Source organism: Nelumbo nucifera, chromosome 3 (assembly GCF_055504915.1).
Source record: "Nelumbo nucifera cultivar China Antique chromosome 3, China Antique-T2T, whole genome shotgun sequence".
In the NCBI taxonomy this organism is placed as follows: domain Eukaryota; kingdom Viridiplantae; phylum Streptophyta; class Magnoliopsida; order Proteales; family Nelumbonaceae; genus Nelumbo; species Nelumbo nucifera.
Genome location: NC_142651.1, coordinates 11,116,811 through 11,187,594, shown reverse-complemented (window position 1 = coordinate 11,187,594; position 70,784 = coordinate 11,116,811). Strand labels below are relative to the sequence as shown.

Here is a 70,784-nt window from a genome sequence, read left to right as displayed (position 1 = left end):
TATATGCCTTATATTTATAATTTATAATATAATATATTGCATATATGCCTAATATTTATGTAATATAATTATATATTTATTTATAACATATATTATTAAGGATTTAAAAAATAAAAAAAAACCCGAAGAATTGAATCGATAAAAAACTGAACCAATCAATCAGTTAACCGATTGATTTCAGTTCAATTTCGATTTTTGGTTTTGCAAAACCAGTTATACCAAATTCGGTTAAAAAAAAGTGCTATAATTCGATTAATCAAACCGTCAACACCCCTAAGATTATCTGTTCCGAGAAGTAATCGCACGGACTGTTTGGTGGTCTGATCTGTTCTATTCAAGTTGGACCTACAGTCCGGCAGGTTTATCTGATTGATCAGCTCAACCAGGTTAGCCGGTTGAACTCCGAGTAAATCCGGTTTAATGGGCCCTTAGGTTGTGAATTGTGACATGGCGGACACTGGAAGAGACTAGAGCTTGATTATGAGTCCAAACTCCAAAGTGGTCCACCTGTCGAGTTCGGTCCGGCTTTTAAGCATCGAATTTCTGAAAGAGAGCTACAGACAGAAGGAGGTGACTGTATATTCTTTAACTTGTTAATGGGGCCCCGCCCCCCTCTAGGTCTAGTCTCTACTGAACTGAAAAACGATTGTCAAAAAGAGAGTAAAACCAATTTGGAGATGGGGTGCGACATCCTTGTCTCTTGGATGTGAAGCCAACGTCAGATTCTTAGTGATTAGGGAGTCCGTCGTTCTCCACTCCCTGACGTCTCAGACAAGCCTCTTAATGGTTGTTTGGTGCCAAGCTCCCGGTTCTCACTGCAGAAATTCGATGCCTCTCTGAAATGCAGTTTTCAACCAACTTACTGAATCCACTCAGCCCACTAAAATCTAGAAACTGCCTTCTCCGGTCAACTTACTTGGGACTCAGCCTGCAAGGTCCCTCCCTCTCCCAACCCAACACAATGGAAATGTGAAACTGAGAAAGAAAGGACACAAAAACAATTATCTATGTTACTGAAATGTTTAGAAAGATTATGAAACTTGTTATAAGTTATTGTTTTCAATTATATTAATGTTTTGGTATAATAAAGATGCAGAGAAGAAAACAAAGGAGATTTGTTGATAAAGGGTGTCCAAAATAATGTTAGGTAGTAAGAAGGATTTAAAAGACAGAGAGAGAGAGACATCTAACAACGGGTAAATCATAAATGGCTGATTACTTTCTGAATCATGGATTTTTTTTTTTTTTAGAACAGAAAGTGCTACGCTTAGAGGTGTAAATTGGGCTGTACCCGGCCCGGCCTGTGCAAAGTGTGAGTCGAGCCATGGATAGGGCCAAGTTCTGTCTTTCTTTAGTTGAAAAAATAATAAAAATTTTAAAGTAAATTAATAAAATAGACAAATAAATTAAAAAATCTTAAAATTTTATTTTATATGAATTTTGATGTATACAATTATTTATATGTGCAACAAGAAAATGAAATAGTATAATAAAATTAAAAATAAAATTATATATATATATGGGTTGTGCCGGCACATGGGCTTTGGGCGTCACGACCCACTCAATTGTGCCATACTGTGTCAGCCCATTGGCTTGGAAACCCAAGCCTAGCACGACCCAACCCATTGTGTTGTGCTGGATCGTGGGCAGTACGAACCAATTTACACCTCTAGGTAAAGCTATAAAAATGGGTCGTGCAGTCCGCACAAAGTGTGAGTTTTGCTGGGCCAACACGGCATGGCCTGTGTGCGGCCCGGGCAAAGTGAAGGACATGCCTCCCTCCCCTAGGATAATTTGGGGAGTCGGCCTGGCACGGTCCACGGCTTGAGCTCGTGCCATGCCATGGGCCTAGGCTATGCCAAGTTGGCCATAGGTCAAGCCTTGGGCCTGGGCCGAACCGGGCCAAACTTTTTCTTTTGTTTTTTTTTTTAATTTTTTGCTAAGTAAAACTAAAATACTTAACTTTCCTCTGGGAACTAATTGAAAAAAATAAGAAATCTAACGAAGAAACTAAAAAATACCCAACCAAATACAATGTCAAAGACTCAGTGGACAACAAATTGGAAAAAATAGGAATTTTATTTCATTTAAATTTGAATGATACAATGGCCAAATGAATGAAATATGGAAAATGGAATAAATTAATAAAATATAAAAAATACAATATAGTTACAAATTGAAAATAAAAATATACATTGTTGAAAAAAATATCAAGTAATTTAAATAAAATCAAAACAAAATTTACAATAAATTGAAAGAATTCTATACAACTATTAAGTATACAAAAAATATTGACTCCACCATTTTCTTTAAATTCCACTTGCACCTCCATCTCCATGACTTTGATCATCTGATTCAGGTGAAACATCAAGTGTAGTGTCATGCCCTTATTTGTCTTGTAATTTGTCTTAAGCATCCAACCAATCTTTAAATTAGATGCACATCTCCAGATTTTCATCACCCATGCAGCTTCTCTTGTCGTCCAACACCTTAGTACCTATACTAAAATAAGACTTTGATGGAATTGTAGACACCAAAGGGATTAATATATCACGTGCCATGGCGACAATGACTAGATAATTTTTTTCATGTCCACTCTACCAGGTTAAAAATATTAAAATTATCCATTTCCTCCGAGGTGAAGGAATCATCTAAGCTAGAAAAATTTGTTTGTAAATAAAAATTAAGTTTAGTAAATGAACTTGCTGATGAAGAGGTGGTAGATTTTTGCCTCCTAGTTATTAGAAACCAAAATTTTTCTTTTCCACTACTGAAACTAGTTTCAAAAGTGGAAGATGCACTTGTACAAATTGTAGATTTTTTATGCCCTATTATCTCAGATTTATATAAACTATACGTTTCAAATAATAAATTATTAATTTCTTATTTTTTATTTTCAATTCCAATATTCATATTTTCACAATATGTTTCAAATAAAATATCTACACCATCTTTCATAATCCTAGGATTTAATATTGTAGCTAAGAAATAAAGAGGAGAAATGTTCTCCCAATATTTTTTAAATTTATTTTCCACTATTTCAATAGTACTTTTTAATTGTAAATTGTTTCTATTTTTTGCAAAATAATCACTAATCATCATTCATTGATAAGCTAAATTACACAACTAGTTGAGTAATAAACAACCAATAGTTCATTAGTTGCATCATAAAAATGTTTTAAAAAAAATCTTTTATACAAATTGTCATTTCCTAGTCTTCCTCAAATATAATATCATGTGGAATTTTTGCATTATAAAAATCATTAAGAATTTGTTTGTAAGAAGTACAACTTTCTAACATAGCATAAGTAGAATTCCATTCATTTTTAGCATCGAATACAAAATGTTTATATTTTAAGCCATAATTTTGACTAAATATTTAAATTCTTGTTTTCTTGCTCCAAAACTTTTAATATATATAATACAATTTCTAATTTTAGAAATAATATTTAAAGCAACCTGAATACATAAGTTTAAGATGTGACATGCACATTTGATATGAAATAATTTACCATTTAAACATGATTTCAATTGTGATTTTAAAATATATATTGTTGAATTAATCATTATTATTAGCATTATCAAAACTAATAGAAAATTGTTTATTGTCAATTCCATAAGCATGTAAAGTATTTAAAATACTTTCAACATTAGTTGGGCTAGTATGTGGCCATTCAAGCTTAGTAAAACTTAAAATTCTTTTTTGTAAAATCCAGTTTTCATCAATAAAATGACTGATAATACAAATATAGCTTATATTAAATTTAGAGGTCCAAATATAAGAAGTAATTTTAACTTTAGAATTAAGATTTGATAAAATATAAATTAAATTTTGTTTATATGAATACAAAATTTCTAAAGCATCTTATCTAATAGCATCCCTAGAAACCGTTTTAAATTATAGGCTTATACAATTACGTAAAAATCTTTCAAGTTTAGTATCTTAAACTAACAAAAATGATTGTTCAACATGTACAATATATTTTGCTAATTCTTGCCTCATTTTTTCTTGAGAATATTTAAAAGTACTAAAAACCCACGCCCAATTTGTGTTTGTATTGTTTCTTTCCCTTTTTTTTCTTCTTTTTTCTCATGGGAGAGCAAATGTCTTCATAAGTGGCCAGTACCACCCTTGCTACAAGCGCTCAACCTCATCTACTTTAAATATTTTCCAAACTTAGCTAATCAACTTAGTGGCCTTTTTTTTTCTTTCCCCTAGTATTAGTAGTAGGGGTGAAAATTCCGTCAATATCAATAGCATTCATATTGGGAGGAGCCGATCATTTTTTTTAATTAAAAAAATACAAATTAATTTAATTTCACTTACCTGGAATGCCGGTTCGGAATCTCAACTTGGTTTTAATGGTTGAAGCCTCCAAGCCTCCCAAATAATTGAGAATTGGAGAGTAGAGAGAGTATATGAGAATGTATGAGAGATTGAGAGAGTATGAGAAGAGAATTGTTGAATTGGTGAGATGAGAATGGTGGAAGATAGGGCTATTAATAAGAATTGAAAATAATTCAATTACCCAAAATAACCTAAAAATTAACCATTTTTAATTGTTGAGAGGGGTATTTTGTTTATTATAAAATTATTTATCACTTTACCTAAATGCCCCCAAACTAGTTGTTATATAGTTGTTGGGAGCATTGTTGTCATTTTCCCCCCAAAACCAAAATACTTAAATACCCCTCCTATATGGTTGTTTGTAGCTATCGAGGGGGTATTTTTGTAAAAAACCCAAAAAAGCTAAAACTAGCCATTGGGAGGGGTATCCCAATGGCTAGTTTCTCGGGCAGGCCATGCTTGGCTTGCTTTGGGCTTGTGGGTTGTGCCAGCACACAAGTACGTGTTGTGCCGTGCCGGTGGCCCATGGACATGAAACCCCTAGCTTGACATGACCTTCATTTTGTCAAGCTTCAGGTGGCATGACCCATTTTACAACCCTACCTCTAGCCTACTCAAGCATGTGGTAGCATGCCCCTAAAAGTCCAAAAAAATAAAGCTAAAAGAAACAGGAAAAAGCTAGAGGTAGTTAGGGGTAAACAAGAAAAACCAAAAGATTGAACCGACTGAAATTGTATCATAAAATCAATTAATTGAACCGGTTGGTTCAATATTTAAAAAACCGATTATACCGGTTCGATTTTGTTTAACCAAAATAGAAAACTGATGGTTAACCAAACCGACTGGTATACATATATATTTTATGTATTTTTATGTATATTATATATTATATATTTTTTATACATTATAAATTAATAAATATGCATTATATATAAAAATTGATATATATATATATATATATTTTATATAATATATAATATATTATTTAAAATATAATATTATATATATTTCTAGTGTTTTATTATACATTTATATATTTTTTTATAATATGTATTGCAAATTATAAAAAATTGACGAACTGACAAACCAAACCAATGATTAACCAAACCGGTCAACCAACTAACCGATTGACTTCAGTTTAATTTCGGTTATTGGTTTTCCAAAAACTGATAACCTTAATTCGGTTTCAAAAATAATCCCAGGGTTCGATGAGCACCCCTAGAGGTAGTGGAAGAAAAGAAGAATTAGAAAAAAGCATCATTGAAAGCCATGTTAGTCAATCAGTCTGTTGATTGATTAGCTTTCTCATAGATATGACGATAGGTGAGGCCATGATGCAGGAATACACATTCAGCTTTGGACATTCATCAATGGAATTGGGATATGCCTCGTAGAGTGCACCTCACACTGACTTCATAGGCACATCCCACCGTGTACTCTGGGAACATCTCCCATGAATAATAACACAAAAGTGCAGAAAATGTTTTGAATTCATGGTGGGATGTGCCTGTAAGGTGAGGAGTGCTATGTGAGGAGCAGATCTAGAGTTTCATCAATGACCGTTGAGAGGCTGTAGCAGAGTTCACCTGGTTTTTTAAACTGTCGATAACAAGTTTTGAATCTCCCTCGATGCAAGATCACAAAATCTCAAAAATTAAGCACAACCTTATGGGCTTCCCATGCCACCCAAGAAATCTCCATGTGAGAGCATGCCGTGTTGCAAACCTTAATATTAAAATGGAATGGGATCTGCTCCTCACACTTGGACGCCTCACATACACATCCACCGTGCATTGGAAATATCTCCCATAAAAAATAACTTACAAATACGGAAGATGTTTTCAATACATGATAGGATGTGCGTGTGAAACGCCCTAAGTGAGGAGCAGATCCGGTCTCTATTAAAACCCACTAGGGTCCATGCCAGCCTTAAGCAGTATTGCTGTGCTAGGCTTGGGTGCCATGTATATGAAAGGGAATGCCCATTTTTACTGAATCTTTGAGTGGTTCCATTCTTTTGTTGCTAGAATTCTTAAATCTAATATTAATTAAACGGTAGGGTTAGGTGTCCAATATCATAGCCAAGAAAATGACAACATTAATTTCTTTATACTCTTGGTGATATGATATCACATGTCAGGCACAATCTGTATCTTGACTGTTATAGCCTCAAAGATGGCCAGATGGGGCATCAAGCATGGTGTTAGATGAGATACAAACCCCACATAAGAAACATGGGACCCAAGTAGTAAATGCCCTTTAATATCACCCCAGGGCCCAGGGCCCAGGCCCAGCTGTTCATTCCTCTCCTCCTATCAAACTTAAATATATGGTCCATTTTTCAGTATATTAAAACCTTTTCAAGTTTGGTTTTTCCGGTTTATGCCATACAACAGGGCTTCAATCAGTGACAATGATGACTAGGTCTTGCACTTGATGTGATTGGATTGCAAACTATAACCTATTTGGCTGTTTATAGGGAGATTAGAATTGGTTAATAGAAAATCAGGTCTGCGGTAAAAGGCACTCCATATGATATCTGTGGTCAATGTGTTGTATAGATGGTGGGGTTCCCCCTTGAGTTGAGTGTCTTAAAATGCAATTTTCTTATCACATTTATCATTTTGGTATCGGGCATCTACACTCGACTTGAATTAATTTGACAGATTATGTTTTTTTTAACCCAATTCCTAACTGGGTCGGTCCGACTATGATACCGGAAAGTCATGACATCTGAAAATGTGTTAGTTACCCAATTAATAGGTATCTTCAGGAATCAGGATTCACCGGGGAGGGTGATTCGTCAAACAAACTTCAAAGCTCTTCCCTTCCGATATCATACTTTTCCGGTATCATAGATTTACGCTGAGCGATGATGATGATTGGTTCTCGCCTTGGACGAAGACAAAAGGTTGGGTTTGGACTTTGGAGTTGGAAAGCGGGGAGGGTCCAATCCGGTCGATTTCCGTGTTTCCCACCATGGTAAGTGCCAAGTGGCACAAGGTTCCAAGTTTGAACTTGAGGAGTGGTGCTTGAATTTTTTTTTTTTCGGACGTTGCTACCCATGCGCCTTGGTGCGTAATGCGCATGTCCCAAACTCCCAATGGCGTTTGCGTGCACATCAAAAATGAATCCCTGCGTATTGCGCACCGTGCGTGTTATATAACAATGCCTTTCAAGATACTAAAGTGCCACCGAATTTCACGTCCACTTTCTCGCTCCCTTGTCTCCTTCGGAGTTCGGTCTCTCTCTCCGTATGCTGATACATTGCTCCAGCAATCCAGCTTGCAGGCCCGAGTACTCTCTTTCTTTCTTTCTCTCTCTCTCTCTCTCTACGCTGTCTCACCCCGTTAGGGTTCGTTAATGCTCTTTGTATGCTCTGAACATCTGAATTTCGGCATATCTGAGGGCAAATAAGCGATTGAGAACTGGATTTGAGTTGCAGAAAATGAACCTCAGTGAGATTTCCTCTGGGTGTTGGAGATAGGTTAGAAATTTTTTAGGGTTTCTGGAAAAAAGCTCGTCTTTTTATCTGATTCTGAGTGAAGATGCCAGCTCACGGTTTTTCTTCGAAATCGGAGAAGAACGAAGCCACGAAACAACCGCGCAGAGATCCTTATGAGGTCCTAGGCGTCTCTCGCAACTCCACGGATCAGGAAATTAAGAGTGCCTACCGAAAAATGGCTCTTAAGTAAGCTAATTTCTAGTTTTTTTTTTTTCTTTTTCTTTTTCAGTTAGAGATAAACCTTTACTTGGGTGATTTGCTTTCCTTTTTCTAGGTCATGTAGTTTTTTCCTTCTACTTAACTTTGTGTCTTTTATTGATTCTGTAATTGTTTGGGAAGATTCTGGATATGAAACTTTCTGTTCTCTTTGCTGCCTTGTTGAATTATTTCAATTTTAATCTTCTTGTTGCTGGGATGGCGGAAACTGTCTTCTACATGACATCACGGCATCGTGCCAAAAGTAGTTGTCTTATATACTATGAAGGGAATGCCATAGTTCACTGATTCTATGGTAATCGTTTAAACAATTAAACCCAAAGAATATTTTGGCTCTACTTGTATTTGTGTTGTCATGGAATCTAACAGGGTGAGGGGAAGGCAAAAAGAACATCGGTTGATGTAGTGAGAAATGGTCCAAGGAATGGTGGAGGAAGAATTATCATATACATTAGCCAATGCCAAATAATTGCAATATGGGTTAGTTGGGTTGAATAGTTGAGTTGGAAATAGCAATAAATTATCTACTGATGCTCTCAGCGCATAATTGATATTCTCTACAGTTTTGGTAGATTCTGGTGTATGAATTATTTACCGGTGCTGTTATGAACTTATGATACATTTTTTCAGGTACCATCCTGACAAAAATGCAAATGATCCCAAGGCAGCTGATATGTTTAAGGAGGTCACATTTTCCTACAATATTCTATCTGATCCAGATAAACGGCGTCAGTATGACACATCTGGTTTTGAGGTAAGGTCTGTGCAGGTCCTGCAGGAACATAATTAGGTTGACTGTTAATCAGGGTATCTGGGTTTGTGTCGCTTATTTTATGATGTATATACTCTGGCATTTGGAGATCTCCGGTTATCTTTTTCTGTTGACTGTTGTCTGCATTATGCTTTTCCATAGTTTATTCATTGTGAATCTAGACATGCTCTGCCAAAATTTCTTTTGTTTATTGTGTTAACAACTGAAGATTAACGTAACCAGGATAGTGCATCTTCTGAAGATTGCTTGTCTTGGGTGGTAGATGCCATACATAAGTGAAAAATACCCTAGAAAAAGAAATCCTATGCACAAAAAGTAAGCTATGTAGTTTTTTTTTGGCTTCATGGGGCTACACAACCGGGGGTAGCCCATCCCCCTCCCTTAACCCCTCTGGTGGCAGTGGGATTTGATCCCAGGTCTCTATTCGGATGAGTCAGAGATCCTACCAACCGAGCCACCATCAGTTGGTAAGCAAGCTATGTAGTTTCTTACATTTGTTGTGGTTCTGAATTTTCTAAATCTTCATGACTTGGTGCCAGACCACTTATCTGTGTTGGGTATATATTTACTAACATGAATTTTCTTTTCTCTGGACTGATATATGGTAGCATTAAAGTCATTGTTGAAAACTTATGTTAATGATTCTTGCCCAGGCTATTGAATCAGAAAGCCAAGAGCTGGAGCTAGATCTTTCAAGCCTGGGAGCTGTGAATACCATGTTTGCTGCACTCTTTAGGTAAGTTCATTCTAAATGAAGCCCTGCAATATTATTTCTGCAGAAAGGTCTTCTGATACTCATAATCCTTGGCCAAAAGTTGATGTGCTTACTGATATTCATATTTTTATGATACAACAGTAAGCTTGGTGTGCCAATTAAGACTACTGTGTCGGCAACTATTTTAGAGGAAGCATTGAATGGACTGGTTACTATTCGTCCTCTTCAGCTGGGACAACCTTTGTTTAAAAAGGTAAATCATTGTTAGCCTTTTTCCTTTTCTGTTGTTAAGCTATTATGTGAATCTAGTGACATGCTTGAAGTTTTCTCATGTTCTTTTCACAGGTAGAGAAACAATGTGCTCACTTCTATTCTGTAACAATAACAGAACAGGAAGCACAAGCTGGATTTGTGTGTAGAGTGCAATCACCAGACAAAAGTAAATTCAAGGTTTGTTCAAAGTATAATTGCATAAGAGATGTTTTATACAATAACATCAAGAGATAGAGATATACAGATTGGACAACTTTGTACTTCATTAAGATTTTGATAGAATGGGAGCTGAATCTGCTAATGTGATGTTCAATACCTTGTTATTTTTGTGTTCTACCTATTTTCAGAACACACCACGACGTCTGGGCATTCTTTTAATCTGTTTTTGATTCTGGAATGAGCAATCTGTGGTTCTACAACTCAAACTAGTGCAGGCTTTTGAACATGATTAGTTTTTATGCTCCCAACCACACCATACTGTTCTAGTTTTATCTAGTATTTGATTCAGCACATCTCACCCAAAAACCAACACATATTAAATCCTGACATGTTGAAGCACTCCACACTACACCATGCATAACACTACTAGTCTACTAGAGGTATGCTCTGTTTCAAAACATGTGGTTTTTACTACACCTTAGGGGGCTTAGTGGTTTGAAACACACCACACCTATTTAAGACCACTCTATGGGGCACCCCCTTAATTGTCGGCTATAAATTGAGTCAAAACAGTCCAAAGCATACATTTATTTTGGTCCATGTTACTTAACTCCAAAATTGTGGATTTGGGTATATACCGTCAAAATTGAGTGAAATTTATAATTTCTTGTCACCAAAAACATTTTATTTTGGACCATTACAAAAGAGGTCATTTGTCTCCCAAATATTAAAGCCATATATTGGCTTCAAAACCCTGAACTATGAACTGCTGAAACACTTGTACTGCCCTACATTTAGATCTAAGTTCATTCAATTGATCAGTTAAATACCATGCTATTTGATTTGGTCATCTACAAATATATGATGCCCACTCAAAGGCAGCTATTAGATTGGGTAGCAATCTTACATGTTCAATGGGCATTGATGGGACCCAAATAATGGGAGCATCAGATTCAATTTATGCAGTCCAGGTTGTAAACCCTACTTTATCATGTTATTCGCAAAACTTCTTTATCTCCAAGATGTCATCTTTTTCATGTTCTGAGTTTACCATTAATGAACTATTATTAGTATCTAGTGACCCAAAACTTACTTCGTTTTGGGAATGACCAATTTTGTGGTACCCACAAGAATTCTCTTACTTGTTTTAAAACGATGTCTATAAGTAAATAAAGAAGGCTTTTCATGCTTTTTTTTCTTATGGGGTTTTTCCTATAGCAGTGGACTGACTGTATAATATTTAGTTTGCAAACTTTACATGGTTAGCCTGTCACTAATAGAATTGATTTATTTGCAGCTTTTGTACTTTGAGCAGGAAGAGAATGGTGGATTAAGTCTTGCATTACAGGTAAAGAATTTTCTTCATGGATTTTTTTTTATAATCAGAAGAACCTGCTTCATTCTTGTGAATGAACTATAGTTCTTTAGCAACTTCTCTAAGATTGAAGATATGAAATTATCATATAATGCTTTAATTGTTGATGGACCAATTATTTATACTTCATGCAATCTTTTGCTAGTTTATCAATTTTAAACATTTGGAAATTTGTTTATGATGGATTGAATAGAGTCAAGATTAAAACCCTAGTTTAGTTCCATTATGGCTTGTCACATGTAATGGGCAAGGATTAAAGTATCGGTAACGGGTATCGTATTGGACCACTTGGATACGGATACGGATACGGATACGGATACAGATATGCTTTGGAAACACATGGATACGGATGAAAAAAACATGGAGACGCTTGGATACATCAGGAAATGCATATAAATTCCATAAATATATTAATAACATTACATTTAAGGCTAAAATAGTCAAAATTAATGTATAAATGCATAGGAAATGTATATTCTAATGATATTTGTGAATAAATATATTACAATTAATATAGCGGGATGCATAGAAATCATACAATTTTTATTGATAATGTATCAATCTAGAGTCCTAAAATATATTATATAAATTTTCACAAATTAATACATGTACAAAGCTATTATTTATTTTCAATTGAAGTTCATGTCACAAAACACATGCAACTATTATATGTAATTATTATGTCAATTGTTTTTATTTTTATATTTTAACATTTTAACATTAACTAAATAATCAACTAAAAATTAATTCTCAAATGTTTGGTAAACAATAAGAATGTTATTATAAAATGTAATTAAAATATCAGTTAATAATTAAAGTAAACAATAAAAATGTTATTATAAAATGTAACTAAAAATTAAAGTATCGGCGCATATTGACCGATACAATACGATGCAGTCCAATACTGATGCGTATCACTCCGATACGGACGATTCAGAGGATACATACCTGTTTGTAGCGTTTCCCGTATCTCTTATGACCGATACCGATACGATACGCCCCTTATCGGGCGTATCGTGTCGATATTTAAATCCTTGGTAATGGGTATTCCACTGAACTGGGATTTAATACCATCTTCATCCTCAAGTTGGGTTGTTAGGTGGTGAGACCCTTCAGGTCTGATGCTGCTGTTACAGGTAGGGGTGCAACTTGGGCTGGATTGGGTTGGGGTTAAATTTTCAATGGCCCCAAACCCCTAACCTGCTTTTGATGTAGCTGAAATTCTTCAAGTTATGGGATCATCAGCAAGCTAAACCCCCCAGGGCTCAAGTTTGCAGAAGCCAAAGTAAATAAATGAGTGAATCACATGAACACATAGAATTAAGAGCATCTGTCCACGTCATTCTTCAGGACATCTCCTTTTCTATCCAGGTTCTATTGTAGTTTGGATGGGTCTATCTAACCCATCTAGGGTGGAATTTATATAATTAAACTTATTTTTCATGGCCAACTTGTATGACAAACCTAGCTTCTTGGTGCAGGAGGATAGTGCAAAAACAGGAAAAGTTACATCCGCTGGGATGTATTTTCTTGGTTTTCCTGTTTACCGGTTGGATCAAACAGTCAACTCGGTAATCAAACAGCATTTTAAATAATTTACGAGTTAGCTTTGCTTTTCAAACACTGCTCACTTCTCCCATATTGTTTTGAAAATTTTGGTGAGGGTCCAGATGGCAGCTGCAAAGGATCCTGATGCAGCCTTCTTCAAAAAGTTGGATGGGTTTCAGCCATGTGAAATAACTGAGCTAAAAGCCGGCACTCATATATTTGCTGTTTATGGTTAGTCAGTCTTTGACTTCCTATGTGCACTTAAGGCTACCATTTTTCTTGTTTCTGGATTTTGATGTACCTAAACCAACTTTCCATATTCTATTACATAATTTCAGGTGACAATTTCTTCAAAAGTGCAAGTTACTCAATAGAGGTTCTTTGTGCTGCACCATTTTCAGAAGAAAAAGAGAAACTAAGGGCTGTGGAAGCCCAAATTCTGAGTAAGAGGGCAGAACTCTCCAAGTTTGAAACAGAGTACAGAGAGGTTTGGAGTAGGACTTATTTATCCCCTGAATAAATAATTATTTCTCTTTGGGCTTATTTTGATACTGGTACAACAGGTTCTGGCACGATTTACGGAGATGACCAATAGATATACCCAAGAAATGCAGGCGGTGAGTTCATGCTTTCTGATTAATTCCATGGCTTTAAACTGGGTGGTTTCAGTTGAAGTGGGAGTCCCATATGTCCTGATTTGCCCCTCCTTGTCACATTCATCACTCTTCAGATAGATGAGCTTCTGAAGCATTGGAATGCAATTCGGGCTTCTTACTCCACTTCTCCACCTCTAAAGCGTAGTTCAAGTAGTAGCAAGATTAGAGGTTCCTTCAAGGAGTCAAACGGGGAAGAAGATCATCAACCAAAAGATAAGAAGCCTATGACAAAGGATAGGCCAAAGAAGAAGAAATGGTACAATATACACTTGAAGGTGGACAAAAGGAAGCCTTGCTGAATAGGTAGGAAATTTAACATGCCTTTGTGTATTGTTTATTGTGTTTCCTCACATTGAAGATTGAACATTGACAAGAAGGTTAAGTTTTATCGTATAGGTTTTGTAATCTGATCGAACAACATAGGGGAGATTTCACAAGCAGCTTCTGGGTGACGATTCCACTGTACCTGTGCACATTTGCTTTTCTGCTGCAGTGGACATGGATTTGTAGCATAGTGGTATGTATGAGACCACAAGATTGTTTCCATCTTGCCCAAGCCTGCATGGATAAACAATGGAGTAAAGGCAAAACATTCTAGTGCAATGTTTTCACTACTCCAGCATGTAAAGGATAACAAATATTTTTGTTATAAAAAGTTTCCATTTTCGTTGCTTTCTGTTATTTGTTCTTCCTTCCTCTCCCCACCCCATTTATTACCATACCTGATGATCGTATCAGGACCTGCTATGAATATAATTGTCATGGTTCTTTCATGTAACTTTGTGTGTACATTTCTTTTAATCCCCCCCGAGTCAATTGCCAAGGAGGGGCCGTCCACCGAGGGGGCCAGTGGAGGTCTGCAGAATGAGAAGATGTGGAGCTGATGATTATGTTCGTTACAAAATTGAAATTGTTTACACTAAAACAAGGCAAAGATTGATTGCTTTCCAAACCCCACATGTAGCAGCCTGGAAGGATAAAGTTGTAAAAAAACAAGGTGTCCATGGGACAGAACACTCTCAGAAGCGTCTTCGCTTCGCTTCTATACTTGACCGTAATATCATATGCCACCTTCGGTGGTAGTAGAAAACTAGAAATAGGACCCACCTTTGACGATGACGACAGAGAAAAGCGGTGGAAAACTGAACATATTCTAGGTTGTCCTGCAATCGTGTCAACATTTTTAACAGGAGATTAGGTGCACCGTCATTGTTATCAGTCATAAAAAGAAAAGAAAAAAGGAACGCGGTCTCATTTGCCATCCACATCCAGAATGCAATAAGAAAAAAAGGTGGTGCATGCCATTGGTCAACATAAATATATGAAAAATATTTCTATTTCGACTTGAATACATGTTATACTAAAGTGCTAATATGACAGTAATTACGTTACTTGGGCTATAAAACTAAATGGTGAATCGAATTGGGGCGGAAGATATTGTGTTGTGGTTATAGATCAACAGATCATCATCCTATTCCTAATTTCCTATCAATTATATCAAATCCATTCCAATTCTATAAATAAATAAAAAAAAAACTAATATTCTTCATCAACTCTACCATGACCACGCTCTTTACTTTTTAATATACCAAACTCCACGCGGCTCTGCTGGCGCTCTTTATTTGTGTGGCGACCTCTGCGCGGCCTCATCATACATTTTTCATGGTGGTGATGAGTTTGGTGGCCAAAAATCAAAACCCTCGTGAATAAGGACAGTCAATCTTAAATGGATTTCAATTCATACATACTCTCGTCTCCAACATGGCTGGCCGATGCCCCCCATTTCGACCTCTTTTCATTTGCTTGACGCACCACTGCTTCTGCTACTGAATGAGACCCCCCCTTGGAGTTTCCTTGTTACTCTTTCTTCCTTTACATCCGGGATCCAGACTAGAGTCTTATAGAGACAGCAACATAGCATCTTTCCTTTAATTTCCTGATAACACAAACACTTGGTGCGAAAACCAATACATAAAGTCCATTAGAGGGTATAGTCCCGAGGATAATGAGAGGAAAACTAAACACTTGAATAAATAGGAAAGAATGAGAGAGAGAAATTACTAGCATCAACCAGATACTGAGATGAAAACTGAAAATCGACGCCATTTTCATTATTACTTTTATTTTCTGATCAAGTACCGATCTTCTGCCCCCCCTCCCTCTCTTTCTCTTTCCCCACCTACTGGCATTTACATTGGCAATCCGACATAAAACTTAAAAAAAAAAATAGAAGAGAAGATTATTACAATGTACATGTAAATATGATATGATTACATTTACATGCACAGCTCTATATATACTCAAAACAAAATCTATATAAATAGGAACCTCAAAAAACACAACCAACACTACCATAAACAACAACAAATCGTAAGAAAAAGAATTGAATTATCGATCGTTGCGAAATTCTCCCTCATCTTCTCTCTCGGTTTTCTTTCTTCTTCTGGTCCATCGATCGTCATCGTTGCCAATGGAAATTATATCAAGTATCGGATTAAATGATCAACTAAAAAAAAAAGAAAAACCAAAGGTTGAACTTGAACCCAATTAAGTTTTGATGATGTTGAAGGCATCGCATCTGCGGCGGATTTCCCCCCAGCGTCCCGTCTTCACGCCATACATACTCAGCTTCTCCATAGCATGAGAGAATGCCTGGAAGAATGCCGTTTGGTTGGTCGCGTAGGCTTGCACATAAGGCCTTGTCCTCGCATCCACCACCAAGGTGTTGTCCGACTGCAACAGCCCCAACCCTCTCTGCAGGTTCTGGTAGTACATGTTGTCGAATTTGTTGGGCGTCATCACGTCGTTGAATGCCGACATTGTTGGGTCCCGCTGATAGTTGGCACAGGCTCTCCTCAGCCCCTCGGCGTACCTGGGATTGATGGAGGGATCGTAAGGCGAGGTCGTGCTATAGTTGTAGATCCTGCCCGCGAACTCCTTGCAGTGGGAGAATCCGATGGTGTGGGCACCTACCAAGGCCACCATTTCGGGCACGGAGAACCCCTTGGATGCGAAGAATCTGATCATGTCGGAGGCGGAGGATCTGGAGTTGGGCAAAAGGACTCGGCTGGCTTTGGAGATGAGTCCATCCTTGCGGCCCAACCGAACGGTGTAGTAGGGGCCGCCGACCATGACGACCAAATCACGGGCGGCCTGTGCCAGAATATCGGCGCAGGAGACGATGCCGGGGCAGGCCAGCTCCAGGGCAGTCTTGGCGCGGACGATGAGATCGAAGGCGTCCCCGGGGAGGGAGAGGTTGATGTCGCTGTCGCGTTCGGCTTTGTTGAAGACATTAGAGGATATGAGGACGGAGGCATCACAGCCCTCGACCATACAATCGTGGAAGAAAAGGCGAAGGGTGCCTGCGGCGGTGGTGGGGCTGGTGATTTGCTTGTTGGTGACAATGTCTCGCACGATATCTTGGAACCTAGGGCATGCTCTCTGGTAGTAGTTGGTGGTCAGCCTGGAATATGCGGGTGAGACCGTTAACGATGAAACGAATAGGATGGCGAACAGTAAAGACGGCAACGAAGCAACCCCCATTGTTGCTGCGTCACTTTATTAATCCTCTGTCTAGTAAGGAGGGTGAAGCAGAGCAGTTGCACAGCAGGAGCAGGGGGGATGGAATGGAAGCAGATCTGATTGGTTTTAGTAGAATGGAATGGAAACCAGGTTGGAGAAAACAACAGTTTCAGAGAGGGGGGACAATGGGAGAGGGAGTGGGGATCGGAGGCGGAGAGGGGTTTTAGCCTTTTAGGGAGGGAGCCAGGGAGAAGGGGTTATATTTCAGAGAGAGAGAGAAAGACTGTGAGATAGGAGTGAGATGCTGGGTTTTTTTTTGTGTTTGATTTTGTTTTAATTAATAAATAATAATTGATTGGTTGCGGGTTTAGCCGGGGGTACTGACGAACGAGGATCTCCATTCAATTAGAGCAGGGAGAGGCGGAGAGCCGCTCCATGGATTGCGCTCTAGTGGTAGTGGCCTAGTGGGTAAGCGCGTCACATGGTTTGTATCTTCCTACTCGGTTACTCCCTAGAACTAACTACAAACAAATAATTCTTGTTTGGAGTTTGGACTTTGTTTAACTTAAACTTTGCCCCCATTACAAATAATTAATTACACATCTTTCTATTTCCGTAATCATATCTCAATGTTGTAGATTCCTTGGTGGACACTGGAAATTGGGGTGCATATTTTAACGGTCTGATCTGATTGGGTTGTTAAGGTATGTTTAGATTCCAATCTGACGCGAGAGAGCATTGCCTCTCCATGTTTCAACTTTCAATCAATGTTGAAAAAGCGAAAAAAAAAAAAAAGGGATTACAGGCCCAAATTAGCAGTGACGCGTGTATCAGTAGAATGGAGTGCGCGACTGCAATGTACAGCAGCAGAAGCAGCGTACGTGGGACACACGTCGGCAGTAAAGGTACAGGCCGATGTTGAGATTCAGGCTTCAGCCCCACTACTCCTACTGTGTCGTCTGAGCACTCAGCAGTCAGCACAACTAACTTAAGGTGAAGTCAATAAATCTTAAGATTAGATGTTAAGCTTTGAGTTGAGACTTGAGACATCTCGTGGATCGGGAGATGTACGTGATGGAATGATTAGAACCGTTAGATCTATATTGAATTTTTAATAGTTCAAAGAGGAGAGAGGCAATTAAGAGTTTGCACTTTGCAATGCTGTACTAGATCTGTGGATCGAATTATTGAGATTCGAGTTTAGTAAGGTGTGTAATTAAACCAAAAGAAAAACGTTAAATTAATAAGGTGGGACGTGGGAGTGGGATACCCTTCTTCCACCACCACCGGGCACCGGGCACCAGCTGAGCTTGCAGCTTATGTTGCGTAATATAATATATTTGTTGAGTTGATGCTACTTGTATAGCGAATAGCGATGGGTATAGAGGCGTGGGGTCTACATAGATGATACAACCGTTAGTAGCTAGCGGGCCATACCCATACGTGATAGATGGTTCACCTTGCACCGTTGTAAATCGTAAGGGTGGACAGGAACCCGATAGGATACCCTCCTGCTGGTACTACTGGCCAGCTGCTACATCCCTCGAGATTTGATTCCATTTTATTATTATTAGATATTACTGTTTAGTGTTTACCATGGAAGAGAAGATACCTGCAAAATGCATGTGCCTCCTCAATCAAATTAATTACCACTCACTAAACCCTTGCTTATATTTCCGGTATCCACATTGTTATTTTTATTCAGTCTCTGTACCCTCTGTCACTCTCTCTCTCTCTAAATATTACAATTTACAAGGGCGTGTGCCGTGACGTAACTCGTAAGGTGAAGTGGTGAACAACCCCGCCTCTCTCTCACTCTCCGTAAATACTAAGTACTGAATAGGTTGTAAAGAATTTTAAAGCCTGTAAAGCATATGGTATAGATAGATAAATAAATAAACGTCCGTTGAGTAAAACAAAAAAACTAAAGAGAGACGGAATTAGAGCCATATTTCCGCAAGAAATAAAGAATCCGGGAAGGGGGAATTGCAGTGGTTAACTAGAGTGTCAATCGCGACGGATCTCAAGGGTTAGATTCTCACGTTTGTGTTTGTCTCATTTGTGCCATATGTCTACGTTGTGACAAGCAACTCCAGTATTATTTCATGTATGTTTTGTTTTGTTTAGGCATGAAAGAGGCTTTTGTAGGTTGTAATTGTACAGCTGTTCTTCAAAGAGAAGAATGATTTACTGAAAAATTTGTTTCTTTATGATGAAATTTGGTTACATATGCAAAATGGTTATGAGAATATAATTTCTTCTTTACTTTTTCAAGAAAAAAAAAAAAAGGAAGTGGGTACTAGTTGCAAACCTCCAAGAAGAGATTAAGAATATGATTTATGATTTTCAATATATAAAGAGCAGTATTTATTTAACAAACAAGGATAAACCGCATGCATTTAATGGGCATGGCCTCCTCCTCCTCCCCCACGCCTCTATGGTTATATTGACTCATGAATCGCCACTTTACTCCTTATAATCACTCAGCCAGTCAGCCTTGGGTTTGGGAAAGGGTATACACTAGAGACTGTCGGTGTCGGTGTAGGTACTGGATAGGGAAGGGGCCTACTCCTTAAGCACTCGGCAGGAGTATAAATGCAAAATCTTATATTCTAATTTATATTTATATTCCTTCCGATCTGAGCCTTAAAACACTCAGCCTTAGGCTTTGAAAATTTTGCTGTAATCTGTTTTCTGTCCGCGCCTAAAATGATGTCCTCTTCACCTCATATGGTCGGTCATATTCCGGATTTACGATCTCAAACAGTTACCAAAATCCATGCGCGTCAGCAGGTAGAGGGAGTTGTTAGGGGCCATATCTGAGCCCAACTTAACCTCCACTCGCTCGAACTCGAAGTAAGTACATCCAAAGTCTGTATGTCCGTTCATTTTGCTCAACCAAACAACCATATGAATATTTGTTTATTCGAGTTTGGTTCGTCAGAAGAATATTATGCTTGAACTCAATTGAGTTAAACTTGGTATATGTTTGGCATATGATGAAGGTGGATTTAGCCCTCTAATGACATTGTGATACATGATATCTCGAAATATTTGAACGACACCCAGATGCTTCATAAGTGATGATTTGGAGTCCTAGATCGTAGTTCGTCTTCGCCTTGACCTAGCGATTTGCCTTTACTGCCAACCTAGCGACTTCAACCACAATTTAGGCCGGCTAGGAGCACCTCGTCTAGGGTTGACCTGTAGCACCTCGTCACTTGTCTATGTGACCTTGACACGAGGAGCGAACTCCCTCGAGGGCTTGCCGATCTGACTGAGGTCCAGGAGGCGACTTGCGAGTTGTGCTCGCCAACAAATTTGGTGTGCATATCCCGACACTCCCAAGTTTCTCGAAAGTTGGCACATGTACCGAGTGTTCCGGAGGATGGCCAACATGCGTGGCGGTTACCTCCGGGGATCTCGGACCGGTTAAGCAACCTCCTGGAAAATATTGGATGCGGTGCGTGAAGCCCATGCCAAACAAAGCCTATATTAAGGCACCAACCCCAATGACACAAAAATGTATGCGCGATTTAGTGCATTCTAGCTCTCCTTGTTCTCAAACTCTTAACTCGCATATACTATTACTGATTTAAGCATCAAAGCGATATCGCCAAGTTAGCCACCCCAGGTTCTCTAATACCTCGATTTCTTTGTAGTTTGAGCGACCTACTTGGCAACAGGTGTTCGAGTTGCCCTATAGCTAGGAGCATCCAGATCGTGCACCATCAGCATTGATGTCGCAAATGTAATACCGTTTTCTGATGTATGGATTGGAAGCACCGTTTTCTGGAGCAACAACAACTTTTTTGTTTGGTACCAATGCTCCAAGAAACATTTTCAGCACTGGTACTCATTATCCAATGCCACATCACTGCCCTGTTGGTAGCAACGAGCTGCATCTCCAGGAAACGCCAAATTTGGGGGTGCTCCAAGCCATGCCTTCCCGATTTCCGAGGCATGATTTAGAGCACCGTTTTTTATAAAAAAATGGTTCTAAACAAATATCCATTTCCTAGACCATTGTTTTTTCTAGTGTGGCGCTGATGTGGTGCCATTTTCTAGAACAACGACAACGATGCCAAACAGAGACTTGGTGTATCAAGGTTTTAAAAACCTGTTTGGAATCAGAACTGTTTTGGCCAACAGTTTTTAGGTCAGTGATTTAACTGCCCGGTTTGAATAGATGATCATTTTCAACTTAAAATTAATTAAAATAAAAAACAGTTAAAAACCATTAAATGAATTGACAGTTCGATCGCTTATTTCAGCAAATCAACAATTTTTGGCAAATACCAGGATAAAGATGAAACGGAACCGATTCGATTGCTGGATGGGTCCCATGTCAACTGGTCTGACCGTCCAAACTAATACGATTTTCAAAATCATGGGAAAAATAAAAAATAAAAAATTATATATAATTAAAAATATTTATATATAATATAAGTTCAATTTAAGTTAAATATTCAAATTCGACTCGATAAACAAATAAAACTACGTATTAGATTTAAAATCAAATAAAAACTTGGTTTAAACTGAAACTAATTGATTTTTTTACGAGCTAAACTCAAATAACTTGTGAAAAACTAGATTCATTTCATCCCAATGTAATGCTAAAGTTAAATATAGAAGAGTATTATCGGGCTAGAACACCATCCACACACAATTGAATGTTTTTTTGCCGAAAGAAATAAAAGAAGCAGCCCAATTGAGATTGCAGTTGCACTTGTGAATCTCTCTCTCCTCTCTCTCTCTGCTATCATTTCCTCCATTCTATGTGGGGATATGAGTTTTGTCAACATCCAATGATGATGCCAGCAAAGCCAAGAGAGATTGTTGGGGTAAAGGCCTCCAACCTCCGTGTGTTGTACGCATGAGATGAGATGAGACTGATATGGGGTTCATAATAAATGTCTCTGAATTCTTACCTGTTTAATTTGTTTGGCGGTGGAAAATGTATGTAACCGTTAAAGACAAAATAATTATAACTACACTGCACAATCACGCAAATCCAAAGAGTGCTCCCCAAACGAGGCTGGCGCTAAATAAATATGTATAATATTTGAGGGAAAAGCAGTGGGACGTGACGATCAAATTGTGGATCTACACAGAATATCGACTAATGCCAACTATTTACCAACGCTGTGTACGTAGAGGGACAATGGATCTCAATGTCACAAAAACCGCCAAATTATTTGGGCCCGGATCCATCATATCAATATATGCATGCTTGATGCTTCTGCATTTATAATTTCACACAACACCTTGCGTTACATCCACGTTGCAAGTGAACAAGTGGCAACTCATGCGGCAGAGTTGGGTTAAACTGTAGATCGAGTCGGGCGTCAAGTAGCTTCCATGATCCATAACCACGTGCCCGTTTCATTGTCCCACCAAGAGCAATAACAACAAAATATCAACACAGTGTTGATTAGGAAAATATTGAAGTTTCCTACAAACAACTCATAAGATAGATGCATATTTGTAAGACAGGGGGTACAATAATAAAGCAAAACCTATTTTCTCAAATAGCATTAGGCCATTAGCTGTGTTACATTCTCTTCATTGACTTCTATAATTTTTTTTGTTAATACATTGACTTCTATAATTGAATCATAAACAAAATCAACATATGTACTTTTATTAATTACTGTCTTCATCCTATAAATGATGAAAATATAATTCAGATATTTCAGCATCTTCAAAGAATATAATCTGTTGTCTAAGATTAAGTTTGGGAGTGCTTAACATAAGCACTTATTTTAGGCCAAATTTATATCAAGAAGCATTTTTTGTGTTTGAGATTTTTTTTTTGAAAACGCCCGATGGCTTATCCATTCATCAAATCTTCATATATATCAAAAGATAAGGTAGAGCTCAGAAAGTTCGGGATTACGGACCATGTTTTAGGAGAGTTGCAGTGTAAAGAGAATCCACAACACACTAATTTGGAAGGTGTGAAAGAAGACTCCTGCAAGAAGAAATGAGTGATAGGATGCTCGATGGAGGGTTTGGAAGTTGAAGTGGCCCCATCAAAATTGAGTTTCAGGCCCCGTTTGGTTTGCGGGAATAGGGGTCTGGAATTAGAATCGGAATGGGCTATTTCGATTCCAATTGTTTGGTTGGGGGAATCGGAATTACATTCTCATTCTTGTTGGAATGGCGTTCTCCCATTTGAGAGAATAGTCATTCCCTGCCCCTCTTTCGAAATCCCATTCCTGCTAATTTTAATTCCCATTCTCATTTCTGTCTGAACCAAATAGACTATGAGAATTGACCATTCCGATTCTAATTCTGAAGGATTTCAATTTCGATTCCGATTCTTATTCCAACTGCGAACCAAATAGACCCTCAATCTACCTCGTGGGGTCTAATCCAACGCTGAGGTTGTAAAAAAGTAGTTGAAGAAGACATACTTCCACAGCCATGAGACACAAGAGGTGGAACATGAAGTTGAAAGATATGAGCTTTATGAATGGTGAAGTCCGGACTCCATCTTTGATTACTAAAAATAATGGCATTTCCGGTGAGCCAAATTGTCCAAAGAGTGGCAGTGATCTTCCAAACTATAAGATCATAGGTGGGTGTCATTAGGATGGAACCAGTAAGAGATCCAATCAGAGAATTTTCGATTAGGAAAATCAGTTGTTTGAATACCAAGGTTGGTTCCAAAACTACTTCAGGCGAGCTCGAGTAGGAAGAATATTGTGAATGATACGCCATAAGAAAATTTGAAAATTTGGACAAAGGCTTTCAAGCTTCTAGAAATGTCTCCATGTGTAGTCATCAGACATAAGGTGGGCAAGGGAGCTGCTTGGTCGGGAGGAAGCCAGGAGTTGATAGCCGGATGCCGTTGTATATTGGCCATGTGGTGTGAAGCTCTAGATGAGTTTATCTTGCATTGCATTTGCAGTGAGTGGCAGCTGATGAATTTCAGAGATTGTTTGAGCAATAGAGGCATCAAACCCCTATTCCACGACATGTTTTCATGGTTGATAAGTTCTGCAACTTGTCGGACTTGGGGGATCTAAAATCTAAGGTTTTGTGGGACCCATGCATGGATCATGGAGAACGTCAATGTTCCAATCATCACCGTTGAACCAATGAAAGCCTTGCCTCTCAGAAAAGCTCTGCATTTTAAAATTCCCTTCCAAATGTAGGAATTAGTGGTTTTAACCCACATTCACACACCAGAAGTTTGAATTCCTTGGATACTTGGCGCGTAGAACCCGTGACCATAAGACATTTGGATTAGTTAGAAATCTCCAACCCAATTTCAAAATTTACGCCACATTTTTAAGATGGGCATCCCTGAATCCAAGTAGTCCACCCAGATCCTTTGGTTTCATGAAAAGGTTCCAAGATTTGAGATGAAGTCCATTATCTGTAGAATATTCAGACCACCAAAAATTACGGCAAACATTGTTCATGGCCGTGCACGTAGCTTTTGGTAAGAGATAAGTGTGCATTAAGTACTATGGTATCGATTGAAGGGTGGACTTAATAAGGACTGATCTCCCTGCATGGGGAAGAGTTTGCTTATTCCATCCAACAAGCTTTGCTTTGATACGATCGGCTAAGTATTTCCATTCTTGCACTTTCGCCTAACCGAGAAAGAGAGGACCACCCAGATATCTCTTACTATGATTCATTATACCAACACCAAAGCGTTGAGCCAATCTGTTCTTGATTCTTCGATAGGTATTTGCACTACAGAAAATAGCTGATTTTTTAAAATTTATTTCCTGTCCTGACCATTTACAAAAACAATGAAGAGCTTCCATAATTTGGGTCACTTCTCTATTGCTGCATTTACCAAAGATAATTAATTAGATCGTCAGCAAATAACAAACGGGTAAGACGGGCACCAGAATTATTGAGCCTGAAGCCATGCATCAATCCGTCACTTGATTTCCTTTCAAGGATACGCAAGAGAACCTCAGTGCACAATAAAAACAAATAAGGGGAAAAGACACCCCTGTCGCAAACCTCTGGACGGTGAGAAAGATTGGCTTGGTTGTCCATTAACTAGAACTGCAAAGTTAATAGTAGACAAGCAGGTATAGATAAGCTTGCAAAAATCTTCACAAGAGCTATGCTGATGAAGGACATTCATTCAAAACGGCCACTCGACTCTGTCATAATTAAGCTTTTGACAAATCAAGCTTTAGCAAGAAGGACCAGTTCTTCCGTCCTCGAGACTTGTTCATTGAGTGAATTACCTCTTGTGTGATAATGGTGTTATCAATAATATTTCTTCCTGGAGTGAAAGCATTCTAAAAGGGTGAAATGAGCTTTGGGAGAATATATAAGCTTCAATTCAAGCGATTGGTGATAACTTCGGCGACAATTTTATACAATACATTGCTTGAACCAATTGGTCTGAGGTCTTTGGAGGTTTCAACAGAATCACATTTTGGAATCAAACAAATAAAGGCAGAGTTTACCTCAGCAATAGATTCAGGAATAAGAAAGACCTGTTGAACCCATGAAGTAATTTCAATACCCATTGTTGACCAGCCTTTTTGAAGAACAGCTGCATGCACCCCATCCGGGCCGGGAGCTTTCCAAGGATCGGTGTTGAATAATGCATATTTAACTTCAGCTTCACAAGAAGGGCTCATAAGAAATGTATATCTTCTCTCCTCAACAAAATCATTCTCTGAATATAACTGTGACTGACAAGCTTGTAATTAACTTACGTTCAGCTTCAGAGATTTGATGGTGAAGGCTGCCAGTAATTTGTTGACCCCAACTCCAGACTTTATCAAGAGTTGAAATAATTTTTGAACGGAGATGTCCACTCACCTCAGTCCAAGAAAAGGTCAAAATATCCAAGGAGTTTGTATTCTTGGTCCAGGCTTCTTCAATTCTACGAACAGTGGTTCTTTTATGCCATGCACGCTTAGTGTTTATTGTTTAATAGAATTGGGTGATGGTCACAAGGTATCTATCAAGTCTCTTCCGAATTGGAATATTGTTAGCTGCATCCTTTTTAATTTATTTGTCCAGGTGAAAGAGGGGCCACTAGATCCCAGCTGGTCATCAATTAGATTGCAATAGAATCAATCACCCTTGATAAGAAATTTGTATGACCACTAGACACTTCCCTCCCCCTCCCTCCTTGTTTTTCATTAACAGAGACAATAAGGTTAAGACCACCACAGATACACCATGGACGAAAAGAGTTATATTATGAAAATCAATTAGATAATCAACAAATTAAGCAGGCCCGAGCATTATAGGATGGATGCACACGTAGAAGCAAAGAAGATCCCATTCAACATTAACATTCTGAGGCCTATTCTTAATTGTGCAGTAAAAGGAGTGGTCAGAAACATTATTGATAGAGATGCCGAGATTTGTTTTCCAAAACCAATCCAAAGGCCACCAGAACAACCTGTTGTAGGAATTATCTCCACATGATAGTTAATTATGCAAGTGCCTGAGGACAGCTCTAGATTTAAACAGATTGTTCTTGGTTTCTGAGATGAAGAAGAAATCCAGTTTGTTTGTGATTGATAAGGAGCCTCTTGAGATAAAGAACTGTCAGGTGGCTCCCTCCGCCTTGACGGTTCCAACATAAAATTTTCATGGCGCCTATGGTGGCAGTTTGGGGCCCTACCACCATGGCCTGTGAATTGGATATTCATTAGTGCAGCTGCTGCGTTTCTGTTTCTTTAATTTTGCTCTTCCGGTATTCTGATGATGGTTAAGAAAGGAAATTAAATAGCACTTAAAGAATATTTTGTATCTTTTTCAAATACCATTTAACGGTTGGTTAATAACTAAAATAGCAGATAATGGATTGTCATGTTTTAAAAATTCGGATAATAAATTGAATTGTCGCATTTTTAGAATTCGGGATCAAAATGGCACTAGGCCCAAAGTATAAGATAATAATTAAAAATTTTCCCCCAAAAAAAAAGCACGTACTTACAGCCTGAACTTAGAATTTATAAGCTCGAAGTACATTTTGAATAGGTGTTTGTTCGAAATTAATGCTATTTCACGGGTGGATATATATGGATTTTAACCTTTTCAATATTTCTAATTTTATCGTGAAAAAAAAAATCTACATTAGATATATCCGTACTTTTCTGTGTGCATAATATATACACTGTATACGTGTACATGGGTCTCATCTAACGCGGTTTTGATCCTTGTCGACAGTACTACTGATCCTGGTTGTTTACATCTCATGGAAGTGCTTTTGTCTCGAAGAGTGTGGAGGGTGGGGGTGGACCTTCTCCTCCAATTTATTGTCACGCACACATTCACAGGCCAGTGATAGCCCCTACTTGCATAAATAAAGCGCCCTGGCCCTGTACCTGCAGCCTGGATTTTGTTAGTTTTCAATTTCGTATCACTCACTCTTTCTATCACTCCACTCCCGTCCCGTTGAGTCCAGATTGGATTTTGGTTGGATTATACATTGCCCAATGCTTCCATCATTTTCATATATACTCTTATTTTCATCCAATCTTAACTATGTGACGTTTTTCAAATAAACTGTTTAATTCAATCTGCTGACTGCTGCAAGGAAAAAAAAGGGGCCAAAGAAAACTGTCCAATCCAACGTGTCCCAAGTCTTGACATCTGATTTGGTCGGTCCGGTTCGAAATGTACCTGCCACAACCCGGTTTGGGGACCTGAGTTTGACATGGTTAATTAATTAAATACTAAAAGTTGCATCGGACACAACATGCTATTGCTATCGTCTACTCTAGTTTAATCTTGTTTTGTGCAGCTTGTCTCCGTAATTATTAGTTGTCGGTGAGAAAAAGTAAATTGTGGTTTGTGCAAGCTATAGTTAATATCACTCTATTAAACCTGTCCTTGGCCTGATGATAATCAATTTGATCCGAGTTGACCATGTATTCCTCTGTTTGGTTATTTGGAATTAGAATTAATTGAAATGGGATTTTCATTCTCAAAGGAGTGAGAGAGAGAATATCAATTTCCTCTATTGCCTTAGGAACGAGAATCTGATTCTAATTCCATTTAGACATGGCTTATTTACATCGATAAGAAAGAGTTTAAAAATGGAAATAAACTGTTATGCTTATGTCAACGAAAATTCTGATATATTCACAAATTTACATTGATTTTAGAAACATATTTAAACCATAAACGAACAGTAGAAAAACTGGACCAGAATAAATATTTACCACGAACCAGCATTTGCATCATAAACAAACGCAGCCTTAACCAATAACAGTTGAAATTGAAATGGACCCTTATTCTCACAAACCAAATGGAAGATCAAATCAACCCCCCACAGGATTGCCCCCCACAACATCCCACAGTATATTCCCCCCCCCCCCTCTAATGAAAAATCATTACATTTTGCGCTTTTACATGATAAAGAACCCTTTTTCTTTTAAAAGTTAGAAATGGATCGAAAAGCATTTGGTGAAAACTGAAATACCATTTATCCACATTTTGGTACTTTTAGCGGTGTTTGCTTTTTGCTTTTACAGAGCACTTTGAGCCCAAAGTCGGTTTATACAAATTACAATCACAAAAGTGAAAGAATTTAACACTCCCAAATAAACTTTTCTTTCTAATATTAACTTTACAGAACTACCTCAAATTTCAAGGACCCTTTTGAATTTCAAAACTAGTTTCTTAGTGTGTACAAGTATAAGAGCACTGTCCAGTCAAAGTTTCAAAATAGTTTCAGAAATATGATTTTTCTGAATAATAAAATGAAATAGAACCTATTTGGGATTGTTCCCAAAAGTAATAGCAGGTGTTTGGATCAATACATAGGATTTGGGGGTGTTCTCAAAAGTAAAATGAACTACAAAACCCAATAAATAGTAATTACATATACAAGCTTTTATATTATTATAAAGTGGATACTTATCTTGATTTTACTGCAGATTATAAAAATTAAATTTCATAACATATTATAAACTTTATATGTTTACCTTCTTGCACACGTGCATGACACATTTCCTTAATTAATCTACTTAATTTTGATTGGGTTTTAAAGCCCTTCATACATGCTTCATTTGTAACAAATGTGTGTGTGTTTTTTTTTTCTTTCTTTTTTTTTTAAATTTTTTGGTTGGTTGTGTCTTGAACCATGCAACCAAACAGAACCACACTAATTGTGATTTGGTGTTTTAAGCCAAATGAAACAAGAAATGAATCATGAAATAAATAGACTATGATTCAGCTGGGTTCACTAAAGTAGGAGTGTTCACGGGTTGGGTTGGGTCGGTTTATTGAGGTTTTCCCAACCGACCCGACCTGGTTGGGTTACCTGAGGTGAAAACCGAAACCGACTCACTGATAGGCCAAATTGACCTAGTCGGTTTGAGTCGGGTTGGGTTGGTTTCGGTTTTTCTCCTGTACAAAAGGACACCTAATTGAATTCTAATTATAATTGCCTAATGGGTTGCCTATTTGGTGTAAAAGACTATAGAAAGTTAGAAACTAGGATATGTTGCCTATTCTAATTGTAATTGCCTAATGGGCCTTCTATTTCTAGTAGAAGACTAGTTATAGTTAAGTAGGAAACTACTCAAACTAGAAACTACCTACTGAACTAGTAGAAGACTAGTTCTGTTCGGATCAGGTTGGTTTCGGTTTTCACACAAGAAAATTGAAACCGACCCGATATATCAGTTTATATATTTGCCCAACCCGAAACCGACCGGTACTGATGAAAACCCGGCCGACTCGGGTTGGATCGGTCCAGGTTAGTCGGTTTGATTGGGTTGGACATTCTTATAAACAACCCTACACTAAAATACAACCGCATTTATCCAAGAAGTTCATCCCATTGCTTACTTTTTGGCTGCTTGCCTTTTACCTAGAACAGTCGTAATTGTGATATTAGATAGCTATAATCTTTCGTACAAGCTGATTTTGGGCCTAGCTAATCTGCCAGGTTATACTAGAGGTAACACATGGACTGATCTTTCTCGGAGCAATATGAAGTCCACTCCAGCCTGTTTGAAAAAATGGACCTTAAAATCAGTTTTAGCCATTATCAGCTCATGGGCTGAAAGATACTGCCAGCTCGGGAGTTTGTCATAAAGCAATACCATATATGGATCATTACCTAATGTTGGTTCAGACTTGCGGGTATCATGGGAGGAATGGACAGAATACATAGTCTACTATTACTAAGAATGTAGGCAGGTCATTTCCCTTATTATTAGAGTTTTAATAAAGAGTGGTATGGTGTGCCAAGTGTCTCCTACTAATGTGCTTATGGCTCAGTTTATTTGCTGTATGAATTTTATTTGCACCGATGTAAATGCATGGGAGTGCAAATAGGTTAAATGTACACAATGGTTTATTTTTGCTCCTGATTTGATTTTCTCTTATGTATTTGTAATAAATAAAGTAGTAAATAAAGTGTGGTAGTCCCCACTGTATGGGAAAGAGAATAGAGGTAGGATGAATAGGGGTGCAAAAGGATTGGATCGTGATCCAATCTAGACTGGATGGAAATAAAGTGCATCCCTAAGGATGGAGTTATTTTTTAGGAGTGGGGCAAGAACTAAGAAGCAAGATGATGTACCCAATTTAAACCAAAGAGAATTGAAGTAGGAAACCACAAACAAATGGATGCAATACTGAACTGGGTGCAAAATTTGTATCCAGGTCATATTTGCACCACAAACCGAGCCCATCCAATAATACATTTTTTTTTATTTTAATATATGTTTAAAGAAAGTAAAATGTTGAATAATTATTATAAATTGGTTATAAGGATGAAGTTGAGATCAGGAGTGAACTATCGTATCATCATCATCATCTAAGCCCTGTCCCAAACCATATGGTGCATGATTACTATTTTGCCATTCTGTTTTGTTTGATGTCATATCAATCGTTAAATTATGAGCTCTTAAGGTTTTCTCTTCTTGTTACTAAGTTTTCTTAATTTATTTTCTCTCATTGTATCACCTATCGGAACCACTCTTAGGTTCCTTTAATGAATTTATTTTTTACCATGTTCCTTTTCTAGCTTGTGAGTCCGTGAAAATATTAGAGTTCCTTGCTATATTTATTAGAGGTGGAATTGCAGAATCCTATACTACGGGCTGCAAGTTCTTCTTCAGTCTTAACCCATGTACATAATGCACTGCTTCAGGCGCGGGGCCCATCCAAATTTTAAATCCAACCCATTAAAATTTATCCACACAAAATATACCACATTTTTTTTTTTAAATTCATGTTTAGTTATTCCCTCTCCCATACCACATATATTTAACTGATGTTTGATCATACTCTGTTATTTGTAAAACTTAACTATACATAACCTCTAGGGATGGCAAAGGAGTGGGTTTGAGGAGGGTTTCGTACCTATCCGCATCCTTAAACCTTTCAACTCGTACTTGCCCCCAAACCTATAGCGGGTTGGATTTTGAGAGTCTAGACTCTCTTTTCACATGAGAACACAAAATCTTCCCTAACCCTATCCTCCTTGCATTCAAGAGTAAGGCAGGTTGGACTTAATCCACATCTAATTTCCTATTATTCTTATTATATATAAGTAATAAATAAATAAAATAACATAACAACAAAATTTTCAATTATTTGATTAAACACATGTAAAAAAATATATAAACTATTATCATTCAAATAAGATTCAAAGTATTAGTAAATTTAACACCCAATGCATAAAATTTATATGCTTTCCAACATTATACAGGTTGGGGAAGGTCAAGTTTAGCCTAATAGCCGTATAGGTTTAGAATCCCGAAACCCATCCCTAAAAAAAACCTCTATTTTCTCCAATAACCTTTCTTTTCCCTGTATTTTCCTATTTCAAACTAGAAAAAATATGCGAAAAAGACGCAGGCTAAATGCATGCATTTACAGTATCCTCTCTTGATCCACTTCAATCCCAAAGCCAGCGTATCAAACTATAGGGTCCGTAATCTACTAATCTCCGCAATGGATGGATAAATGGATAGAGGCCTTATGAGATCCGTATAGGATCCGACCCCCATCCCTGGATCCATGTATGGTTGAGCCCGCTTCGGATCCGATCCTTTTCATGTCAACGTTATGGAGGGTATTACTGTCAGCTAACTAAAATTTAAGATATTAACCATATCCCCGGTGGTCGAGTGTGGAGCTCATTCATACAAAGAGGATCTCCATCTCCTCAATTCACTCTTCCTTGTAAATCCATTGAAATCTCTTACCGTAGAGTTTACTCGTTGCTGCACGTTTCTTCTCTTCTTTCGACGAAAACAATTGAATCTTCTGTCTGCAACCACATTCAAGTCGATCAAGAACATGTTACCTCGCGAATCTACTTTCGGATTTAGGACAAGGGTTCACCTTTTTCTGTTGATTTCTTTCACCATTTTCAACTTAGCCCACTGTGAACTCGATTTTCGAGCAACAAAGAAGAGATATATGAGAGAGAAGGTCCGGAAAATGTAAGTAAATCGTCGGGTCCCTTTTGCTTCCTTTTCTGTTTAAAAACCACAAAATTTGAGTTCTCTGCTGCATGGGGTCTGTTTGTTTTATAAATTACCAAGTCTAGGTTTTCTACAAAAACAATTATCATATTTAGGTTCAATGGAGGTTGACTTGTTTTAAAATCCATCAACACTATCATCATTGTTTAAAAATTTTCCATTCTATGATGGGCTCTTTTTTTAATGATGATGCATTGAATTATTCGTATGGTGCGCTTTCTATAGAAAAATCAATATTTTCTGATTAAAATTCTTCATAAGGCTCAGCTCGGAAGGAGTACATATTTGTATTTGTACTTTTTCCAAACTGAGCCTTTGGTAAAGTATAATTGTTATAAAGTTATTAGCTTGAACATATGGTTTCCTGTTTCTCTTTTAATGACGGGATTCTGTTCTTTCCCAATTGGGTCGTGTTGATGAATATTAACTTTTATGCTGATACTAGAACTACAACTCGTGAAAGTTAAATCCAAAATTTTTTGGAGGTAACTGGCACAAGGTTTATTCTCAAATTAAAAATTCTCTACATCCTTCCAGTACATAATCTAAACTTCCTAAAATCGTGACCAACTGAAACACCACTTGGTTGTTGTTGCCATTCATTCTCATCTTTTTCTTTTATTATCATGTTGAAAGCCAACATATCCTTGAATATCTGCTCTGCGAAAGGAGCCATTGTTGCTTACATGTTAGCAGTTTTCTTCAGGTTTTACCATGCATATGACAACTACCTGACTCATGCATTTCCGGTTAGTTGGAACTTGGCGATGCTTGTTGGAGTTCTATAAATTCTTATACAGTGTACAAAGTTGTGAATGACTGTTCTACTTATTTGCAGCATGATGAACTAAAGCCTCTTAGTAAGACATTCACAGACTCACTTAGTGAGCTTGGAAATTTGAAGGTGATAACTATACACCTGACATCTCTCTTCATAGGTTAAATTTTAACAACCCTTTCTAAATTCTCTCTTTTTCCTCACCTTTCAGCTAGAACACTTACCTCAGAACTACAATGGGTCAGCCTTGACACTTATTGAATCATTATCCAGGTAAGGATTGGTTCACCTCATTGTTTTCTTGTTTTGTGCTGATATTTTGAAAAGAAATGCATGGCCTCACTATTTTGATGCAACAGTTCTAACTCTTGATTGTGTTTTTTTTTTTCTTCTCTTTCTGCTTGTGGCAGTCTTGTTGTGTTGGGTAACAACACAGAATTTGAAAGGGCAGTTCTTTGGCTTTCTGAAAATCTTAGTTTCGATGTTGATGCAAGGATAAGCCTGTTTGAGGTATCCAACTCAAATGCTTCATATTAATAGACACCAACCTTCCTAAAACTGAGTTGATAAAAAAAATCTTCCTAAAACTGAGAAAGCGAAACTGAAAAAGGTGATAATGGCAACCATTTTACCTGATGGTTGCCAGCTGTAAGTTGAATGGTATTACTTGTGCACATTGAGTTATGTTAACCATGAAGTGTTCTGATGGTGTCTTCCCTCTTGCTCGCAATTGTGTAGTGCAACATAAGAGTTTTGGGAGGGCTTGTTTCTGCTCATATTCTTGCAACTGATTCTTCAAACAGGTTGGTTCAAGGGAAATACAAGAACCAGTTACTTACTTTAGCTGAAGATTTAGGTCAGCGCTTCCTATGTGCATTTGATACTCCAACAGGATTGCCATATGCATGGATTAATCTTAAGGTACTTCCTAAAAACAAAACTTCAGTCCACTACATTTCATTCCCAAGTTAATATAGTGGCCTATTGTAATCACCAAATTTTCTTTACCTTTGGAAAGAATATGCATGAAAAAGTGGGAATATACATGATGGGGCATGAATTATGCAATATATAGTGCATGGATAAGAGTTTTATTTTCTTTCTTGGGGAGAGAGAAAAGGGAGAGGAGAGGAGAGAAGAGAGAGGAGAAGAGAAGAAGAGAGAGGGAAAATAGTTTGGGAGTCAAAAAGTATTGCTGGCGGCGCCCAACTTCTTATTTATAATGATATAACATAATAATAAATGGGAGATTACATTTATAACTCTGGCGGCACACCCTAATAATAGACTAATTAAAAGAAGAAAAGAATAAGCTGACTACACACTAACAACAAAGATAGAATAATAACACTAGCAACACTCCCCCTCAAGTTGGGCTGAGTATGTCTATCATGCCCAACTTGTCACACAACTCGTTGTGTCGTGAATATGGAAGCCCCTTTGTGAGGACATCAGCTAGTTGCTCCTTGGAGTTGACATAAGGAGTACGAATTTCTCCCTTTTCCAATTTTTCTCTTATGAAGTTTTTTGTCCACTTCAATGTGCTTGGTCCTCTTGTGCAGGACAGGATTGCTGGCAATGCTTATGGCTGCCTTGTTGTCACAGTAAAGTGACATAGGATTATGAGCAGTAACTCTAAGCTCCCCTAGAAGATTTTTTAGCCAAAGTACTTCAGCCACCCCATGTGCCATAGCTCTATATTCCGCTTCAGCACTTGGCCTTGCTACCACACTTTGTTTTTTGCTTCTCCATGTCACTAGATTTCCTTCCACAAATGTGTAGTACCCACTTGTGGACTTTCTGTCATGCACAACACTTTTCCAATCAGCATCTATATAGATTTCCACTTTCAAATGATTATGTTTACTAAATACCAGACCTGTTCTTGGATACTTTTTCAAATACCTAAGAATCCTCTTTGCTACCTCCACGCGTGGTTTCTTAGGGGAATGCATGAATTGGCTTAGAACCCCAACTGAATAAGCAATGTTTGGATAGGTCATGGACAAATAAAGCAGCCTTCCCACTAACCTTTGTAACTGTTTCACATCTTTTAGAGGTTCACCATCACAGTCACCCAATTTATGGTCGACATCCATAGGAGTATATGCTAGCTTTGCACCTAACTTGCCTGTGTCTTGTAAGATCAAGGGTGTACTTCCTTTGAGAAATGAAGATGCCCCTTTTTGAGCGGGCAACTTCAATTCCAAGAAAGTACTTTAATGGGCTCAGATCTTTCACCTCAAATTGAGATGCTTGGAACAGTTTCAACTTTTGTATTTATGAGCTCCAATTTCCTAAAATGATGATATCATCCACATATACTATCAACACAACAACCAGTTCCTAACATCTCTTCACAAAGAGAGTGTGATCAGACTGACATTGCTTGAATCCTACTTGCTGAACTACCATATGAAACTTACTGAACCAAGCCCTGGGAGATTGTTTTAAACCATAAAGAGACTTTCTCAACTTGCACACCTTATTTTCACTTCCCTTGGCACAAAATCCTAGGGGTTGAACCATGCACACCTCTTCCTCTAGGTTACCATTTAAAAAGGCATTCTTTATGTCCAGTTGATGCAATTCCCAATCAAGGTTAGCAGCCAATGATAGAAGAATTCGAATTGAGTACATCTTAGCTACTGGAGCAAACATTTCATCATAGTCAACTCCATAGACTTGCGTGTACCCTTTTGCTACTAATCTTGCTTTGTACCTTTCAACTGTCCCGTCCGCATTGTGTTTAATTGTAAACACCCACTTACACCCCACTGGGTCTTTCCCCTTGGAGGATCCACCATCTCCCAACTCTGATTCTTATGGAAGGAATTAATCTCCTCCTCCATAGCATCTGTCCATTCAGGGTATTTTAAGGCCTCTGTAACACTTTTGGGTACAAGGATGCAATCAACTGCAAATAGGAAGGCTCGGTATGAGGGGGAAATGTGATCATATGAAACATATTGGGTAATGGGGTGTTTGGTAGTGCATGACCCGACTCCCTTTCTTTGAGCAGTAGGAATATCAAGGTCATCCACAACCAAAATGGGAGCAGGGGTATCAATAGGTGCACTAGGGCCTAGTTCATTTGGAGTTACCTCCTAGGAATCTGAAGGTGTCGGTTGCTCAATGTTTGGTGGCTCCACATCTTTGCTACATTGCTAATCTTTGTGGCGTTTACATTGCAAGACACGAAAGGGAGCAGGGTCTGGAATAGAAGGAAGAGAGACTTGATGGACCAAGACCTACTTCTTGTCTTCCACACTACTCTCCCCTTGAGGAGAAGCAGGGAAGAATGGTTAAGACTCAAAGAAGGAAACATCCATAGAGACAAAACTTATGACTAATGGGATCAAAGCACCAGTAACCCTTTCAAGAGGAGGGATACCCCAAAAAGATACATGGAATAGACGGAGGGTCTAACTTACCACGAAGGTTGTCTTTATCATCAACCTTCTTGGAGTAACTTTTCTTTCCCATATTGTTACCACCCATTGCAGCCAATGCCACTTGTTGCTCTCCCTCAGTTGTAACCATCACAATTCGCCTAGTTTCCTCAAATTGGACCAGGGCATACACCTCTTGAACTAAAGGCAACTCTTTATTGCCTAAAATCTAGACTCTAAGAGGTTCATATACGGGGGTTTAGCCCCAACAAGAAGGAAAAAATCCGCTGCTAAGAAAGTAGCTTCTTATAGGCCTTAACATCATCATCACGCTTCAATTCTATAGCCTGATAGTGGTCCAATTCCTTCCATACTGAAGTAAGGGCTGAGTAATAAGCTGACAAACTACGGTTCCCCTGCTTACAGGTTGAGGATTTAGCTTGTAATTGGTAAATCTTGGCATAATGTCTTTGCTCAGAATAAGTGGTTTTACCCTATTCCCATATTTCATTAGCAGTATCTGCCCACATAAAGTTCTTCTTCACATCAGGTTCCATGGCTGCAAGAAGCCAAGACATCACCATATTGTTATCTTGGTCCCGCCTATCATATTCAGCAGTCCCACTCTTGGGTTATTTCACCCTTCCATTTATGTAACCAGCTTTTCCCTTGTTATTACGTGCAGTTTTACACCCTTAGCCCACTCCAAATAGTTCAGGCCATTTAAAGGGGTAATTGGCATAGGAAACATCATGTTTTCACCTCCCATACCAGTTGATCCATGGGTTGATGTAACCCCGGATGAGGTAGAGTCATCATTTGCCATTGAGAGCAACACAAACTACAAGTCAAGAAACTGATCTACAGATGCACACGACCAGTCCCCACTGAACAAGTACCTTTCACAGTCTCAATCCGGGCACTAAACACCAAACCAAACACCACTGAAATGCACAACAGCAACTAAACAGTCCAGGAACAATCAAATAGTCCAGAAAGAAGTAATAAAATATTGCTGAAACTCACTGACAGCAAGCAAACAATCCAGATATTTAAATCTCTGTCTTCATTGGGCTACCCATTACACATACCAACACATCACAGCACATACCTGTGACAAAAGGGATCACACACCCCTGTACAGCACCTGTTCGAAGGTGCAAATCCAAAGAAAAAAAGCCTTCACAGCACCGGCCAAAGAGAGAACAGGGTCTTCACAGCGTCAGTTCTCTCTTACTAGGGTTACCTTAGTGCTACACCAAGGAAGAACCCAGAAGAAACAGGAACAAGTTGTTCTACACAGTCCGATTAGGGTTTCTTGCCTTCACTGTCCAAGAAATCAGAAAACTGGGTGGATGAATGTGATTCTGAAGAGAACAAAGGACTCCTATTGCCCAGAACCTTGCTCTGATACCGTATTTTCTTTCTTAGAGAGAGAGAAAAAAGAGAAAAGGGAGAGGAGAGGAGAGAAGAGAGAGGGAAAATAGTTTGGGAGTCAAAACGTATTGCTGGCGGCACCCAGCTTCTTATTTATAATGATATAACATAATAATAAATGGGAGATTACATTAATACCCCTGGTGGCACACCCTAATAATAAACTAATTAAAAGAAGAAAAGAAACAAGCTGACAACACACTAACAGAAAAGATAAAATAATAACACTAACAACAAGTTTCATATTTCATTAAGTGTCTTTTACAAGCAGTAGAACTAACTTTTGACTTGTCCTACATAGTGAAATAAGAACATAAAGAGTATGTGATGCTTAAATCGCAGCTTAATGTTATGCTGCTGAAGTGCCTTTAACAAGTCAAGAAATCAAGGTAGGGGATGCTCTAATACTTCTGCATGCTGTACATTTGAACTCATGCAGGGGATTGGAACCTACCTTCCGATGCATCCCATCTAGAGCTCCATGGCAGATATTGACCTGAATCATCCAAGTTGAGAGTTATTTTCAAGTGTGAAAGATTGAAATTCCCCTCCTTGTAACCATTAGGATTGTCTCTTCATCAAAATTTTAGCAATTTATGTTTGGCCATATTTTTGTTGCAACAGAGCTAAGTAATCCCATTTAAAACATCATTATCAGTACAAAACTACCAGAAAATGCATTTGCCTGTACTCCCGTAGAGTATTAATGGTACTCCATCTTTACATGAGGTTTTCAACATAAACTAATGTTTTGAACTTTGGAAAGTATTAATATAGTTTGTTGTTTTTGTTTTTATGAGGTATTTTATGACCCCACATCAATGTGAAATTCTGTGATGGACAGTATGGAGTGATGGAGAATGAGACAACTGAAACAAGCACGTCAGGATGTGGTACGAGGTTACACCTTATGTTTACAGTTTAAGATAAAATTATAGGTGGTTACTGCCATAAACGAGCTTTCTTATTTTACATGCTTTTTTGGACTTAGGTTCGCTTATTCTTGAAATGGGTGCTTTATCAAGATTAACTGGAGACCCCAGATATGAGGCTGCAGCCTTGTGTGCACTTCGTAAGTTGTGGAGCATGAGAAGTCCTTTGGATCTCCTAGGCACAACACTTGATGTGGTCAAAGGGGAGTGGATAGAATATTCATCTGGCATTGGAGCTGGTACACTCTCTTTGTATTTTCTTGTGTATTTTAAACGATAATGTTCATACCATTTCTTTATATTTAGTTGAATTTTCAAATTTACTATTTTAGTAAGTTAATTGAAGAGTTTGATAGGCTTTCTGAAATCTTCTCTTTGACTTGAAATGCCTTGTTAAGGTCAAATGGTCATTGTTGGTAAATATTAATGTTTCTGATGCTTGTTTCCTGGGGACAATTTGTAGGGGTTGATTCTTTCTATGAGTATCTAATCAAAGCACACATTCTTTTTGGAAGGGAGGAATACTGGGACATGTTCTGTTCTGCTTATGTTGCTGTGCAGAAATATTTCCGGCATGGACCGTGGTATTGTACCAAGCATTTCTCAAGTGATTTTTTTTTGTCTACTTGTTCTCTTGTTTCTTCACATTGTTCATTTTTGATTACTTGATAATGGAAACAATACCTTGATTGGTTCCTAATATGCATTTCATTGTAGCTAACCAAAAGCTAGAGTTGTGGAAAATTTCCTACTAATGATACAATAACAGAAATGTGGATCCACTTTGTGTAACTTTTAGGAAAAATAGAAAACAAAAAACAAAGAAGACTGTTTTTTTTTACTTTCTTCTTTTTCTTTTTCAATATCCTAAAATTTACTCCATCTGCAGGGACACAACTTAAAATTTTGTGACTACATAATTTGGTGGTTGGGGAGGGGGGACGCCAAGGATCAAAATTTTGCAGAGTATTGGCCTGTATCAGCCAATATGTATTGTATCGTTGACCCACCGATACGCTATTCTAGGCATTGTTTTGGGCTTTGACCTGTTTCAGGGGGTAGACAGACCTTATACTGACCCCCCTGAACAGGTTTGAAAAAAAAAAAACTAGAAAAGAAAAAGTGAAGTGCCTATCACTGTATCGATATTTAGAACCTTGGGGGGACCTTACCCCTAACTCCTACATACCCCTGGATACATCAAGGAAAAGCCACCTGTCTCACAAAAGAACAATACTTCCAGGCTCCAGCATGTTGAGGGACATAAACTTACCCCTATCAGGAACTAGTACACTGAATAAAATGAAAGAAAGAAACACAAAATAAAAATTAGAGCATTTAAATCCAGAATGCTTGCATGCTCTATTAATCAAGATGAATGAACATCATTTGACGATTGTCTGGTATCAATAAATATTAATTTATCTTCTCATATGCCTCTCTGCTAGCAATTCCATCAGTTACTATAGAACTACATCTCTTTAGTTGCCCTTAAGTTTATATTTAATGTCATAGAGACAAGATCTCTGTCCATCAATGGCTACTAAACAAAGGGGAAACCTCCTTCACAACAAGGTTAACCAATGACATTTAGCAGGCTATGGATGATGCAAAAGTTCTTCTATTAGTCATCTCTATCTGATGAAGCCTGAACTTCAACTGCTGACTTTTTGTTACGGCCACATCAATGCCAGAATGTTAGAAATAATTCATCTATTTCAATACCATTACCATTGCTAGGGCCAGTATGGCCTACTCCATTTAACCAATAAAATATCTTGGTCTTAATTGCTTTGTCCTGATTCAAAGTTCGTTCAGGGACAGCTTCTTCAATGAATGAGCAATCATTGTTTGGGTAAAAGATGACCAATTCTTGTTATCTGGTTTGTTGGGGGTAGGTTTACTAGTCAGGTCATTTAGTTAGGCAGTCCAAACATTCCAGGAATCTTGCACTTGGAAATACAATTAAGGGGTAAAAATGGCGTCATATGTTTTTATTGCTGCTCTCTATTCATGGAGAAAATTTCAGCTTAAATGCCATATAATCCCTTCTTTATGAGTTTTCAATTAAACATTCAAACTTTGGATGGCTTATGTAACTTGGGAGAAACTCTGATGTAAGGTGGGGTGATTACATGGTTGATGTGGACTGAGAAAATGGATGCATGGCCAATCTGGAGGTTCACCTATCCAATGGACAATTTGTATCAGCCACAGGATTCCTTCAAATGGCAGAAATAGGTGAGACTTATTGGCAACATTCCTATTTCACTTGATTAGGAAACCTTTTTCTCCAGTTAGCAGGATCCCTAATTCCTTCACATGCTGTGTTCTTTCCCCTGTTATTAGGATCTCTAGATAACACAGATCCTGTTACTTTTCAATTTTAATAAAATCCTTTTTGATCATTATTTCTGATAAAAAATCTTTTTCAAGAGCAAAATCTAGGTGATGCTAAATATCACAACATTCCGTGAGATTCCTCTTAAGCTAGAAACCATATAACAATGAAGATGGAATAAAGCCCAACAAGATGATATACCGAATCTTCATTTATGCTTTTCAGAACTAAGCTAGGCATTGCTCAACAAGAATCCGACTAGGATATACCATATATTAAACAAGTTTCTAAACCTCACTTGCGATGCTCCTCCAAACCAAAGTGCCTAATCAACATTTCAACAAACAACGTGACTAGAGAGTTCCAAGATTATGATTAAGGGGATGACAATTATTTAGAGCCAATAAATTGTTTATACATGATAACCATACACAGGTTAATGTGCATATGTAGAAAAGCTACAAGCGTAAAGCAAAAGGACTTGCAGCCACTAAAATCCATGCATAGCTGTTCCTCACTGCCTTGCAGAACAGTCTTTCCTTTACTGGTCCATGATCCTCCCCCTTGTGCATGCAATGGCTAGAAGAAATTATATACTTTAAGTGATGTTTGAAAAAGATGAAAGAAAAATAATACTTATGTAGGGAGTGAACACCTTATGTTTAAAGTAGGGAGTGGATACCTTATGTTTAAAGTAGTAATAAATGGAACTGCTAATTGTAATATCCATTTTCTCTTGTTTAATCTTACAAGAGAAAGTACCTTCTAGGTTGTGGATTCATGTCTTTCAACCTGAATCTATAAAGGAGTAAAAAAGGAAAAAAAAATCTATCATATATTAATAGTTTGTTATTTCAAGTTGTCAGGATGTTCTTACTCCAGGAATTGTTTGGATAATCCAATTCTTGTTTCCAGTCAACAAAATTTACAACAGAAGGAAAAGTTGTGGAGATCCTCAGGGTTAGTTAAATCAGAAAGGTGGCCTTTTGACCACTACTGATGAAGGGAATGGATTGCTTCTTTTCTATTTTTTTCTCCCTGGGTTGGGGGAGGGGGGGAGTTGAATTCACAGGTGAGAAGAGGCAAGGGAGAACCATTAGTGCTTCCTCTTCTGGTTATCTCCATACGTGAGCATATTGCTGACATTGCTGACATTAAATAAATAATAAAAGGTATCGTCCCCCCCCCCCCCAATTTCTTTTCCTTTTCTATGAAAGCTGTGATTCCTAATGCTTGCTTCCGGTGCTGGACATTGCTTTTTTTCTCTCTCCAGCATACATTCTCCATGCCACAAAGTGCCAAATGTTTACCTTTTCCTTAAAAGAAATATTCTTCTGCTTCTATGATGAATGGTCCAACCCCAGTCCTGGATATGTTCTAAATTTAAGATATTGATTGATATCTCATAAAAGTTGATATTAGATTGCAATATGCAATAAAAGAATGATGCCAAATATATACTGGAATCTTTCTTTTAATAATGCAGACACATAATAATGAAGAGAATATTTTTTATCACTACCAAGTCAATAAAAGATAAATAATAATGTTCAAACTCAGAGTTAAACAGACAAGGGTATATAACTCCTGTGTATGCATGTGTCGGTAGTCTCTACTTTCGCAGCTTCATAGTTTCAGTATGTTATGGAAAGTTTTACCTGAAGTGATTTTCAAAAATGTAATTACTTTATTGTAGGTATCATGAAGCTGATATGAGGACTGGAAAGGCAACCTACTGGCAGCTTACCAGCCTTCAAGCATTTTGGCCTGGTCTACAGGCAAGTGATGGCAGGCCTTGATATTTTCATGATTGAGTGTTGGAAGCTTAAGGAAAAGTTGTATCTTGATCTTTAAGATATTGTAAACAGGTTCTTGTTGGAGACATTTTGGCTGCTAACTCTTCACACCGTGAGTTTTTTCATGTCTGGGAAAGATTTGGTGTGTTACCTGAAAGGTATCATTTTATAGCCCTTTTACATTTAGCTTTCTTTTACAATGGTCATGTCTCCTAACTTTGTAAAAATAATCTCTGGGAACATGTCATAAAGGTATTTGCTGGATCGTGAAATATTGCATCCTACAGAGAAATATTATCCTCTGCGCCCTGAGTTGGCAGAATCCACATTTTACTTGTATCAAGCCACCAAAGGTCTGGTTTCTCACTTGTTTCAGGAATTTCAAACTCTCTCGTTTTCTCTTATCAATGAGAGATTAATGAATTGAGAAGAGGATGCCAATGCTGTTGTCCCTTTTAAAATTGTGATATCATTCTTTAATATCCTTTATTTTTCCTAATTTTATGTAACACATCTATATTTTGGAATTTGTTTAACAGAAAAGATAATTAGTCCAAAGAAGTTAAGAAAATACCAACTACTACATGAAAAATAAGAAAATTTTATTGATTTGATCCTGATGTAGGGAATGTTGAACCATATCATGGGGGGTCCTCCCCCCTCCCCCCAAACTTTTAAGAGAAAATGTAATTGGGTGGGCGTCACATTAATATTTATTTATCTCAATGATGACCCAATTTGATTTCTTGAAATCCCAATTCTATCTTTAACAGTCCATTATTTTTTTTTCCTGTGCCAATCCAATTTGTTTGAATTGGATTTTCAGGTTGGGCTAGAATTGGAATGACTTATTTACTTTATGTTGTAGGGCTGGATTGGGCAATGCCTCAATCTTAATCCATCCCAAAGTTAAATAGGGTTCATACTTTTTAACCTTAACCTTAAGAGAAACTTCAAACTGAACTTTTTGGTTAGATTTTAGATGGAGAATACTTCTCAAAGGTGCACCTCCAAGAGAAAATTCCTGGTTCCGCCGCTGAGAATAACCCATATATGGTGGAAGTGGGCAATGCAGTTGCTTGTCATTGTCTACCACTGGATTAGCATTGACAGCCTTTTAGCAAATGAGGAACATGCTCTTTTGACTTGACAAATCCCTATATTCATATGAAATATCCACTAGAAATGTGTTATTTTACTTATTATATGTATTCCAGATCCTTGGTACATGGAAGTGGGTGAATCAATTATAAACTCTCTTAATTTATATACCAAAGTGGAAGGTGGCTTTGCAAGCATTAAAGATGTGACAACCATGCAACTTGAAGATCATCAACATAGCTTCTTCCTCGCTGAAACGTGAGAATTCTGTGTAAGCAATAGTGGTTGATTTCGTTGGACCAACTATATTTGAAATAATTCTTTTCATTTTCCTTTTCTGTAGGTGCAAATATCTTTATCTTCTTTTTGATGATTCATTTTTGGTTGATCAAAATTATATATTTACAACTGAGGGCCACCCTCTTCCAGTATTAAGTGCTTGGCATGAGAGGCTTCCAGAGATCTTCATTCCAAGAAACTGGAATTCCGTCAAGGTATCATCTCTGATCTTTGTGCTAATATTTCAGAAACACATGTACCTGATCTGCCAGATCTTAAGTATACTCTCTCTCCCTCCACCAAACCAGGTAGTAGTTTGTTTGTCGATGTTTCGTTTCTTTATACATAACCAGTTCTTGATTTATATAACCTTTTCAAGTAAGTATGGGAGATGTTCCCAATGCATGCTGAGATGTGCATGTGGGGCGCCAATCTAAACTGTCTAGGGGCATAAAAGAGAAAGGGAAATGATTTTTTTCTTCTGTTTGATTTTTGTGTACAGAGGAACCAGGCAAAACGTGCAAGTTCAATGTCTTTGCAAGTCTGTCCAGCTTCTACCTTGTCACGGGGAGGAAGTATTGCTCATTGTGTTGAGAGTGCTTGCCACGTCCCTGACGCTCGTGCTGATCACGGGTGTACGAGTGAGGAGGAATGTGGAATTGACTCAACCAGTTGTCGGCAAAGAACATGTAGCATAGCTGGCTACTGTGGTCTGTGGCTGTTAATATCCTGACTCTGCTTATGGCTAACTCTCCAGCATCCCAAACATAAAAAGTCATTCTTTTCTCAACGAGGAATAGCTACAAATCCTATGCGACAAAGAATACGACTGATAAAGAAATTTTGTTCTGGTTTGAGTGTAATCTAACGCTTGTGTAGGTATGTGTGTACGAGTTATTTTATGTAGTTGGAATCAATTGAAAAAAGGTAGCATACATTTTGTATTGGAAGCATATAAATTATTGTTTTGGTTCAGGAAAATCATTTTGATACAAATCATGTAAGTTACTTGGATGGCTCATATTGAGTGAATCTGCTAAGCTCCGTACTGTAGATAAGTTTTATTTTTCATATAGTCGGTGAATTCAGAACGATACAGAGGCTGTAGGATGCTCTCATAAGCTCTCCACCATTCCATGAAGCTGCTCTTCTCCCTGAAAATCTCTCGTGAGACTGCAAAATTATTTATCAAAGTCATGACGTAATTCTCAAAATTAGTAATACTCTCTCCATTCTTCAACGATAATTTAGCCTCCTCAAGATGTGCCCAGAAGCAGGAATCCTCTGTTAGGCTAGCAATCTGTCTCCTTGCATCATTTTTCTGTTGCTCTGCTCCTCTTGCCTCTTTCTCCCATTTTTCCAGCAGTTTGTAATGGGGAGATCTTCCATTGGAAAAGTAATCCTTATTACCTTCCTTGTTATAGTAGTCGGCAATGTCAAGCGGTTCGACCATTCTTCTATAATTTGTTCCTCCGAAGATCCAGCGCGTTTGAAGGGGAAGGCCGTCCTTCTTAGGCTGTTTCTCAGCTTCTTCGACCTTGGTTTTCCAGTAGTTTGTGAGATGATTCTTGAACTTGGCAGCATCCATGTCCCGTGGGAACATTTTGCTTTTGTAGCAGTCGTAGTAGCTCTTAAAAGGATCACACTCACACACCTTCTTGTACCATTCAAGATGGGCCATATAAATTTTCGCGTCATTCAATTTCTTATCATCAGAGATGCGCTTCTCCTTGTTTAGGTATTTTTCACGTACCCATCTCTCCATGACGGTAACCAAATTGCTCTGATTCAACTGTTGCTGCTGTTGCAACTGCCCACGAGTTTCAGAAGGATAGGGTAGAGAACCAGTTACAAGAAGAGGTCAAAGAAAATAATCAGATAAGGTTCGGCGTGATGTTATAGAAATACAAATGGAAATTTTCACAGTAAATTGTTTTCTTGAGATTACATTACAATGCACCTCAAAGTCAAAGTATACATCTATACTATATATAAAAGTGCTGATATAGAGTGAAAGTTTTTTTGGACTAAAATTATATTCTATTTCTTTGTTTGAGAAATGGTATAAAAGTCATTTTATTACAGTTTTAATGTCAGTTTATATGGTTAAAAAATACCCATGTTTGTATATTTAGTCTATCTCTAATTATAAGGGTTAAAAAATGTAACTTTCATTCATTTATAAATGCTACTAATTAGATTTATTTCAATATTTTTAACAATAGAAACCCATATATTTTAAAACTGGCTCAAAAACAAAACCATTTTTTATCCAAGTGGTGGCTATGCAATTCAACTATCTGAATCAAATTTATCAACCTATGAAGTCATATTTAGGTAATAAAATTTTTAAAATAGAAATAAATATATAAAATTACAAAAATGTAGAAAAAAATTAGACACATGATATTTTTATTAATCAAATTAAAAAAAAGTGTAATAAAAAGAATTATTTTTATTGATAATGAAAATGAAATACATAATTTATAACTGACCGAAAATGAAATTATTTTACTGTTTGCAAAGATCAATATTTCAACTTTTGGGTCAAATATGTTAACCTTTAATGTCATAAATAAATAATAAAACTTAATAAAACATAAAAATAAAAAAAAAAACACAAACTTTGCAAAAAAAATTCAGACACATGTATGACCTCATATATTTATCATATTAAACAAAATATAAGTGTGACATATCAGAATTATTTTTACACATAAAAATACAAAAAATATAAACAAATTAAAACATCTATAATTCTATATTTAGACTAAAATACTCATTTTCGAATTTAGTCCATATTTAATTGTGAAGTTTAAATTGTAAATTAAACTGCTACATTTTACCTCATTCAATTCCTCTATTTAAATCTTACATTCTTTTTGGTAAATAAACAAAAAAGAAAAACACCAAAAAGATAAAACACTACAAAAAAAAGAATCTAACCAAATAGGTGAGGATGGGGAATGAGGTCCCCACCTCACCCTGACCCCAGTTATATATTAAATAATATATATATATATAATATTATTTATATTTTAAAATTTTTATTTATTTTTCAAAAAATAATAATAGCTAAAAAATTTTGTAAATTCAAGTCCTCACGAAGAACCCGTCCTATCAAGAATTAGAGATGGAGGACAACTTTTATCCCTAATGAAAATAAGACCAGGGATAAGGATTTATTCCAAATCAAAGTCAGAAAATGAAGAATATGATCCCCACCCAAAACCTGTCCCGTTGCCATTCCTATCCATCAATAATTGAAACTTTACCACTTAATCCGATTATCAGATAAAACAAACTGGGTACCTTAACCGAGAGGAGAGCTTCTAAGAATCGGATTATAACGGAATATTATCTATTAACACTGAAGTCAAGCATTAATTGGAAATTGAGGCATCCACTGCTCGGAACTCGGAAATCGATGAGCTCCCTCTAGATTTGGCGATGACCCATATTCCAATCGATGAGCTGGAAATCGGACCTATCCAGCTTCGACTGTTCCGTTCGCACTTCACAGTCGATGCTGCAGGCAGCCAAGCCAAGGAGAGGAGGAATTACCTGTATTTCCCCAAACCCCATGGCTTCAAGTTGTAAAAGAATGCTTGCCCGAAGCGGGGGTCCCTCAATCTGCAAAACTGCCGCCCTGTTAGCTATACTGTCCTTGAGTCTTCCCAAAATCGTTCCATAATCCACGCAGTTGTCTGCCTGGCCTGGGTTTACCGGATTCTCCGATGGCCCCGTCAACGCCATCCATCGTAAAATTGATTCAGGATCGTCCAAACAAGCACAGCCTGATGGAGAACACATCAGAAATGTACCCAAAGGCTTATAACTGTGCTCTGAGACGGAGAGACGAGGGATGGGATCGTCGTGGGAAACTACGTGTAGAAAACGAGAGTTCCATGTTGAGCGACAGAGTATGGTTTTCCGGAGGCCATCGTCGCCCACCAGTGGAGAACCGAAAGTGATGCAGAGCGGGGGCTTGGCGTTTGGGGGGATATTGTTCAGCAGCCATAAGGTGTAGAGAGACGCAACCGCTCCACCTAGACCATGACCGGTGACGATCAGCCGGGAGTTAGGGCTAAACTGCAAACAAAATCAAATTAAGCTAAATCCCTGTTGAGATTTTATGACTATATCTAGAAACTAGTGAAAAACCAGCAACTAGTCTCAGTGGCGGGAGAATGGAAAACTATTAAGTTTCTTAATATCCTGGATCGCCAAACTCAGAGTTGGGAGCTCAACATCTGATCTTTGAGTTTGGCAGAGGGAACTCTGGAAAGGGCACTATACCAGATATCAAACCGAGGAACTGCAGTAAGAGAAGTGGTGGAAGAGAGGTACCTGTTGTTGGAGACAGGAGAGCTTATCAGAGAGAGAAGTAAAGATAGCAAAGGCCTCTTCGTTAATATGGAAAGATGGGTTGTTCTCGGTGCAGAGGAACTGAAGAAGAGGGTTGTTTTGTTGAAAAGTGGATGACAGGAAGAGACCTCCACCTCCTCCTTGCCGATGGTGTATGGCAGAAGAGGATGAAGGGACGAAAGCAATGATTGTGCAATCAGGTTGTTGTTGAAAAGTTTTGTATCGAACAGAGAATGGTGGAGTCAACGGTGAGTTCGGTTCGTTACGATCGCTGCTGTATAGTTCGGAAATGACTGCCCACAAACGGTGGAGGAGGTTGGATGCCACCATCAGATCCGCTAATTCTAGTCCACAGCTAAACCTGGAACAAGAACAACCACTACATCAGCTTTAGCAATGTCATTGTATATGGTCCTTCTTCTTCTTCAATTTTCTTTATTCAAATGGAAAAAAAAAACAGAAAAATGAAAGACGTTTACTGTTACAAAATTAAAATGAAGCACAAAGTCAATCCACCCACATTTCTTCTGTATGTATGTGGCTCCGATTTGGATATTTGAGAAAAAAACAACATCGACGAACAAACGAACGAGAGAATGAATTATGAGAGAGCAGGGATTGGGTTTAGAACCATTTGCTGTGTTTCTTTAGGACCCAATACCAATTAGGAGGAAGGACTGAAGGAGATCATCATATCTTTGCAGCTCTATGCTACAGAGAAGAGTATGTCTTGTTTATAGTGTGTAGTAGTAGGATTAGAGGAACCCTAATTGAGATCAGGCTGGGAGCTGCTAACGAAGTAGCCGGTGCTTAATTCCTGGTTGTTGACCGTGGGAAGAGAGGGGGTTGCAGGAGCGGTAAAGAAGACATTTACCGCAGGAGCTGTTAACGAAGACTGAGGTGAGGAAGATAGAAAGAAAAAGAAGACATTTATTCAGGTCTGGTCGGGCGAGGAAATTTTGATTTTTTTTATTGTGTTTTATTATTTTTAAATTTTAGAAAATTAATTAATATGCCCTGATATGTCTGAAAAATACTTAAATATCCACTATAATTTCTGCAATTACTTAAATATACTCTGTCGGTCGCCTGTCGGATTACCCCACCCGATGTAAGGAGGCCCTCGTCTCGTGAAGTGTTTGAGTTGTCTTACCCTTTGTAAATACATTTACCCGGAAAATTAACTTAAATAACTTATTTACCCGAATAAATAGGACCTTATAATTTAGTTAATTGACTAATTCTATCCGTCGATTCTGTCCTCTTCCGTTCGACAACATTAACTGACGGAATCGTCACTACAGCTATCGCCAGATGATTCATCTTTCCGTTGGAATCGTCTCTGCATTTCGACGTCAAATCATTGAGAATTAACGCTCGATCAGTTTCTGCTATTAGAAATGACTTGGGGGAAGGGGAAGCGCAGCTCCACCTCATTATCCTCGTCATCATCTCCGACGATGCTATCAGAAACACTGATAACAGAAACTGATTGGGCATGCACACTTCCTTCCTTACCCGACAATCCACCAGACGGAACTCTTCAAAAAAATTAAGCGCTGCTACAGCCATGGAGGTCACACCCACTTGGGTTATTAGCAGCCATGGCGGTCTCTTCTTCTATTAATTCTTGCCTTCAATGTTCAGGGTTCGGACTAGAAGATTTTGTGTTGGATCAGCTCTTTCCCCTATACTTCGCATCTAGTGGATTGAAGACAGATGTTGTACATCCATTGATTGATCATGGCTGAGCAAATTATGTGAGTGATGACCCAGAGACCAGAATATTTACATCCACTACTACGCCGCTCACGTCACACTATGAACAAGGTCGAGTGTGAAATCAGGCGTAGAGAGGGAGATCCGGTCAGAGTTGGTAATGAGAAGACTCTCGAAGGTTTCCATTCAAGATCTTCCACATATGTAGAGAGAGAGAGAGAGAGAGAGCAGCAAGGATCCCAACCCATCTCCGTGCCAATCCATCTGAATTTTAAAAGCGAGCATAGCAAGAAATTCTGTACTCTGTAGTTTGTAGTGGATAGATAGATATAGAGTTTGACGTGATACAGCTGTTGACGAAGACTATACAGTCCATCAAACTTTCCTTGATCAATCCTTTCATGTCGTAAGCTTGTAATCTCCTCCAAAGGCTCTTACCATGACCGTTCGCTAGATTCGACAGGCACAGAGCTCAGGTCGTGTCGCTAATGGCGGGTTCTGAAATCCTCGATAGCAAATAGCACTGGGCTCTGTTACTATAGAGAACAATTCTCCCTTTTTTCATGTTTAACGGGCACAAATTCAGGGCTTCCGAATACTTCAGCATAGCTTCTTCGATGTTGCCAGATCAAAAGCTCTCGTTTCCTTGTTGCTTTAACATTTAACAGACTAGCTAAATCCCTTCTCTCCTGTACCTCTTGTTCGGGGAGAAGCTTCTCTTTCTTTCTCCTCTCCACCTTGAAATCCTATATCTCTTGTAAAACTCTCTTGAATTTCGATTTGTTTTCTTTGTAATCCATTAGGAGCGCTTTTGCGATTGGGTCTCTTATTCTTGATTTTCCCGCGAGACTTCAAAGTTCAACCAAATAGGCCAGAGAAGGAGCTGCCATCTCCGTTACTTTATACCTAGTATCTGGGTCCCTAAGTGGAAACAAAGGCAGTCGATACCCATGTACTGCCAGTCGTCGGAAGATCTCAAGAGATTATAAAGAGTTTCTCTTCTTTTTCTGTCGGTCTCATTGTAACAAAGGATTCTAATGAGTCCAACCCCTACAGGCGAGCTGTGGTTTACCAACCCACCCCACATCTCGCTCAAATCCTTCAAGAACTCTTATTTGCAAATGAGATGCCGGGTTCTTTCTTGGCAGGCAAAGCAATTTAGAATGTAGCAACCCCTTAAAGTTCTCTGGTTTGGTCCTCCGACAAGGTGGAGATGTGGGGAGATGGGGGCAGATTTTTTTCTCAGTGTTGTTTCTGTACTTGAACCACCTGTGCCAACCGGCTATCATGGACATTGCTGAGATCAATATTGTGAGGACTCACCATTGGCATCTCGATTTGCTTGCAGAGAAGAACCACCGCTTCCAAAGGTTGCAGCGGCGGCGGCTTCGTTGACAATACATAGTGTGCGAATGAGATGATGAGAGAGGGAGAGGGAGAGGGAGAGGGAGAGAGGAGAGAGGAGAGAGAACCAATGCAACCAAAAGGGAATTTTTGGAATTCTTGTAAAATAAAAACATCGGCCATTTGATGTCATATTCGATGGAATGTGAAGAAAATTTGAGGGGTAAGGAAGGTTTTAGACAATTATTAAATAAGTTATGGATAGTCTAAGGCAACACGTAAACAAGCAAAGTAGAGTTATTCAATTAACTAAATCATAATAATAATTTAAAAAATTTGCCAATTTTTAAAACATGTCATTGGCTTTGAGAAGCTAATTGGTAACTTGAATATCAATAATCTATTTAACCCAATATCATTGTCTTAGAAGTGTAATGTGGTTATCATTATGTGGGTTTGGGGGCAACCCCCACTTTAGCAGGTTGTTTCAGGCCGGCATGCTGGCTTGGACAGGCCCGTGTCTACACGGCCTAGAATCCCTCAAAAGGAAAGCTCGGCATGGCCCCCGACATGAGCCCAAGTGGGCCCATGCCGGGCCAAGCTGTGGGCAGTCTGATTTTTTTTTTCAGAAAAATTGAAAAAAGAATAATGAAATAGTTAAAATGAATTAACAAGATGAGACAAGAAATTTAAAAAAAAAAAGTTGAAATTTTATTTTATATGAATTTTTATGTATATTGATGATGCGCAATCCGATTGGTCTTAATTGCCGGTCACCTTGCCTTTGACAGATCCGAAGATGCCTGAAACAAGGAAGAAATTGGAGACTTCCGGGGAGGAAACCGGTTGGAACACTCCGAAGCTCAAGTCAGTGCTCTAGAGAAGGCAAGGGAAAATGAGAGATTTCAAGACCATAAAGCACAAAATATCACATACCCGCTTCTTTGGGAGATGGGGGTCTTTTATAATCACCCTGTACACTCACTCCCATACCTCTGCCAGATCGGGCATCATCACCTCCGCCAGATCAAGTGTCATCATTTCTGCCAGACGCCAATTCGGGTGTCATAGCCTCTGCCAGATGTTAGTTTGGGTGTCATAGCCTCTGCTAGTTGCCAGTTCGGGTGTCAAACCGCCACTGTCCTTGTCAAGGCCGTCTCTGCTACGTCTGAGATGGCGGTGACAGGTGGCCACTGGAGGGCGGCTGTCATGTGTCGGACCTCTAATCAGTCAGGCGCGCCACCTCTATGTACGGGCTTCCCGGGCGTCAGGTACGGTTGTTTAGTCAGGCGACTTGGAGCCGAAGTGGTGTGCGAGGTGAAGTCTTGAGTTCGGATAGAAGTGTGGCCCGAATTGCCCCGGGGTGGGTCAACTCGGGTTTTTGCCTTTTGCGCTCCTTGTAAGGCTCAGGACCTCCAAGGGAGAGCTCGGGTTCTTCCTTGGGGAGCTCGGGTCGCTGGTTCGTTTCTTGGGGGAGCTCGGGACTCCCTTCCTCGGAGCTCGGGTTGTGGGCCCGCTACCGTGCCGACCTGGCACTTCTGCTAGGTCACTCTCGGTTGCTTCCACGTGTCGCGTGGTCAAAGGGTCGGGCCAAATCTTCCTCCATCAATTGCCCCCCACTCCTCGTGCCCAGGGTCCTGACCTGGCGTGGGGAGTTCACGGGATGACGGGTGGATTTGCCTTGTAACGCTTTGGCCTTGGTTTGGACCTTCTTCGGTCTGACCTGTTTGTGTTTTCGGCCCGATCAGGGTCGACTTGGTTCGACTAGGGGCCAATCTCGGGTCACGTGTAGCACTAAACTGACTTCTCCTCGGGGGGTGCGCAGCCGGTTTTGCGGGGAGTCGTTGGATGGTTTTGATCTTGGCTGTTGATGTGCAAGTACAGTGGTTATAAATAGTGGGGGGCCCCTGGTCACTTTCCTTCGCCATTCTTCAGCATTTGTTTCTTGAGCTCGCGTCGTTTTTCATAGTCCGGTAGCTTTTCCCGGTGAGTCCTCAGCCCTCTCTTTGATTCAATGTCCAGCTCGGGTAGCTTAGATAGTCTTCTGGGGGGGTCAGATGCTGGTTCTACAAACCGAGCTACTGCCCCTGATAGCCTTAGTGAGTCCGAGGCGGGGCCCAAAGTAGAGCTCGAGGAAGAGCTCGAGTTCGAGCCCGTAGGCCGAGTCACCTCGGGTAGCTTGGCATCCACCTCCCGTCGAGGTTGGGTGCCAGATAAGTTCGGGCCTTCCACTATGACGCCCAAGAGGCTTTGGTCCCTTGTCGCTTAGTACAACCTGCTCGGGGAGTATACTTTCATTTTACCCTCGGGCGACTTCCCTTGGGAGCATGGTCCGGACGAGATCGTGATATTCCGGGAGCAGCTTGTTGCCGGGCTTCGCTCTTCCTTTCCACCCTCTCATCGTCGAGGTCATGAATCACTTCGGCGTTACTGTTGGTCAGCTCCACCCGAACTCCATTCGTAACCTTGTTGGGACCATCTCCCTTTGTTGCGAACACTGCCTTCCCTTGGACCTGGAAATATTTTCCGCCATCCTTATGCTCAAGAAACAAGCGGGTCCCCTGCCCGGGCGTAGGCGGGCCTACTACTTGTCACCTCGCCCGAGGTTCAAGCTCTTGCACGATCTTCCAAATAAGGTCCCGGCATGGAAGTAGGACTACTTCATGGTTCGAAGTTCCATGGGATGGTTGTTTCCTACCGAATGGGGATTGGCTGTTCCTGACCCCGATGCCACGTTGGATGAAGAAACGGTGAAGGGCCTCCAAGACTGGGCTCGGCTTGGAATAAAATGCGAAGTCTACCTGACGGAGGCCAAGCTTATCCAGGACGGTCTGAGTTCGAGTAGGTTTCTCACTTCAGAGACTTGTTTTTGCTTTGCTTTTTATTCTCATTCTTTGACCTCGAGGTGCGAACTTGTTCGATGGTATGAGGAGGAGGAAGCGAGCTACTAAGTGGGTCCGTGCCGATCCTTCCCGGGTTGCGGAGCCCGAGGTGGCCCCTCCATTTCAGGAAGCGGTAGGGGTGCCCTATGCCGAAACAGCTTATACCCGAGCTGTGCCTTCAGGCTCGGGAAGTTAGGATGAGGTTGGGAGCATGTTGATGCTGAGCTACGCTCTATGAAAAAGTAAGAAGGCTACTTGCCCTAAGGAGGTCGCGGCATGGGCCGATCTTCCTACGAATCTCATAGGCATTCGTGCTGCATCTCACGCCATGGTGGTAAGTCGGAGTAGTTTTTTTTTTTATCGAGATGATTTGTTCTCGTTCTGGCAGGTGAACTTCTTTATCCACGCTTTGGCAATCTAGGCGGAGAGGGGCTTGAAGCGAGCACAAGCTGCCGAAGCGGTTTCCCGTGCTGCGCGAGGAAGACGAAGCTGTCCCGTTGTTTTTTGTTTTGTTTTTTTTTGAACACTGTAAAGCAAACATTTATCAATGAAGTACTTTTTTGTTTAAATGTTGTGCAAATATTCTCCTTTTGCTGAAGTGACTATATTGCCGAGCTGCATAGAATTAGGTCCCCGAAACGAGGGGATTCTTTGAGGTGGGGCAACATAGTAAAGCTATACGCCCGATCTGTTCTTCGCCTGGGTAAAGGAAATATTAGTTCAGTAGGCCTGGTTTGGAGTGAGCTATACACCCCAAGTTTCATACCCGTGCTGCCTGCTCTCTTGGCATTAACACTTAGTTTTTGTTGTTGAGGCCCCGAGGTCATCCTCAGCTCGGTGCTTTAGCCCTTACAATATTTTCCTAGGTTTTTTGCCCATGCCGAAGAGGCGACTGAGTCTTGTAGTGTCAAGGTCTTTGTTACCTCAGTGTTTTGGCCCTTGGGCTCTAGGAGCGGCTCACAGTTCGCCTAGTTCGGTAGCTTATAGGTAGTATCGCCTTAGGTTGATGATGTTCCAAGCTCGGGGTATTTGTTTGCCCTCCAGAGTCTCGAGCTCGTATGCTCCCTCGAGTGCTCTCTTTTCTCAGTAGGGTCCTTCCCAGTTCGGCCCGAGTTTGCCAACGCCGGGCTCGGGTACCATGACTTTGCGGAGAACCAGGTCACCGACGCGGAAGTTTCATCTCTTAACTCTGGCATTGTAGTACCGAGCTACCCTTTGCTGGTACGCCGCGGTCCTGATGTATGCGAGGTCCCTTACCTCATCAAGTAGGTCGAGGTTGGTACGTAGCTCGTCGTTATTAGTATTGTCGTTGTATGCTTCCAACCGAAGTGAAGGGATTTTGATTTCGGCTGGGATGACAGTCTCCGTGTCATAGGTGAGGTTGAAGGGAGTTTCTCCGGTGGCGGTCTTCTCTGTAGTTCGGTATGCCCATAGGACGCTGGGCAGCTCGTCTGCCCATAACCCTTTAGCTCGGTCTAGCCTGGCTTTTAGTCCGTGGAGGATAGCTCTGTTCGTGACTTCTGCCTGACCGTTTGCTTGTGGGTGCACAACCGATGTGAAGTTTTGCCGGATCCCCATGTCCTTGCACCACCCTTGGAATTTGATGTCCTCGAACTGCTTGCCATTGTCGGAGATCAGCACCTGAGGTAGCCCGAAGCGGCACACTATGTTCTTCAAGAAGAAGTTCTGGACGTTTCGAGATGTGATGGTTACGAGAGTTTCAGCTTCAACCCACTTGGTGAAGTAGTCTACTGCCACTACTAGGAACTTCCTTCCTCCTGTTGCTGGCGGGAATGGCCCGAGTAGGTCGATACCCCATTGTGTGAAGGGCCACGGGCTGGTGAGGTACTTGAGGTCGGCAGCGGGCTGGTGGTGAATATTGGCGTGCTTCTGGCCATTCTCGCACTTCCTAACTAGCCCGACGGCGTCTGCTTTCATTGTTGGCCAATAGTATCCCTGTCGTAGTGCTTTCTGAGCGAGGGCCCTGCCCCCCAAGTGCCCGCCACATAACCCCTCATGAGTGTCGCGGAGTACGAGCTCGGCTTCGGTAGGTCACAAGCAATGCAGGTAGGGGAACGTGTAGGATTTTCGATACAGCCGTCCGTCTATCATGACGTACTTGGCTGCCTGGCGCTCTACCCTTCTGGTGGTGTTGTAGTTTGCGGGGAGGGTTCCATGTAGCAGGAAGCTCACAAGTGGATCAATCCAACTCGGTTCTGCTTAGGTGGCAAGAACGACCTCCTCTGCCCCCGGAGAATGCTAGGCCGAGGTAAGTCCTCTATGTACACAGTTCTCATGGTGTTGTCACTGGTGCTGGCTAGCCGGAACAGGGCATCGGCCTCAGCGTTCTTTGACCTCGGGATTTGTTTGATGAAGTGTGACTGGAAGCTAAACAGAGCCACTTTTACCTTTGCCAAGTAAGCGATCATAGTTAGCTCGCGAGCTTCGTATTCCCCTATAACTTGGTTTACCATGAGCTGGGAATCGCTGTAGATAACTATGTGTTTTGCCTTTACCTCTTGCGCCAGGGCTAGCTCGGCTATCAGTGCCTCATATTCTGCCTCATTGTTGGATGCTGCGAACTCGAAGCGTAGCGCGTACTCCTGTTTTGTGCCATTCGGACCGTGAGAACTACACCGGCTCCGCTGCCCTGCTGATTTGAGAAGCCCATCTACATGAAGGATCCAGGGCTCTTCATCCCAGTTCGCGCTTAGCCTAACCAAGAGAGATACCGAACTAGGTGCGACCTCACGGGGCTCGGACTCAACCGGCCTAGGAGCACCGAGCTCACCCGAACTGGGAGCCTCGTGCTCAACCGGGTTGAGGACCTCGGAGCTGAACATGCATTCTGCGATGAAATCCGCCAATGCTTGAGCTTTGATAGCGGTTCATGGCTTGTGCTGGAGGTCGTACTCACTGAGTTCGAGGACCCACTTCGTCAATCGTCCAGAGACCTCGGGCCTGAGTAATACTTGCCTCAAGGGTTTGTTGGTGAGGACGATGATGGTATGGGCTTGGAAATACGAACGGAGTTTGCGGGCCGCAATGACCAGCGCATAGGTTAGCTTTTCTATCTCCGGATATCTTGTTTCTGCTCCCTAGAATATTTTACTAACATAGTAGATGGGTCGTTGGACCCGATCTGCTTCATTTATTAGTACCGAACTGACCACTTCGTCGTTTGCCGAGAGGTACAGTTCTAAAACATCGCTCTCTTCGAGCCAGGTCAACACTAGGATGCTGGCGAGGTATTTTTTGAGCTCGTCAAATGCGAGCTGGCACTTCGGGTTCCACTCGAATCCTTTGCCTTTTATTGCCTTGAAGAAGGGCAGGCAACGGTCTGCCGATTTAGACATGAAACAACTCAGAGCAGCTATTCTTCCGTTTAGCCTCTGAATCTCTTTCACTTTTCGGGGTGGTCTCATATCTAAGATGGCTTTTATTTTGTCCGGGTTGGCCTCAATACCGCGCCGGTTGACGATGTACCCTACGAACTTACCCGAGGTGACACCGAAGACACACTTGTTTGGGTTTAGTTTCATGCTAAATTGACGTAGAATTTGAAAGACAAAATGCAAGTCTTGTATTAATTCATGCGAAAACTGTGTCTTGACGACCATGTCGTCTACATAACATTCTATCTTTCTGCCAATTAAGGGTTGAAACAGCTTATTCACAAGCCTTTGAAAGGTTGCCCCAACATTTTCAATCCGAAAGGCATAACCTTGTAGCAGTACAGGCCAAACTCGGTTATGAAGGTGGTTTTTTTCCTCGTCGGACAAGTCCATCCTGATTTGGTTGTAGCCCGAGTAGGCATCCAGGAAGCTTAGCAACTCGTGTCCTGAGGTCGCGTCCACTAGGCGGTCAATTTTTGGGAGGGGGAAGCAATCTTTTGGGCAAGCTCGGTTCAGGTCGGTGTAGTCGACGCACATGCGCCACTTTCCGTTTTCCTTTTTTACCAAAACAGGGTTGGCCACCCAGCCCGGGAAATGAACTTCCCTTATGAAATCTGCTGCGAGGAGCTTCTCGACCTCCTCATCGATCGCCCTCCAGCGTTCTGGGGCTAGGTTGCGTTTCTTCTGTCTAATGGGCCTAACTATAGGGTCAGTATTCAGCTTGTTAGTTACAAGGTCGGGGTTTATACCAGGCATCTCTGTCGCGGACCATGCAAAAACGTCTAAATTTTGGAGTAAGAAACTTACCAGTTCGGACCTCAAGGGTTCTTCCAGGGATGCTCCGACCTGAAGTAATCTAGCGGGGTCTTTTGCCGAGACAGAGATGGGAACGGTTTCCTTCGTTGGTGCAGCTCGCTCCTCGTTCTGTTCCTCCGGTCGCTCCAGTTCGGGGTCGCCGGTTATCTTGGCCTTTCCCTTGAGGGCGGCAACGTAGCACTTGCGAGACTCGAGCTGGTCGCCCCGCGCTACCCCGATGCCGAAGTCCGTTGGGAACTTCACGGCCAAATAGTAAGTGGACACCACGGCTTTCAAAGCGTGGGTGATCGGCTGACCTACTATGGCATTGTAGGGGGAGGGGGTCGCGACCACCAAGAAATCGTGACTGAGTCTTACCGTGCTGGGCCACGTGCCGACTTCCACAGGTATTGTGACCTTTCCCAGAGGTCTAACCTCTTCTCCACTAAATCCGACCAGCGGGGTGTTCGTGGGCTTCAAGTCACTCTCTCGGAACTGGAGTTTGTCGAAGGCCGCTTTAAAAAGGATGTCTGTCGAACTGCTGGAGTCAACGAGTACGCGTTGGACTTCGAAGTCGTTGATCTTTACCTTTATGACAAGTGCATCGTCGTGGGGTTAGTGGACCCCGCGCGCATCGTCTTCGGTGAAGAATATGGGGTCTTCCGTCCTAGGCCGCTTCGGGGGATTTTGTTCTTCTCTGGTGGCCTCCCGGGTTGATGCCCGAGCTGCTGCCGAGGTGCATCCTACTACGATCGATCCTCCAACGATCACATGGATTGTTTCCCAAACTGGTCTTTCCTCTGGGGGCTCCTTCTACGGTTCAGCTGACTGGCTGCTGGACTTGGGAGCATTTCTATTGTGCTCCCCCTGCCGACCTGTCTTATTACTATTATTATTATTATTATTATGCTATACAAAATTTCTCAAGTACCTGTGACGGAAACTGCAGGATAAGTTTTTATTCCTCTCGTTCGGGTTTCCCTTCAGACGAGGTGGCCACTTCACATACGGGGGGCGTCTTTGATCATCATTAAGATCTCAGCCCGCTTCGCGTTTAAGGGCGTGTAGTCCGTCCGACCTGCTAAGGGAGCTCGGACGACTGGCTTGGCTTCGTCCCTCGAGGTGGGTCTTTCTTTCTCGTGTCATCTGGGTTGGAGGGCTCGCCTTCCCTCTTCCTTTTCTCAATCCCGCTTTCAGTCCTTTGGTTGATCTATTCCTCTATTCTTATAAATTTGTCTGTGAGCTTGAGGAATTCAGCCACGGTCGCGGGCTGGTTAACTACCATGTGCCACCTGAACTCCTTGTGTGTCACACCCCTCTTGGCTGCCGCGAGCTGTACCATAGGGTCTAGGCGCGGTATCTGCAAGCATGTGTCATTGAACCGTTTGATATAGCCCCAGATGGACTCTCCTTCCCTCTGGACTATTCTGAGGAGTTTCTCCTCGGTTCGGGGGCACCTCTTGCTAGTAATGAAGTGCGCAGTGAAGACTTGCATGAACTAGGTCCAGTTTCTTATTGACCCAGGGGCTAGGTTCATGTACCAAGTGTGAGCCACTCCCTGAAGGTGGTAGTGAAGGCCACACACATGTAGGACTCGCTGGCCCTCGCCAGCTGCATTTGGGACTGGAAAGCATCGACGTGGTCATTGGGATCAAAGGACCCATCATACTTGTCTAGGGGGGGAGTTTGAAATCTTTGGGAATGGGAACCGCAAGGAGTTCTGATGATAGAGGGGAAGGAACTGAAAGAATAGGGACAACTTTTACCTCGTCCGAGCTTGTTTCTTCTTTACCTTGGAGCTCGGGCAGGATGTGGGTGGTAGTTCGGCAACTTCGTCGGCGTCTTTGTTGCTGGTTAGAAGGCCTAGTATTGGCGCTACTTGCCTCGGTGTTGCCGAGCTCGATCAGCCCGGACTGTTGGTAGTCCGCGGCCAAGACGCCAAATTGGTTCTCTACCAGTGGGAACTCGAACTTAAAGTGTCGAGGTGCTGACTTGATCGGCAAGGAGGTTCCTGATCCGCCGGCGAGCTGCGAGGCGGGGGTAGTTAGTCTTTCCCTCCTGCCCGGGGATGAGGCCTGGCTCCTGGAGGGGTTCTGAAGCTGGGAGGCTTCCCCTCGGTGAAGGTGCCCGCCCTGAGGGGAGGGCTTGACCGGCCTGGGAGCAGGATGCCGAGGTAGAAGCTGCGGTTGGTTTAGAGGCAGTTGGGGGAACTGCTGTTTGTAGTGATGTTGGGAAATGTGGTGTAGTACTTGCTGCTGATGGAGCTGATATTGCTGGAACTGCTTTATTTGGGTTTGCATTGCCCGCATGCACTGTAGCAAATCATCAAGCTGGTTCTGGCTGGTCGCCAGAGGGACAGCAGTTGGTTCGGCGAAAGTTGTCTCAATAGGGGGGGGGGGGGAGGGGAACATTCACAGGTGCCACCGCACTCAGTGCATTGAGGCTAGGGATTCCGCCCGTCGAGAGGGGGACGGTGAACTGTTCGATACATACAATGGCGGGCTGAGGGTGTTCCCCTACAACATTCAAGTCGGCGTTGTGCCTGTTGCTGCTGGAGGAAGCCATGGAAGCTCAGGCTTCTTTGAGAGAGAGAGAGAGAGAGAGAGGGTTAAAGGTTAGGAGAGGCTTTATGAAGTTTTCCCACAGACGGCGCTAAATGATGATGCGCAATCCGATCGGTCTTAGTTGCTGGTCACCTTGCCTTTGACAGAGCCGAAGATGCCTGAAACAAGGAAGAAATTGGAGACTTCCGGGGAGGAACCCGGTTGGAACACTCCGAAGCTCAAGTCAATGCTCTAGAGAAGGCAAGGGAAAATGAGAGATTTCAAGACCAGAAAGCACAAAATATCACATATCCGCTTCTTTGGGAGATGGGGGCCTTTTATAATCACCCTGTACACTCACTCCCATACCTCTGCCAGATCGGGTGTCATCATTTCTGCCAAACGCCAGTTCGGGTGTCATAGCCTCTGCCAGTTGCCAGTTCGGGTGTCATAACCGCCACTGTCCTTGTCAGGGCCGTCTCTGCTACGTCTGAGATGGCGGTGGAAGGTGGCCGCTGGAGGGCGACTGTCATGTGTCGGACCTCTAATCAGTCAGGCGCGCCGCCTCCGTGTACGGGCTTCCAGGGCGTCAGGTACGGTTGTTTAGTCAGGCGACTTGGAGGAGCTGAAGTGGTGTGCGAGGTGAAGTCTTGAGTTCGGATAGAAGTGTGGCCCGAACTGCCCCGGGGTGGGTTAGCTCGGGTTTTTGTCTTTTGCGCTCCTTGTAAGGCTCAGGACCTCCAAGGGAGAGCTCGGGTCGCTGGTTCCTTTCTTGGGGGAGCTCGGGACTCTCTTCCCCAGAGCTCAGGTTGTGGGCCCACTGTCGTGCCGACCTGGCGCTTCTGCCAGGTCACTCTCGGTTGCTTCCACGTGTCGCATGGTCAAGGGGTCGGGCCAAATCTTCCTCCATCATATATAATTGTTTATATATGAAATAGTGAAACGAAATTGAAAAAAAAAATATAATAAAATTGGAACAAAATAGTATAATAAAATTGAAAATAAAAATTTATGTACATATATGCATCTCTGTGTATAAGTCATTTTGGGCCGCTATGTATACTGTGTCATGTCAATCTATGGGCCTCAACCCAAGCCCAGCACGACCAAGGATATGGGCTAGGCCACGGCACATCCCAGTTGCTATAGTGACCAAGCCTTGCTAGCCTACAAGAGGCATGGGCTGCAGCATGACTCGGTTGCTATAGTGAGCTGGCCATGCCAGCCTACAATGGAAATGGTTTCACCACATTTGTATCTTTTCCTTCATCTTCAGGGGAAGTCTAAACAACCTGCAATGGGGCAAGTTCAAAGTGGGGATCATATTCCCTGTCCTTAACCCCAGTTTCGAAATAAATTTCAATCCTCGACCCTGATCTCTGTTAGGGATAAAGGTTGTCTTCCATCCCTAATCTCCAATAAAGGCGGGTTCTTTGTAGTGGCCTGAATCCTTACAAATTTTTAATTAATAGTATTTTTTGAAAATTAATTTACTTAAAATAAAAATATATATATAAATAATGTTTTAAATATAATTTGATATATAAATAATATAAGCTAAACAATCAGATCATTGCAAAGTGAGAACTTCATTCCTTATCCCCGACCCGGACCCCAACCTTAATAAGAGATTACTTTTAATCTCCATCCCTATCATTACCCCACCAAATCAATCCCCATCCCCAACCCCATGGAATCCGGGAGGTCAGGTACCCCACAGGTATGAGAAATTTTGCCATATCTCTGAAACCTATACAACTTCTTAGCCATAAGCCATGTATCAACAATTCATATCATTGAAGGCAGCGTAGCATTTGGGCAGTCCGTATTGGATGGGAACATCGTTGTAAGCACATTAAATTAGCACTTACGAAAATTTTTTGACACCTCTCACATAAAATACACCCAACCTCATGAAAACCACCTTTTTATCCGGTCCCACATTGCTAGTTCTCATGCGTGACAAACTTTAAATTTAATAATTTCAATTATTGAGAGGGCCTTAGCAATTGAATCAATCCCTCGTTATTTTGATTGAATGTAACGCGGGCTCATTTCGGTCTTTGAAATGCAGTCTCAATTCTTACACCAAGAATATGCTAACCTCTCAACACCAACTATGCATATATACGGGAGGGACCTCTGTTTATCAACACACCGCGCAGAATCTTTCACATGTTTTGAAAATTAAAAAAAAAAACATAATCAAGGGTATTTTTGTCATTTAATACATTTCGTCAAATTTAAGGGTAGAATGTTTTACAGGGTATATTTTAGTAATTTTAAAAATCACAGAGTATAAATAAGTATTTATCGTATATTTAATAAATGATTTCCTTTAATTTTTTATGAAAAAAGAACCAATTTGTTAATATTGAACTGAATAGGGACTCTCAAGTGTTATTTTTAATTTTTTGGCATGAACCCTGTATCGGAAACATCTCGTGATGATGAATCGTCATTTTTGGGATTACCGATGGGACGTTGTGGGGGATAATAACCAACAATTTCTTTTTCTTTGCTTTTGACGAGCTACCAGCGGTTGGGTGCCGTGCTTTTTTTTAAGAAATTGAGAAGAGAGAAGAATGAGAAACGACATCTGTGGCCATCAGTGATTAGCCAAGGTTTTCCTCTTACGCACGCATCGCGTATTGTTCGCGTTGAAAGTTGAAAGTTGAAACTTCCAGCCAGAATCATTCACTTTAGTTTAGTGGTGTTGATTGTGTTTGTGTGAACCTATGAGCTATGACTTTAGTTTAGTAATGATAGAACAAAATTCACTCGGCACGGAATCTTTTCACAGGTCCCAGTCGCATCCAAATTCCAATCCCAGAGAGATGTGCGCTCCTTTTCTATTAATTATACAGAAAAGAAAATTATGCTCCATCTGATTACCATAAAATAAAAAATGGTGTCAGTTCAGAATTGATGTCAATTCAAAAATCTGAAATGAATCAGTCCGTACTTTTCCGTTTAACATCACAAAAATTATACCAAAAAACAAAATATAAAACCACCAAAGCTCTAGGTCTTTTTAAAAGTAAACCAGCAACGTCACAAGTCACTACAACTAGAACAATAATGGAAAGGAAATTAAACCCATATATCATGTAATGTACCCAACCTTAAACCCGATCGACCAAAACGTCAAAACCCGATCAAGCTGATAGAGGTTCATATCTATCCATCTATGTCGATCGAGTTCCTAATCTTGAACTTAGCCATAATTCCTGTATCTATGTACCCTCATATAGTCAATAAGTGGAGAACTACGATCACACTCTAAGATTTGCTCGTATTGGTTCCACCATTGCATGAAGGTGCTCCCTTCCAAGAAAATCTCTGGAGAGACTGCAAGCTTTTCTATCAAATCCATTACATAATTCTCAAACTCCTCCATCTTCTCTATCATTGATTCATCTGTGACTGATTCCGTTCCTCCATTATTCTCCAACAACGTCCTAGCGTCCTCAACACGTGCCCAGAAACAGGAATCCTCTGTCAGACTAGCCGCAGTAACTTTCTTCTTCTCTCCTGATGCTTGTTTTGCCTCCTCTGCCTGCCACTTTTCCAGCAATCGGTAATGGGAAGACCTACCTTTAGAACAGTAGTCCTTCTCACCGGGCGTACTGCAGTTGGGCTCCTTCCTTCTGTAGTAGGCAGCAATGTCAAGAGGTTCAACCATTCTTCTGTAATTTGTTCCTCCATACAGCCAGCGAGTCCGAAGTTGGGCTCCTTCCTTCTGGGGCTTCTTTTCTGCTTCTTCAACCTTCTCTTTCCAGTAATTTGTAAGCTCCTTCTTGAACTTTTCGACATGAATGTCCCGCATCTCATGCTTATTCTTGTAGCAGTCGTAGTATCCCCCTTTACCCTTGGACAACTTCTTGTACCATTCAAGGTTGGCCATATTGATTTTCATGTCATTCAGTTTCTTGTCATCGGAGGTGCGTTTCTCCTTGAGCAAGAAATCTGTCTTTTCCCGTTCCTCTAAGCTAGTTAACCAAACGTTGCTGTTGTCATTATTCAGCAGCTGCAGCTTCCATGAATAATTTCAAGTAATGTGGGATAAAGAATCAGTACTGCAGGTACAAGCTCAGAAGGCATTAAATATATACTTAAATAGTCGTAATTGTTTGGTCCCAGCTGAGCTGAATGTATGTTAATGGTGATTATGATGGAGGCATTTAGATTTTAGAGGGAAATCCTAGTCTCAAATCAAACATGGGAAATTTGAAATTTCTCTTGTGGGTTGTATTCAGTTTCTTCTTTCTGACTTCTGAGGGATAGGACGACTTAATTAAGTGCATGAAGGTATGAAAGTATGGATGAGTTTACCTATAATTAATCAAGCTTACCCCGAGTACTTGAAGCTGTAAAAGAATGCTGGTCCGTTGTGGAGATTCCGAAAATTGAACGACTGGCGCGCTATACGCCAAACTATGTTTGAGTTGTTGGATAATCATCCCGTAGTCCTCATTATAACCCCAGTGCCCTGGGTTTCTGCCTCCTGATGATGATGACCAAGTCACTCGCAGCAATTCCAGAATTGTCTCAGGGTGGTTGAAGCAAGCATGCCCCGATCGAGAACACATGAGAAACGTACCGAAGGGTTTGTAAATGGAACTGGGTTCCTCAAAATTGGTTTCCATCATGGTATCATCGGCTGCGACGACGGGACTTCCCGGTAAGACGAACAGGCGAGGTATGGGATCGTCGTTGGAAACTACATGTAGGAAACGAGAATTCCATGTTGACTGACGAAGGGTTGCCACGAGGACATCGTCGCCGATCAGTGGAGAGCCAAAAGAGATGCAGAGGGGAAGCTTAGCTTTTGCAGGGATGTTCTGTAACAGCCATAAGGTGTAGAGAGAAGCAACTGCCCCTCCTAGGTAATGACCGGTGAGAATCAGCGGAGCTTTAGCGGCCGACTGCAATAACTCAAATCAAATGAATTCAGCCCGCCACTGCGAGGGGGCTCGATCGCATCTCTAATTCTCGATTAGGTTAGGGTTGACTCCAGCCCATCAGATCAATGCCGGTGCAAATGAAATTCGCACCAAAAAAGAAAAAGAAAAAGCATCGTAAACAAACAGAGCTTAAAAGGGCGTTTGGTTCGTTACAGAAGTAATTTTTCTACTCATATTAATAGACTATCGATAGAGACCTAAAAAGAGTATGTATGGTCTCTTGTCAATAAAATAGCTTTAATATAAATAAATAATAAAAGTAGGTAATTAAATTAAATTTCACTAAGGAACTTGATTAATCAAACACCAGCAAAAGACAAGTAAAACATGCCATTCAGTTCTAGCACTTCAGCTGTCAATCATCAACACTATGTTTGGTTCCAAAAATCATGAGTTTAAAGTAAAAAAAGTTTACTGTTTTGAGCTGGATTTTTTACCTTCAGAGACAGTTCTCAGAATAAAATTTGGAGCCCAAAAGAATTAGTTCTGACAATTTTTATAAAATCAAATTTAAAAGTATTCTTAATTCTTCAAAAAAGAAGCCGAATGCAGCCTCGTTGAAAAGTTGCAAAAGATTCTTTGCAAGATTGGAGGAGGAAAGAAGAGCAAAAGGGAAAGAGTGGTGTACATACCTCTATCAGCAGAGAGGAGAGCTCATCGTATAGAGACTCGAAGAGGGTGAGAACAACTTCATTAATATGGAAAGATGGGTTGTCCTTGGTACAAAGAAACTTAAAACGCTTGTCGTTCCTTTGAAGTTGTGGTGATAGGAACTGATGCTGGTGTTTGGCGCATGATGGTGAAGTAACTAAAGCTATGATTGTGAAACCGGGTAATTCCTGCTTCTGAAATGTCAATTCTTTGCTCGGATCGGTTCTCTGTATTGTGGAAGTGGAAATGGATTCCCACAGACGACTAAGGAGATCGGAGGCCACCACAAAAGCTGATATTTGCTGGCCACAGCTAAAGCTGCAAAGAAAAAGGAAAGAAAAATCAACAACCCTCTGTAACAATGCTACTCGATCACTACTATTCATGGCTCTGTTCTGCCTCTTTTTTTGTATCTTCTTTTCAAAGGAAAGAAAATACAAAAGCAAAATGATAAAAAGCATTATTTTACGAAAATCAAAATGAGAAAGGATAACCAAAAAAAAAAAAAACTCACAACTGTTGAGATGAAGAAGATTGGGTTTGACTCATTTCTGCCTCTGTGTGTGATTCCGGCCCTGAGATCCTCAAGAAGAAAGATGCAACCGTTGAGAAAAACTTGCAAATTAAAGAGAAACTAAGGAGCAGAAGAAACGCAAATAGGAGAGGCTGGAGCAGACGAATGAATCATTTAAGAAAGTAGATGAAGGAACAGAATTCATTAATAAATTCAATGGTACAGACTTTAATAGAAAAGATCAGAAGAAGAGAGAGACTATTTTTTGTTTAGCCCACGGCGGATCGAGCTTTTAGTTTAAAGAATCTCTTCTGACGAGGGTATTTGATCCGTATACGGTATACATATGCCGCAACTATACTTGCCATCATGGAATTTTTTTTTCTCCATATCTTTTATCTTTATATACAACTGATGCTTGCCTTGGCTGGATAAAAAAGTTGAATCAGAATAGTTCTCATTTTTATGTAAACAGGAGCCTTCCAATTTTCAACAAGATATTCAGGGCTGCAAGTCGGGCCGGGTCAGGCCAACCTAGCCCAACCTTAAGTTCTAAACCCCAACCCTAACCTTAATCTAATCCGACCAATCCAACCCTAACCCTAACTAAATTCCTTCAATCTTAACCCAACCGAAAGTCAATTTCGGGTTGGGTTGTGCCCAACCCAACCTTCTTCCCAATCCCTTGAAACCTTTCATTAGTATTTCTTTGTTGATGCTTTTTTTTTGTACACAATTCAAAAAAACAAGTGTTAGAAATAACTATAGTTTATTATGAATTATGGCTTACAATAGATCTTTCTTGGGCGGAAAACAACATAGAAGAGATGAAAGAATAAAACTTTCAAAAAAATATTATTAAGGTTTTAGTTTTTCTGATTAGGATTAAGTGAAGTGATTATCTTAAAAGAAATACATGATACTATGTGGTGGGGGTTATACAAATGTCATGAATCTAAACAAATCAATGTATGTTATATATTACATATAACATATATTTATTTATGACATGTACTATAGAGTCGGATTCGGGTTGGATCAGATTGGCTAAGGGATCAATCCGAAGTAAAATCGAGTTCATGAATTTCAACCCTAATCCTAACCCAAACATCAACCCAACCCAACCCAACCCAATCCAATTTTTTTAGGTTGGGTTAGGATTGAGTTCAGGCCAACCCGGCCCAAGATGCAACCTTAGATATTCTCGATTTGAATCGTCTATTACTGACAGGGGCGCTCTTCACAATGCCTTGTAGGGCTGTTCATAAGAAGACCCAACCCGATCAAACCGACCAACCCGGACCAACCCAACCCGAATCGGTCGGGTTTTCTTCTGCACTGGTCGATTTCGGGTTATAAAAAATCATAAACCGATGATTTTCTTCAGCCCAAGTTGCAATCTTAGTTAATAGTTACAACCTACTTAATTCCTACTTAACTAAGTTGTCTCTATCCTAGTTACAACCTAACTTTACAACAACTAAGTCATCACTAAGTAGAGACGAAACCGACTCAAGCCGACTCAAACTGATCAAATCGGTTTTGCTTAACACAAGATCGATTTCGGTTTTAATTTCAAGTAACCCGATCAAATCGAATCGGTTGGAAAACCATCAATAAACCAACCCAACCCGACCTGTGAACAGCCCTACTAGCTGCACATAGAAAATATCTCTCATACTTTATATTGTTATCTACAGATGTTCTAAATACATGGTTGGATCAGGGCTGAGAGTCGGTGTGAGACACAGGAACAAATCCCGATTCTCTCCATTTCCATTCTCTGATTTTCTACGACATATCTATATTTTATTTTCAGAGCTCTCAATGAATTTTAATAGAAAAAGGCTCTCCATCTATCATAAGTTATACTGGAGAGATGATATAATTCCCCCATATTATTCTTTTATCTCTATGGTGGGACCAGTTGAGTGGTAGGTTCAGATCTTCCCATCCAAAATGGTGCGATTTATAAGGGGCCGGGCCATATTACAAGATGCAAATCCCGTTCCATTGGATCCGATCGATCTATTAATTATTGTTTTGAATAGTTAAAATATAAATTTTACACGATAATAATCAGTTATTATTACCTTTTAATTTATGTGGAAAATGACATGACAATAATTTAATCAATTAACAACAATTTATCTCATCTCAATAAAAATTAATAAACATTAAAAGAAAAATGACTACAAATTTATTTAACAATAATAATAAAAAATAATAATGTTCTGATTGGAAGCAATTTGACTAAGAATTCTTCAACTTTGGTTTTGTTTAACAAAGCTCGTACGTTATATGGGCCCTACTAGTAATTTCATATATACATATTTGGATGTACAGTGCATGCATGTAAATGGAATAAGCCGACCAATTGGACTTTGAAGATCATACATTACATTCGACCTATTCATTCGCCATTAGTCCATTACCACTAAGCTTGAAACGTGTGTAGGTAGAAAGCAGGAAGCATCCCAAAGTTGTAAAATATTAAGAAGCCATTCTCTGAAGTTGCATCTAGGGATGGCAATATCTACCCTATCCCGCGGGTATCCACCCTGACAGGACAGGTTTTCTTGATTAAAGGACAAATTTTAAAATAGAGATGGACCTTGGGATTCTACAATTCTTATAAATATAGAATTAGGTTAAATTCAATCCTCGTCGTGCATATTGTTTAAAAATATATATATGAAATTTATGTATTAGGTGTAAAATTTAATAATATTTTAAATTTTATAAAAAGGTATATGATTGGTAGTTTATAGTGTTTTTATATGTTTTAAGTAAATAATTGAAAATTTTGTTGGTTTTACTTATTTATTATAAATATATAACAAGAAATAATAGAATATTATATATGTGAATTAAACCCAACTTGCATATCTTTGAATGTAGGGAGGGTTTTGCATTTTGATGCTGGGAGGGTTTGGATTCTCAAAATCGGTTTTGGCCTTTTGGGGCAGGTACTGGATAGGAGATTTATGGGGACAAATA

At 40.1% G+C, this 70,784-nt stretch overlaps 5 protein-coding genes across 8 annotated transcripts; 2 read left to right on the top strand and 3 right to left on the bottom strand.

The window, feature by feature from the left end:
* The first annotated feature begins 7,541 nt into the window (after positions 1-7,541).
* Positions 7,542-14,248, top strand: LOC104595757 (chaperone protein dnaJ 16-like). Its single transcript, XM_010256635.3, has 12 exons — positions 7,542-8,039; positions 8,700-8,823; positions 9,495-9,577; positions 9,698-9,809; positions 9,902-10,006; positions 11,286-11,336; positions 12,845-12,934; positions 13,034-13,142; positions 13,250-13,398; positions 13,475-13,528; positions 13,642-13,870; positions 13,964-14,248. Exons 1-11 carry the CDS (start codon positions 7,897-7,899, stop codon positions 13,864-13,866), a joined length of 1,245 nt encoding a protein of 414 aa, XP_010254937.1. The 5' UTR covers positions 7,542-7,896; the 3' UTR covers positions 13,867-13,870; positions 13,964-14,248.
* Positions 14,249-15,645: 1,397 nt separating this feature from the next.
* LOC104595750 (peroxidase 31-like) lies at positions 15,646-17,391 on the bottom strand. The gene has a single exon (XM_010256622.3). The coding sequence runs from the start codon at positions 17,108-17,110 to the stop codon at positions 16,115-16,117; it is 996 nt and encodes a 331-aa protein (XP_010254924.1). The 5' UTR covers positions 17,111-17,391; the 3' UTR covers positions 15,646-16,114.
* Positions 17,392-32,200: 14,809 nt separating this feature from the next.
* On the top strand, positions 32,201-45,602 carry LOC104595733 (alpha-mannosidase I MNS5-like). Of its 2 annotated transcripts, XM_010256599.2 has the most exons (15): positions 32,201-32,508; positions 33,257-33,299; positions 33,389-33,454; positions 33,540-33,601; positions 33,739-33,838; positions 34,067-34,249; positions 39,002-39,050; positions 39,149-39,328; positions 39,553-39,673; positions 43,127-43,208; positions 43,299-43,384; positions 43,479-43,579; positions 44,444-44,585; positions 44,671-44,821; positions 45,109-45,602. In XM_010256599.2, the coding sequence occupies exons 1-15, from the start codon at positions 32,363-32,365 to the stop codon at positions 45,337-45,339; spliced, it is 1,743 nt and encodes a 580-aa protein (XP_010254901.1). In that variant the 5' UTR covers positions 32,201-32,362; the 3' UTR covers positions 45,340-45,602. The 2 variants fall into 2 exon arrangements, with proteins under 2 accessions (XP_010254901.1, XP_088756905.1); XM_088900779.1 differs by lacking the exon at positions 34,067-34,249.
* On the bottom strand, positions 45,524-49,861 carry LOC104595742 (senescence-associated carboxylesterase 101-like). 2 transcript variants are annotated; one of them, XM_010256612.3, is made up of 4 exons: positions 49,495-49,861; positions 48,957-49,335; positions 48,171-48,698; positions 45,524-46,416 (listed from the first exon to the last, which is right to left on the bottom strand). In XM_010256612.3, coding segments are annotated over exons 1-4 (1,683 nt in total). In that variant the 5' UTR covers positions 49,497-49,861; the 3' UTR covers positions 45,524-45,642. The 2 variants fall into 2 exon arrangements, with proteins under 2 accessions (XP_010254914.1, XP_088756906.1); XM_088900780.1 differs by lacking the exon at positions 49,495-49,861 and adding an exon at positions 49,454-49,473.
* A 14,739-nt stretch (positions 49,862-64,600) lies between these two features.
* Positions 64,601-68,138, bottom strand: LOC104595718 (senescence-associated carboxylesterase 101-like). Of its 2 annotated transcripts, none has more exons than XM_010256580.3 (4): positions 67,785-68,138; positions 67,252-67,588; positions 66,008-66,580; positions 64,601-65,688 (listed from the first exon to the last, which is right to left on the bottom strand). In XM_010256580.3, exons 1-4 carry the CDS (start codon positions 67,817-67,819, stop codon positions 64,870-64,872), a joined length of 1,764 nt encoding a protein of 587 aa, XP_010254882.1. In that variant the 5' UTR covers positions 67,820-68,138; the 3' UTR covers positions 64,601-64,869. The 2 variants fall into 2 exon arrangements, with proteins under 2 accessions (XP_010254882.1, XP_010254891.1); XM_010256589.3 differs by having other exon boundaries at positions 64,601-65,682.
* Between the last annotated feature and the right edge of the window lie 2,646 nt (positions 68,139-70,784).

What these genes read in the sequence shown, in the direction of transcription:
- LOC104595757 (XM_010256635.3), top strand. Translation starts at nt 7,897, where the DNA reads ATGCCAGCTCACGGTTTTTCTTCGAAATCGGAGAAGAACGAAGCCACG. An exon ending in TACCGAAAAATGGCTCTTAA is followed by an intron (nt 8,040 to 8,699) that starts GTAAGCTAATTT and finishes ACATTTTTTCAG; the next exon opens with GTACCATCCTGACAAAAATG. An exon ending in ATACCCAAGAAATGCAGGCG is followed by an intron (nt 13,529 to 13,641) that starts GTGAGTTCATGC and finishes ATCACTCTTCAG; the next exon opens with ATAGATGAGCTTCTGAAGCA.
- LOC104595750 (XM_010256622.3), bottom strand. Translation starts at nt 17,110, where the DNA reads ATGGGGGTTGCTTCGTTGCCGTCTTTACTGTTCGCCATCCTATTCGTT.
- LOC104595733 (XM_010256599.2), top strand. Translation starts at nt 32,363, where the DNA reads ATGTTACCTCGCGAATCTACTTTCGGATTTAGGACAAGGGTTCACCTT. An exon ending in AGAGAGAAGGTCCGGAAAAT is followed by an intron (nt 32,509 to 33,256) that starts GTAAGTAAATCG and finishes AGTTTTCTTCAG; the next exon opens with GTTTTACCATGCATATGACA. An exon ending in CAAGGATAAGCCTGTTTGAG is followed by an intron (nt 33,839 to 34,066) that starts GTATCCAACTCA and finishes GCAATTGTGTAG; the next exon opens with TGCAACATAAGAGTTTTGGG.
- LOC104595742 (XM_010256612.3), bottom strand. An exon ending in TCTCCTGTCTCCAACAACAG is followed by an intron (nt 48,699 to 48,956) that starts GTACCTCTCTTC and finishes TTTTGTTTGCAG; the next exon opens with TTTAGCCCTAACTCCCGGCT. An exon ending in TGGGGTTTGGGGAAATACAG is followed by an intron (nt 46,417 to 48,170) that starts GTAATTCCTCCT and finishes ACTCGTGGGCAG; the next exon opens with TTGCAACAGCAGCAACAGTT.
- LOC104595718 (XM_010256580.3), bottom strand. Translation starts at nt 67,819, where the DNA reads ATGAGTCAAACCCAATCTTCTTCATCTCAACAGTT. An exon ending in TCTTCTTCATCTCAACAGTT is followed by an intron (nt 67,589 to 67,784) that starts GTGAGTTTTTTT and finishes TTTTCTTTGCAG; the next exon opens with CTTTAGCTGTGGCCAGCAAA. An exon ending in TACAGCTTCAAGTACTCGGG is followed by an intron (nt 65,689 to 66,007) that starts GTAAGCTTGATT and finishes TATTCATGGAAG; the next exon opens with CTGCAGCTGCTGAATAATGA.